The following is a 72,089-nucleotide window of genomic DNA, read 5'->3' as shown; positions in this document are numbered from 1 at the left end:
TCTGATGCTGATGTTTATGAAACTACCATCAAACCTACAGGTCAATGAGACTCTGCTTACATTACACTGTTCGATCACAGCAATAGTAACTGATAGCATCCTGCATTCAGCTACACAGCATGTTCAGTAGTCACTATGTTTTTCAGTGCATAGTAAAACCTCTGGCCCTTGCTGATTTGCTCTTGTGGAGTCTTTTGAGTAGCTTCCTGTGCTTTTTATATTTGAGGGTGGAGAACAGTCATCTTTGAATCCTTCAATTGTCCTGTTCTAGAAATCTGAGTAAAAGTGGTTCTGTAAGATGTGATTGCATATCTGAAAATTTTACCACATAATTTGAGAATAACTTAAAGTGCTACAGATAATAAAGTGTTTGCATGTATTAGAAAACCAATCTTTGAGTTCAATCTCATCTATAAAACTGACATGTTAATAAGCTACCTCACTAAATAATTGGGAGAATTTTTAAAGATAAAGGTGTGGCAGTGTTTTGATTAACCTTAACCTGTGTTCCCATCTTATCATCAATTAAAGTAATTATAGGTAGTATTTCATCTCCCGTTGCAATTTAAATTATGAAAAGTTTGAATGTCCTATATTTTTTAAAGTAAGCTACTTCCATGAACTGAATTTATCAATCTTACCAGGTTTTATGATGTTCAGAACAAACTGTATAGTAATGATTCTCAATCCAGTCCTTAGAAACTGGACCTACTTCAATGTTTCAATATCAGTAGCTTTCCCAAATTTTCAAAATAAAATCTTAACCTGTTTTCATAACTATAATGTTTATATATGTATATATTTATATAATATTCACTCAAAATATATATTTTTAGTCAATGAGCATAAGGTAGATAAAAAAACAAATGGACAATATAATACTGTTATATGGTAATTATGTCACCAAACAATTTTATTTTCTAGGACTCTAGATGATGACAGAGTTAGTATCAGATACCATTTAAGAATCGATCAATATAAAGTACATCTGAAGGCAAAAAGGCATATTTCAGTGAACACTTAAAGTGATTTTAGAAAAGAGAATATTGAATTAATAATTAACCAGTTCTTTCTAAAAGGGTCTCATTTGGCAGGTTTGAAAAGCAGATGGCTCATTGAGACTGACAGAGGCTTATTAAGATCTGAAAAAGTTGGTTCTCTCTATTGGTTTTGCAATGCCAGTACAGTTTAATCCATAGGAAAGGGCAGTTTGTTGCAAAAGACAGGTGTATTATTATTGATATGGAAATTAAATAGTTTCCTTTTTATAAAAATATTATAAAGCTAAAACATTTAATATCAAAAGTAATATAATTGTTGCAAAGTGTGAGGCCTGACTCCAAATTCAGGCTCTTTCTTGGCTTGCAACCGCCATGGAATCACTCCTTCCAGTGGATATGTATTACTTGCCTTGGTCCTACCAAAAATTGGGTAAGAAGGTCAATATTTGTTGGGTCTTTTTGAATTTTGGAGAAATCACATCTGACAGTTAAAGATATTAATTGGTCCTAACTATCAAATAATTGACATAGAGTTCATGCAATGTTTTCTTTACCCAAATTCACTGCACAGTAGAGTAGAAAACACTAGTGTTTTAAACTACACTAGGTATAAAACACTTGCATTAGTTTTTTTTTTCTTTGAAAAATAATAATTGGTGATATAGTTCTTACTCTAGAATTTCTCAAGGAAACGCTATAAATGGGGAACAGGTCAAATGCTGTGGAAAGGAAAACATCCCATCCATGAAACACTTGAACAAATGGCTACAGGCTCTGAGGGTCATGCCCATCTTCTTCTGACACTTTGCCCTGACATAATGCAACAAACGTAATCAACAGAGACATTGGTTAACAGATACAAGTGCTAAAATGGCTAAAAACAATTTTGGAAAGCTGTTGCCTAACATCCTATCAATGGAAAAACAGCTCTCTGGATGTTGTGACCAAGGGTCTGCTACAAGAATTAATTGCAAAAGAAGACATTGACTCACCAGTTGTAGCCATGTGGTTATGGAGACAAACTCAGGGAGGCAGAGATAATACAATATGGCAGGAGGACTTGTGGAAATTGCTGTGTTTCTAGACACTAAGAATTTGGGGTTACATAGATACTTTAAAAACATGTTCCTAAAGGCAGATTTGTTGGATGAATGGAATACAGAGCTTATGGAATGTAAGCTATGGACACAGAAAAATCAGATACATGAGCTGGGTAGGTAATATCTCATAGGGCTGGGTCTATTTGAGATGACTGCCTTAACAATTAACAAAGCCTACAAAAACACTTATGAATCCGAGACTCACTGATGCTATGGATTGAGAGTATCTACCAGTGAAACCAGTGAAATTTCCAGAGGGTAACATCTTGAATTGCTGTCAGAAACATGTATTTTTTTGGATTTATATCCCTGGCACCAGACAAGGTTAAAGGAGCATAATCCAATAATAAATTAAACATTGAAAGTTAAAAAAAAAACACCTTCATATGGCTTTGCTTTTGTCGTTCCTGCAAATGATACTACAAAAAAAAGCTTAAAGCAAATATTTTACTGGTTTGTTTTTCATCAGTTTGGACCTCCTGATTAGATTTCCAATCAAAGAGTACCTACATAGATTCTGTAGTGTAGAGAGGACAAAGCACTATATTATGAAATATCCCTTTTATATCCACTTATACCCCCAGAGCAATAAATGAAGATTGTATTGAGCAGATAAGCCAATTATTACATAAAATTAGTAGACTTTGGATGGAACATGAAGTGCTGACTTCTGAATTAGAAGAAAACAAAGTATAAAGAAAGACTTTATGAAGTTTTGATTAAAGCTGAACAATTATGCAGCATTACATGAAGATTTTAGAATGATGTTATGGAAATACCTTGCCTAGTAAATAATAATGTCTCACAAAAAGATCTTACCAAATCACCTATGAATTCTTTCTACTAAGGCCATTAATCTTTGTATTATTTTACCTAATGTGTGATGAATTGGTATTTGTGGGAAAAGGGTAAAAACATGGAAGAAATTGAACAATTAGGTAAGATCAAAATAGAGTAGTAAATGAATACAGGCATACCTCATTTTATTGTGATTCACTTTATTTCAGTCTGTAGATATTGCATTTTTTGCAAATTGAAGTTTTGTGGCAACCCTGTTTTGTTACATGACAGTTAGCAATTTTTTAGCAATGGAGTATTTTTTATTAAGGTACATGCATTGTGTTTTAGATAATGCTATCACACACTTAATAGACTACAATATAGTATAAACAGAAATTTTACATGCACTGGGACACTCCCAAATTAGTGTCGCTCACTTTATTGTGATATCTGCTTTACTGCAGTGGTTTGGAACAGTATCCACAATATGTTCAAGGTATACCTATAATTATCCAGTGAGTATGATTATACTAAATATATGGTGATTCAATACACGGACATTTATGAATTTTCAGTAGAGACAGCCAGTATAGAAAATCTAGATGGCAATATACAAAATTATATAAGACGTTTCCTTTGAGTTAGTTTAACAATCCAATCTGAGAATATACCTTTTAAAAACAAGACTACATAATTTTGATAATGATCAGTTAAGCATAGAGAAATATGACTGAAACATATGATGAACCCTAAACATTTACTCAACTTTTTGTTTGTTCTTATTCTTTAATGTCCATATTGTGTTCATAATGTCCCAAGTGTTCGTGGCTGTTAGAGTAAAATAAATAAGAAAATTTTCACAAGGGAAAAAAAATAGTATCTATCTTTAAAAAACAAAACCCAAAACTCAGGGCACCTTTCCTGTGGTTGTTTGCTGCCCTTTCCTCACTGTTCAATGCATTTTCATTAACACCCACCACACATTCCACAGGCAGCCATCTGTGTTTCTGTCTTTAAGTTTTATACTACAAGTCTTTCCTCATGACACTCCTGCCTATTACATAAATCACAGAGACATTCAACCCCTTGGAATGGAATCAGAAACCCACAAAGCTGACTGCTGTTAGGACTCATAAGGAGTGCAATTAATAAATTTATTATTTAGGAGTGGAGCTGTTTCCATTCCAAAAATTCATGCAAAATTGGAGTGTTATCCAGAGTGCATATCAGAGTAATTAAGCTAAAAGTGCCTTTTCATCTTCAAGTTCACCCATTTGACAGTCATTATGTTTTCTGCTTCATCTCTGCTTCTGTAAGCTCTGCTGGTGTCAGAACACATCATTCATTCATTCAGTCAACAAATGTCCACTTAGTGCCAGTTTTGTGTGTGTGATGAACAAGACAAATCCCTGCCATCATGGAACATATTATCTAGATTTTAAAACTCAGTTGGCAGTTCTGCCTGCTTTGGACCCCAACCATGGGCTGTACTAGCCATGGAACACATTTTACAGCCCACCCAGGAAGGGAGTCAATCCAGCAGTCCTGCTCAAATATTGAGCATAACCTCTCACTTTGGGTAACCAAGGAACCTGAAGAGTGACACAGAGCAACCTCAGAGCCAGGCCTATGGTACTGCCTAACCATGGAGCAGAATTTACCACCCCACTGAACAGCAAAATCCGGCATATGGTCTTCCCAGAATGGCTGAACACTACCTACAGACCCACCCAGCAGAAGAGACCAGGATACAGCCCTGCCTGAAAGCCAAACACACCCTTCAGCCTTATGCAGGCAGGGAGCCTAGCCATTGACCTTGTCCAATTGCAGAGCATAGCCTGTTTCCCAATCCAACCAGAGAGCCTGGACAGTGACCTCACTCAAATGCAGAGCAGTCTCTAGCTCCACCAACAGTGAAGTATATATGGAGGCCCCACCTGACAGTTGAGCTCAACTAACAACCTCACCCAAAAGCAGAGGATAGGCAATAGTTTATCTGATCACAAAGCCCAAATTGCAACTCCTTCCAATGTTGAATTACAGCCTGCAGGCCCAACTGATTGCAAAGAGTAGCCTGAAAACCCATCTGATCACAAAGCATAGCTTGTGGCCCCACCTGAATGTTGAATTCAGTCAGCTGCATAATCCAGTCAGGGAGCACTTTATGAGGCTTCACTCAACCAGTTGCAATAACATAGTATGTCCCATACCCCTGCCTTATCATGGAATCCAACCAGTGGCACCACCTTTCAAAAGAACACAGCTAGCTTGAGAGCTGACCCAATCAGAGGTGATTTCAGAGACAAGCTAGTTATCCCACTTAGCTGCAGAACACAGCCAGGACCCCCACCTCACCATGGAATTCATCCATTGGCCCTTCTTGAACACATAGCCCAGTCAAGTCAACCTCAGAGAATAGACAGTGACCCTGTCCAACTAGAAAACCCAATAGAAAGAAAGCCCCACTTGCCCATGAATTCCATCTGCTAACCTATCCAATATCCCAAAATGATCTGACCAGTGAAGAACTTTTCCTTCTAAAACAAACCTGTAGAATTTGGAAGAGGAGACTGCATACACAAATACACAGACACCAAAGAAAAGATACAAAGATCATGAAGAATCAGGTAAATATGACATTGTCAAAAGAAACTATTAAAGCTCTGATAACTGATCCTAAAGATATGGAGATCTATGAGCTCTCTGATGAAGAATTTAGAATAATCATTTTAAAGAAGCTCAGTAAAATACGAGAACACAGACAAACAACTAAACAAAATTAGGAAATCAATGTATGGACAAAAGGAGAAGTTTAATAAGGATAAAGAAATTATGTATAAAAAAGGAAATGTTAAAGATGAAGAATACAATAACTGAACTAAAGAATTCAGTGAAGAACTTCAGCAGTAGACTTGAACAAGCAGAAGAATCAGTGAACTTGTAGACAAATTTTTTGAGATTCTCCAGTCAGAGGAGTAAAACATAAAAAGAACAAAAAGAGTGAAGAAAGCCTAGGGGATTCATAGGAATCATTAGGAAAAATTACATCTACATTATGGAAATCCCAGAAGGAAAAGAAAAGAAATTTGTACATCCAATGAGGCTCAAAGGATCTAAAATAGGTAAACTCAAAAACTGTTATACCCAGATACATTATAATTGAATGTCAAAAGTCAAAGACAAAGAATTTTGAAAGCAGCAAGAGAAGAGATACTCTTCACATACAAGGGAGCCCCCATAAGACTATCATTGGCTTTCATAGCAGAAACTGCAGGCAAGGAGAAAATGGAATTAAAAGAAAATATCAAAAAATTGAAAAAACAATTGCCAAACAGGAATACTACACCTAGTAAAGCTATTTTTCAGAAATTAGAGATAAAGACTTTTCCAAACAAATAAAAACTGAGAGTTCATTGACACTAGACCTACCTTACAAGAATAGCTAAAGGAAATTCTATAAGCTGAAATGAAAGCATGATGACACTGTAAAAATATACAAATGTATAAAAGAGATTGGTAAAGGTAAATATATAGTCAAAGTCATTCTCTAATATTATAATGGAGGTATGTAAATAATTTACAACTTTAAAAGTTAAAAAAAAACTATTAAAATAACTATATCTATACAATAATTTGTTACTAGATACACAATATAAAAAATCTAAATTGTAACATCAATAACCTAATGTAATGGGGGGAAGAAGTATAAAGTTTTTGTATACTATGGAAGTTAAAGTTTCTGTATACTCTGGAAGTTAAGTTGTTATCAGCTTAAAATAGGATGTTACAACTATAAGATATTTTATATAAGCTTTATGGTAACCACAAAGAAAAATATCTTATAGCTACACAAAAGATCTTGATAAAGGAGTCATAGCATGCTGCTACAATAAGTCATTGCATCACAAATGAATATAGCTAGAGAAGAAATAAGAAACAAAAGAGCTACAAAACAGAAAACAACAGAAACACAATAGTAGGTCCTTAACTATCAACAATTACTTTAAATGTAGGTGGATTAAATCTTCCAATCAAAAGACATAGAATAGCTGAATGGATAAAAAACCAAGATCCAACAATATATTACATAGAAGAGACTCACTTTAGGTTTAAGGACACACACAGGCAGAGAACAAAAAGATGGAAAAAGGTATTTCAAGCAAATGATAATCAAAAGAAAGCAGTGGTAGTAATACATATATCATATAAATTTGCAGCTAAAAATGATCACAGGAGACAAGGTCATTGGATAATAATAAAGTGGTCATCAATTTGTCAAGAAATATAATAATTGTAAATATTTATGCATTCAACATCAGAACACATAAATAATTCAAGCAAATACTAACAAAACTAAAAGGAGAAATAAACAGCAATATAATAATAGTGGGGAACTTTAATACCCCATTCTCAACAATAGGTAGATCACTGAAACAGGAAAACAAGAAGGAAACAGCAGATTTGAACAACGTTAAACCAAATGAACCTAACAGATATACACAGAACATCCCATCCAACATCATCAGAATACTTCTTCTCAAGTGCACATATAACATTTGCTAGGATAGATCACAACAAGTTAGACCACAAAAAAAAAAAAAACATCAATAAGTTCAAGATAATAGAAAGTATATCAAGTATCTTTTCCAACCACAATTATATGAAACTAAAAACCAATGAGAGGATGAATTATGAAAAATTTATAAATAAATGGAAATACATACCACATTCCTAAACAACCAGTGAATCAAAAAAGAAATAAAAATGTAAACAAAAAATATATTGAGACAAACAAAAATGGAAGCAAAATATACCAAAACTTAAGGGAGGTAGCAAAAGCAGTTCTAGAAAGTCTATAACTATAAATGTATATATTGAAAAGAAAAACCTCAAATAAACGACCTGATATTACACATTAAGAAACTAGAAAAAGTAGAACTAAGCCCAAAGTTAGCAGAAAGATGTAAAATAAAGATTATAGCAAAAATAAATGAACTAAAGGATAGGAAAACAGTATAAAAATCTCTTAACAAAATTAAGAGACTTTTTTTGAAAGATAGCTAGACTAACTCAGAAAAACAGAGAAAGAACTCAAATAAAACCAGAAATGAAAAATGAGACATTACAACAGATACCACAGAGACACAAAGGATCAAAAAAGAACAATTATGCATCAATATTGAAAAACCTAGAAGAAATGGGCAAATTGCTAAACACATTCAACTTATCAAGACTCTGAGAAAACCATAATTCAAAAAGAGACATGTACCACAATGTTCACTGAAGCACTATTTACAATAGCCAGGACATGGAAGCAATCTAAATGTCCATTGACAGACAAATCTATAAAGAAGATGTAGCACTTATATACAATGGAATATTACTCAGCCATAAAAAGAAACAAAATTGAGTTATTTGTAGTGAGGTGGATTGACCTAGAGTCTGTCATACAGAGTGAAGTCAGAAAGAGAAAAACAAATATCATACGCTAATGCATATATATATGAAATCTAAAAAAAAAAAAAAAAAAAAAAGAATGGTACTGATGAACCTAGTGGCAGGGCAGGAATAAAGACATAGACATAGAGAATGGACTTGACATGGTAGGGGACGGGGAAGCTGAGGCCAAGTGAGAGTAGCAGCAACTTGTATACACTACCAAATGTAAAATAGTTAGCTAGTGGGAAGCAGCAGCATAGCATAGGGATATCAGCTTGGTGCTTTGCAACGACCTAGAGGCGTGAGATGGGGGTGGAGGGAGGCTCAAGAGGGAGGGGATATGGGCATATATGTATGCATATGGCTGATTCACTTTGTTGTACAAAAGAAAGCAAGACAGTATTGTGAAGCAATTATACTCCAATAAAGATCTATTTTAAAAAACTGATGAAGAAATAAAAAATCTGAAAAGACCAATAATGAGTAAGGATTAAATCAGTAATCAAAAACCTCACAACAAAAAAACGCCTAGGACCAGATAATCTTTCCAGTGAATTCCACAGAACATTTAAATGAGACTTACTAGCAGAAGATATCTGCAAATCTTATATCTGATAAGGGGTTGACAACCAACTTATATAAGGAACTCTTACAATTCAATAGTAAAAAGACAAATAATCCAATTTAAAAATGGACAGAGGATCTGAATAGACCTTTTTCCAAAGAAAACATGCAGATGCCCAATAGGTACATGAAAAGTTGCTTAGAATCAATAATCATGAGAGAAAGGTAAATCAAAACAACAATGAGCTATTATCTCATATCTGTTAGAATGGCTACTATCTGTTAGAATGGCTACTATCAAAAAGATAAGAAATAGCAAGTATTGGTAAAGATATAGAGAAATGGGAACTCTTGGTCACTGTGGTAGGAATATTAATTTGGACAGACACTATGGAAAACAATATGGCGATTCCTCAAAAAGTTAAAAATAGAACTACGGTGCAATTCAGTAATCCCACTTCTGGATATATATCTGAAGGAAATAAAATCAGTATCTTAAAGAGATATCTGCACTCTAATGCTCATTGCAGCATTATTTACTATAACAAAGATATGGAAACAACTTAAGTGTCCATTGACAAGTGAATGAATAAAGAAAACTATATACAAAGTATGCACACATACACACACACGGAAACACTACTCAGCCATTAAAAAGAAGGAAATCCTGCCGTTTCCAGCAAAATGTATAGATCTTGAGGGCATTAAGCCAAGTGAAATAAATCAGGCAGAGAAAAGATATATGATCTGACTTGTATGTGAAATTTAAAACAAAAATTAAAAAGTCAAACTCATGGAAACAGAGAGTAGATTAGGGGTTGACAGGATTGGGAGTGGGGTGGGTGCAGATGGTCAAAGACGACAAACTTATAGTTATAAAATCATTAAGTTCTGGAGATGTAATACAAAACATGGTGACCATAGTTAACAATACTGTATTGTATACTTGGAAGTTGCCAGGTGATATATGTATTAACTACCCTTATTATATGTTAATTATTTCAAAATACATATGTATATCATACCATCACATTACACCTTAAACTTACACAATGTTCTATGTCAACTGTTTCTCAATAAAGCAGGAAAATATATTTCTTCTAGAATTAATCTTTTTTTTCAAAAAGGAAGTAAAAAAGTAGAAACTGTAACTAACTGTGAAATAATAGAATACAAAATCCATTTTAGTTATCCATACTGTGACCAAAACATTACTTAGTTTAGATTGAAGCAATAATTATGGAGCATGGAGGATAGACTATAAAAACTGCTGAAAGAACTTGATATTAAGATTTAAATTTAAAGTTTTCTTATAACTTACTAAACTATTTTTTAAAATATAAATGTATTAACTGCATGAACTTATTTTATACAATTCTATAATCTAATTTCATAAGAAATTGCCATACAAATTTGGTACAAGACAGATTGTTTAAGCTTCTTTATGTTCAATAGTGAAGGATATTGCCCTATAAATGAATGTAAGAAAAAATCAGTTTGGGTATTCATTATACCCATATTATTCATAAAGTGACATATTGGATTACAGAATGTATTGGAACATTCTTAGAGTGGGTAGACTAGTATGAAATATATTTTGGTAAATATATGCCTATGAATAATCAACACAGTACCTCATAATATAAATTAATATTATTATTTTAAACAATTTAATTACTACTTTTTAAAGTTAATTGTTATAAGTATGAAAATAACTACTATTTTAGCCTCAGATATGAATCTCTCATGTTCTATGGTTCATTAAATTAACACAACAATCCTGCATAAGTATCATTATCACTATTCCATGGGTGAGAAAACTGAGGCTAACAATATTTAGATAACTGGTTTATGATTGCATGGCTAGTAAAGGAGCATCATACAAATCTAGGCTTTATGATTGCAGAACTGTACCCTATCCACTACACATTCTATTATTTTGTAAATCTTTGACCTCTTTTCATTTAGTTATTTAATTATATTCATGTGCTGGTGGCTTAAAATTTTATTTAAAGGAATCTTGCAAAATGAATTTAACCAAGAGTTCCACAAGAATTATCAATAAAAGTGATGAGTCTAATGTAGACATTGATATCATTAGTTGATAGATACAACTTCACTCTACTCTGGTGAGATAGCAACCAGGACATTTTTCTAAGTTTTAGGTACTAGGTATAAAGGACTTCGGTAAAATGAAAGTATCTAGACAAAAGTGACAAAAGTTGCAGGTCAATTCACCCTAAGAAAATGTTAGGAAACTCAGGAGACAAATGAAGACTTGAACACTGAGGTTTGACATGATGGATATTCAAATAACTTGGCAGAGTATAGAAAGCCTTATATAAGTTGAACCCAGCTAATGTTTTCAGCCTCCAGGCACACCAAATATATATATATATATATATATATATATATATATATATATATATATATATATATATATATATATATATATATATATACACATTCAACATAAATCAAAAACTCATATGACTGGTACATCTTGAGAAATAGAACATAGCCAGCTCCACAGAAGACCTCTTTTGGATAACACCCTACCCCTACTCCCAGTTTGTTAATATTCATTGCTGTGTAATATACCATCATATAAATATACCATGATTTGTTGACTATTATGAACACAGCTACTGTAATCATCTTTATGTAACTCCTGGTGTAAAAGTGCATTTAGTTTTATGCTATATTTCTTTTTTTTTTTTTTTTTTTTTTTTTGCCATAGCGGGCCTCTCACTGTTGTGGCCTCTCCCGTTGCGGAGCACAGGCCCCGGATGCGCAGGCTCAGCGGCCATGGCTCACGGGCCCAGCCGCTCCACGGCATATGGGATCCTCCCAGACCGGGGCACGAACCCGTATCCCCTGCATCGGCAGGCGGACTCTCAACCACTGCGCCACCAGGGAGGCCCTATGCTATATTTCTAGGAGTGACCCAACATTTATGATTATCTTCAAGCTTTCTAAATATTCACAACCTTATTTAACATGTTTATATTATGTGAATTCCTACCAGAAAATGTTTGTATTATGTATATTCCTACCAGAAAATACTTTTGGACAGCATGGTGAATGTGTAGTCGTATCTCACTGTAGGTTTTCATTTGTATTCCAGATTCATAATAAAGATAAACAATTTTCATATGCAAGGGGCCATTTGGATTACTCTTTCTGTAAAGCACATATTCAAATCTTTTGATATTTTAACATTGTGTTGTATGTATTTTTTAATTGTAGGAGATCCTCATAGTTTATTAATGTACTTTTAGTTCTGTTAGGTCTACTCTATTTTATTTTTATGTTTGTTTTTTGTTCCAAAATTTTTGCATCTATTTTTTTGGTTTGTTTTTGTTTTGTCAAATTCAGCTGTCATATCTTTAAGTTCTAGAATATCTGTTTGGTCAATTTACAATTTTTTTTTTCTGTGGCACCATTTTTAATTTCCAGTTTTCCAATAAATTTATTCTACCTTTCTTTTCTTTGAGCAGAGTAATCATAGTCTATTTTATAATCTGTGTCTGATCACTATAGTATTTTCATTCTGTTGTTTCTGCTGGATATTGCTAATGGTATCATCTTTCCTTGTGTTTCTTGTTTCCTTTTGCTGTGTACAAGACATTATACTTACAACTTTTGGGGGGTGAGGATAATTATGACCTATAATAATGGAATCATCCTCTTGACAGGATTTTCTTTTGCACGTGAGACCCTACATGGCAATCATATTCCAAGTTCAGTGCTTCACTTTCCTAGCTTACATAGAAGACAAACTAGGCTGGCTATACTGTTTTACTTCTTTCTCCTTCTGTTTTAGAATCTCAAATTCAGTTTGGATTGTATCAAAGTCCTCAAATTTGATTGCTGCTCGGTTTTGAATTTGCCTCTCTAGAATCAAGAGTCTGATAAAAGCATAGCACAGTGTATTTAACTGTTTCAAATGTCCCAATAGCAAAATTTGGCTTTTAATGTATATATCTCTAGGTTCCCCTTACATTCTATGTCTTGACCCAGCAATTCCTCACTTATTTTCATAGTCATTCAGATATTTTTAACATTAAAAAGATTTTGTACGGATTTTTAGTTGTCTTTAGTAGGAGAATTGGTTCTAAGGATTTAGTTTGCCATTCTTGGAAGCAGCAGCAAATAAACATCAAAATATTTGCAGTATTTTTTTTCACACCTCTATGGCCTTGTACCTCCTGTAGCTGAGGCATCCTTCTTCTTAAATAGTGAGGCAAACTCCTATTTACCCTTTATATCATAAAAATTGCGTCATTTAAGACACATTTGTGTATTACTTTTCCTTAGTCTTCTTACCAACACTCCCACACAATCTAAAAGTTGATGGCAATTTGTTTATGGTCTGCCATTCCCTATGTGTATCATTATCATAGCAATCATTCTATACTGTATTTTTTGTTAATGTTTGTTGCCCGTGCATTTGTTTATGTGTTTGTCTTGTGAAATATGAGGTTCGTGAGTTCAGGGACTATAAACTAAGTCCTACTTATCCTTTAACACTTTCATTAAGCATCAATTCCACAGGGAGTCCTTCCCTTTTCTCTAGAACCCCTGTTAGTTATTTCTATTTGTTCTTAGTTAGAACTTTCCTTATAGAAACTTTTAGCCTGTATTGTGACTTCAGGGCATTTACAATTTTTTTATGTTTGGAATAATAACTCCTTCCTGAGATATTTGTGTGACCTCTTTATCTGCTCTCATTCAGAAATCTGTTTAAAGCTTACTTCCTGAGAGAGGTCTTTTTTGACCACTCAGTTAAAAGATGCCTTCTCAGTCACTGCTATCCTTTTAATCTGCTTTGTTTATTTCCAAATATGCATCACTATTATACACATACACACTGCAAGTTTATAGTTGGCTTCTCCCATTAATCTGCTGCTCCAATTAAAATTATTCTACACCAGGGCTGGGATTTAGTTTGTCTCGTCATGGATTTTATCCCAAATATCTAGAACAGATCTCAGCTCAGACCAGGCATGCAATAAATCGTTGCTAAATGAGTGATGTGTTTGACTCTTTTACTAGATTCTTAAATTACTAGATAAGGCTTATGACTATATGGTCCTTCTTTATTCTTGATGCCTAATATTTCATAGTTATTCATGTTACTGATGACAAAAATAATAGAAACAAAGGGTTAACACTACAGAAAAGCTATATATTATGCAACTTTCTAAAATTGATGCTGCTCAGAAATTGAATGTTGACTGCAATTTCCATTTTTTAAATGATATTAGAATTTAACTGAAATTGCATATCTGTGCACTACAGAGACAGAAAGTTATAAAAATAAACTATTCCTTAAGATAAGAATTACATAGGCATCTCTGGTAGAAGCAAAATTTTCAAAGGTCAAACATATAAAATTTTAGAAGTGGAAGTAAGAGTGTGAACTGGGCTTCAATGTTTTTTCATTTATATTTGGCAAACAGCTTCACTTACAGCTTTCTAATTTTTCAAATTTTGACAAAGCCTTCAGAGGAACTACTGCTGATGACAACCATAACAGCCTGACAGGAGAAATTTTATAAAGAAAAATTATAACACATTTTTTCCAAATTGATAAAAACATGGGGAGACTAAACTGGATTCAAAAGAGGAATGCACAAGTAAATACAATATGTAATAATGACTTATTTTAATAGTGGCTTTACAGTTTTTCAGATATATCAGTTTATTAGGCATCACAACAAATAAGCAAAAACAAATAACAAACAAATAAAAAATTAGGGGACCAAGAGGGTAAATATCCAAAAATAACACATTCTCACAGAATACCCATATCTCAAATACAACTACAGTCTTCCAGTAATAGTCAGAATGATAATGAATATATGATTCAGACCCTACCAGTCAAATCATAATTGGGACCTTAATTGTAAATCCTTGTTTTTGGATCAAGCAGGTCATTGGGTGCTGCAGATATGTTATAGAACTGCTATGCCTGTCTTTTCTTTTTCCTTGTGGGTTATTTATTCCATTGTTTCCCCTACACAGCTGCCTGATCCAAGCATTGACTCCTGGTAATATCCACTGCCCTGACATAGTTTTTAACATCTCCCGTATTAATGACTCTAATCACTTCCATTTCTCTGTAACTGTCACTGTGTTAAAATTTGGAGAAGTTGTTTCGCTTGCACTGGAAATTTGTAGAAAATAAAGTTGATGATCTCGTAAAGTGTTTTGTTCTTTCTAAAGATGCATGCGTCATAATGTATTCATATTTTAAGGAGTGATAATAGCACCTTCTGAATTTTAGGGGGAGCTGTAGGATGTGGATACTGAGTAATGCACTGAGATTAGGCTCCAATGGTTACCTTATTTTTCCTCTAGTGATCGGTAATTTTTTCCTCATTTCCCCCTCCTGAGGGACCAGGAGCAATCACAGTGTCAAAGCAAGAAGATAAATTGAGGTGCATATATCCTGTGGCTCTCAAAATTATTACTCACTTCTGGCTTCCTAAATCTCCTCACTTCATTATTCACCTTGATCTCTCCCAGGAATCATGTACCTAAAACCTCAATCAGGGCATTTCCCTGTCTTAATGAAGGGAATTATCCAGTAGTCTGATCACTGTACCTCCCAGTGTTTTTTGTTTTGTTTTGTTTTTTAAGAGTTAAAGGCAAATGTTTAATATAACATGTTCAAACACAAGCTAGTCAATGAAGAACTTCAGGTTCAAAGAGACAGATATTCTTCATTCCTCAGAAATCTCTATCAGCTCCTCATTCTGGTGAGTATTTTCACATTTCATTTTGCTGCCACAAAATAAGTAGAGGTACATTTTTGAGTGTTGATCTATCACTAAAAGATTCAAATTAGGAGACCAAAAGAAAACATTTTGTATTTGTGTATTTTTTATAAAAAAAAACCTGTCCTTGAACAAGGAGCCAGGCATCAGTTTCCTATGGGGGAGGACATTTTCATGGAATGTTCAAACTCTCATAAGGCCAGGTTCGGCTACTTCGTTTCGTGTTCTTTAAGAGATTCTGTGGTGCTGCCATTGTCCTGTTCAGGTTCAGGAAGCTCATTCAGTTGTATTGCAACATCCTCATAAGGGAACTTAAATTCTTATGTTCATAATCCCAAATTTACTTTGCCTCTCAGGTCAGTACACTATGATTTCAAACTGAGGGGAGTTCTCAGTAATACCACATTCAGTAATCTATTTTACAATTCCAAGTACTTGGAACTAGAGTGTGATAATAACGTTTATTCCAATAAATCACCCTGCATTTATTATCATCATACAAGACGTCAAGATAGATCATTCAATATTATCCATTTATTTACAACTTATGGGATAAAGCCTACATCAGTGGGTTTTTCTGTGCTCTAGGTGGTCACATTGCTGGGGAAAACTAACAAGATTTATTACAAGCTTATCCTCATAACCTATAAGGAGCCTAACTAACACCTTTACTAGTATTAGAAAGGGATAAAGCAAGGGAGGGATAAAGACCAATATAAGTATTGGCTAGGTTAAAGAAATCAGCGTTGCTACGAAGTGAATATTTTAAAGCCATGTTGTCTGCTAGGAATATTGTTTATAAAATGGTGGTATAATGATTTATTGAGAGCTTACAATATACATTATACTTAGTCCTTTGAATTAATCATCTTACTTAACTCTCACAACAATCCTCTGATTTAGAAACTATCATTCTTCTTTATTTTAGTGATGAAGATGTTGAGACTTAGAAAGGTTTAATAACTTGTAAAAAACAACAATGTTCATAAGAACTTGAGCCAAGATGTTGACACCAGAAACTGAATACTTAAACATAGCTACAAACTGTATTGTATTTAAATTTATTGTAGAACTAACTTTAAATATCCTTTTGACCAAATGAGAAGAAAAACAGATATTCCTATTACTCTATCTTCCTGAAAGTGAAATTTTAGCTCACACTCTCCATGTAGTACACCAGTTTTCTGCTAGTAAGCCTGCAAATCATACTGTTTTTAGAGGAATTTATTTAGAAAGCTTTAAAAAACACATCAGCCAAAATATAAGCCAACACTCCTGAATATATACATAGTAAGTCAGGGCGTATTTTGTTGAAAATGCAAGGAAGTTAAACAACCAATCATGTGGCAAGCACAGAAAGAGAGACCATAAATTTTCAGTATTATAAATACATTCTAACCTAATTTAGGAATACCAGTATCAAATTTTATTAATACTGTCAAGAATCAAAATCCTAGAATTTTCTCTAGACTTCAGTATTATTGAAATTTTTTCTCAATGATACATGTTGTTTCATTGTTCATACATAAGGTGATGATGTTATAGTCACTAGTTGGTAACACCGATATGTCACTTTCTTCCTACTTTTCAGTATGTTCTACCTTTGTACAAAAAAAAAATCAGGTATATATTTTAAAAGAATCTGAATTTCTGACAAACTTTTTAAAAACTCTGAACAGTAAGGAATATCATTATAAGTAATCTTAATTATCTGCCTCAGTGGTGATAGTATATCCTTCTGTTCATGCCAGATATTGTATGTGCAGCTTGAACAGAGATATTTTTCTAAATTTCAGATTTTTTGTCTGGAAAATGCTGATCATAGTCTCACAATATAATATACTTACAGTTTTTTAATGAGAATTAATTTAATTGGCAGAGGTAATGAAGTTAGAGAAATGTGTGGTTCATGAGAAGCACCTCAATTATATAGCATAACCATTTTTAGAAATTAAATATATTTATATATATAATTTAATATTTTAACACCTGATTCCAATGTTTTGCCATATTTTCTCAGTCCCCTTTACCATTTTCATGTTTAACATATTTAAATGTGCTTTTTCTACTAGTAACCAGCTACTGTGTCTTTTTGTCAGAAGGCTGCCTTCATGAATTATTTACAATATAGAGATGATAACAGAGAGGTTTGAAGATGTTTAAAAAAATTGTCTTAACCAGTTAAGATTCTGAGACATCAATAAGAGGAAAAGCTCTGGCAAATTAATCTGGGAAACATTCACAGAATTAACAAACTAGTGGGACAGAAGTTTGCTCATAGACTTAAAGGATAAACTGAAGAACTAGTTTTGAAAAATGGGTAAGAACTATGAGAAAAAAATCCAATCTTTGGGCAAAAGGAATTGCTATGTGTCCTCTCCATGGAGTCCTGGGCATTGCCTAGCAGAATCTCTGGTGATTATCTGATTCTATACAAGTTGCACTGTTTATTGGCTTGCCACTGACAAAATTATTTACAACTCTGTAGGGGAAAAAGTTAAAATGTAGTAAATTGACGGTAATGCAGATGATTCCTATTAATAATAATGCAAGTGAGTTATTTTCCACTAGAGAATATAATGTCTGTAATTCAAATTCTCATGTGAACTAGTTTTAACATCTAACTGGTTCTCTTATTAATTTATTTTTGAGTAAAAATCTTTGACACTTGAGTATTTTATATTTGCATAATAATTGTGTATTTAAATTTTTGGAGAACAAAATATACCTCAGCATAACCACAAAAAGCAGTTGCAACCATTCCCAAGTTCATTCACAGAAGCCAGCCTAGATAATATACTGCTGCTAACACTTTGGGTAGAGGAGTGTTAGGAAAAAATGTAGAATATTAGGCATGTGTTTGGTATATCTTGCCACTTTTTCCACTATCGAAAAAGGAAAGAGTGAACTTGAACTGGAATTGACAGACATGGAATAATATAAAATAGTAATTGCACATTAAAATAAGCTGGTCTTAAGGGTGTTACAGATCCATTATAACTTAACTTTTCAATTGCCTTAAAGCAACATGAGTAGAACATGAGGCTCTTAGTCTTTTTTTAAAGTGGGGGGGCAAGGAGGGGAAGGGGGAGAATCAATTACATTTTAAGAGTTGTACCAGACAAGATCACTGGCTTTGATTGTTAGCACATGGAAATTAGCCAAGGAAAATAAGATGAAATTCTACTATTTTTTTGTAGAAATCAAAACTTCCTCCAACATAATTAAACACTAACACTCAATAACCAAATTCTTAAAGCAATCTGGTGCCCCAAACCCCTTTCAATAGTAATGTGTTTGTAAAAATAGGGTCACTCCAAGGAAAGGCATCCTCTCTAATACACACTTGAGCTGTAGTATTCAAGTATAACAGAAAGAGAGAATCTCTCAGCAGTAAGAGCTGTGGTTGCCATATATTCTGGTTAATGAGCAAAGAAACCAGCATGATTTGAAAAATATTATCAACCAGCAATTGATAAGTATTTCTGATGTTCCCCTTTCTGAATAAATATTGTAATATTTTTTCCTGTGTTTCTTCCACAATCATACCTGGTTGTATTAGTGGCAGGTAAATTATCTCCTATTTTATAAGTCACAAAATCACAAGGAAGTGCATTTTGTTCATACGGAGAGAATTAAAATTCATTGTAATTTTATCCTGGTATAATAACTTGAAATGGCACTGTGTATGTTGTGAATATGTTCTTTTTAAAAAAAAATTATTAGAGTATAGTTGATTTACAATGTTGTGTTTGTTAGCTTCAGGTGTACAGTAAGGTGAATCAGTTATACAAATACATATATCCACTCTTTTTTAGATTTTTTTCCCATATAGTTCATTACAGAGTATTGTGTAGAGTTCCCTGTGCTGTACAGTAGGGCCTTATTAGTTATCTATTTTATATATAGTAGTGTGTATATGTCAGTCCCTATCTCCTAATTTAGATGTTGGCTGTCCAAAGAGAGGCTGGCACATGTTGATAGTAGCCAAGCTAATATCTATCACTCTTTTTCCTTAATATCAGAACCCATTGGGGATTGACAATAGGCAAGCTTAAAAAAACACCAAATGTTTTCCTGCATCCTTTCTGGTTAGAGTGTAGTCATATGACACATATTAGTCAATACAAAATATAATGCTTCAATATTTTTCCAGAAATGTGGGCTTCAGAGTAGAAACTCCAGCAGCCATGTTTGCAACCACAAGTAAAGGTCCAGGAAAATCTCCAACTATTTGACTTATTTAAGCCTCTGAACCAACACCAGAAATCATTACCTCCAGTCTTCTTGCTAACTGAGAAAATATGGTTAAACTGCTATGGTCAGTCTACATTACATGCTGCAAAATGTAAATCCTAAGTGAAATAACTACTCTCAATTGTGATTGAGGAATGACTCCTGACCTTTCCAGGCTTTTACCCTGAAATAATAAACCTCTTGTGTCCTGAAGGGCAGGAGGAAGAATACTCTATTCCCTGCATAAGTTAAAGAAGAGAAGTCTGTGCATTTAATTGCACTGCATGATATTTATCAAACTATATTTTCCTGACTTCCTGACTCCCTTCATCCCAGATTACCTGATTCACTTTCCCCTCTCCTCCATCCCAAGTTTCTGGCTTTTCCGAGATTCTGTATCATATCTTTGTTTGTCTTATGTTTATCTCCTTCTTATGAGCTAAGGTTTTGTTCTTTCTCTGTCTAAAAATTCAATAACCACTACATAGTTCAATTCCCATTTTTGTCAAATGCGTTTATTCCTCTTATCCATTATTGTTTTCTCTCATACTCTATGTCCTTGTGGATTTATATTTTGTTTTCCTTACTGAGATTATGTAATCAGATCTAATAGTTACTTAGAAAAAGTTTTAAATTCCTTCATAACCATCACTGATTCTTTAGCAAATCTTTAAAAACATTCAGGTATATACTCATTAAAGAAAATCTCAATCTGAGATCTACTTCTTACAGTTTGTTAAGTGTTCATATAATTTCCTTTGCTACAAAAGACTGGCAAGAGTTTTCGCAGTTTGACATTTTTCTAATTTTAAATACTAACTCAATTAATGCATTTTCTGCACATTTGCTATAAAATATTTGAATAAAATGTTTCATTGTTATATTTATAGATTTATCCAAAAGTTTCATCTCTTATAACAGTGATTAACTTAAAATGATTACACCACAAATACTTCAGATGTCAAGTCCAAACCTCTGAATTTAGCTACACCTGTGGTGGACAGTTCCGTGGAAAATTACACTGATAGTACCTCTTGTTTTATCTTTCATCTTAGAGTTTCTCAAGCACAGCCCACATGAGATTGCTCAGACTGAACTTAAGCACTGCCCAAAAGTGCAGAGTAGTTGCTATCCTCAGAGGACAGCAAAGAGGATATATAAACCATTGACAAAGGTGCTAGCTTCCAGATCTTCCTGAGGACAATTTAGAGAGGTTTCTCAGGAGACTCCAATGGAAACAAGCCTTCATTGTCCATAGTAATTACATTAGCAGGTACCTTAATGAAGAATGTGCCTCTTCTGTCTCATTGCCCCCATTCTCTCATGTATTCTACCTTGGTTAATTACCCAAATAAACTATCTCTACTCAAATTCTTGTCCAAGTCTTTGTTGTCTGGGGAAACTGAGCCAAAAGAGATATAAAGTTCTGAAAGTGCTCTTAGAGACATTTTATTTATTTATTTATTTACTCAGGATTAATAACATTGATTATTTTAAAATGTTAAGATCATTAAAGCATGGATCTGTGTAAGGCAATGTAACGATATAGGAAATGAGTTGTATATTGGTTCTCGGAATACTAAACCAAGTATCTAGGTATAATATAGTTCATTGTTTAATCCAAAACTTTGATGTATATTAACCTGAAGAATAGGATTCCAGAGTTTGGGCAAACTAATAGAAAAATTATCCAAATTTATGTGTGCTTACATTTTTAGCTTTGTTGTGAAAATCAAAGTGCAATTGCTGGGCTTCCCTGGTGGCGCAGTGGTTGAGAGTCTGCCTGCCGATGCAGGGGACACGGGTTCGTGCCCCAGTCCAGGAAAGTCCCACATGCCATGGAGTGGCTGGGCCCGTGAGCCATGGCTGCTGAGCCTGCGAGTCTGGAGCCTGTGCTCCGCAACGGGAGAGGCCACAACAGTGAGAGGCCCGCGTACCACAAAAAAAAAAAAAAAAAAATGTGCAATTGCTGGTTTTATATGGTAAAAATAATAATACTTGTGGACTCTAAGAGTATAATACATTTTCAAGTTGTACTGGAGAGAATCCCGGAAATTATAATTAATTTATTCTCTCATCCTCAAAGAACTAAAGGATCTGGTAGTGGCATGTACTGTATCAATAGCACCATAATACAGCATTTTATGTGTATGGCTAATGAATATTTCCATGAGTATTTCCAACTAGTCAATCAGATTGATATTAGGTAGAGAGAGAGATTATGTAGAGAAATTACTCACAGTTGTGTTCAATAACATGAGAGAGAATTGTCAAATGCCACTAATAATAATCCTATAGCAGGAGAAGTAATTCAATGATAATTACAAGAATTAATTTGGCTTTCTTCTCTGATTATGACTTTTATCCTCTTATCATAATGGGGGTGACAGATTGTCTGCAATGAATTGTGAAAACCCAGTACTGACTTTGGCAGTGAAGCCCTCCCATCAATTTTGATAGGTTGAAATAATTCTGGTTGGCCTTGAGTAAATGTGTCATTTGTTATCTATGTGTGTTATTAAAAAAAGGAGCAATAGTAAATTTGTGCTGTTATTTCATGGAGCAAATAAAATCACACTGTCAACAGAATGCAGCTGACAACATTAGTATACTTAACTACTGTCAAATTCTAGACTTGGAAATAAAATTGCAATATTTCATATAACCCTACTTTTTTGATAGCAAATAAATAATAATACTCCTTACATTTTAGGGCCTTGCTATTATGTAGGTATTTTGAACATGTCTATTGTAATATATTTCTTTTTCTTTTGGTCTGCATAACAAATTCACTCAGAGTTCAACTTAAATTGCTAACCATTTTATCAAATTATATTTGTCTAGGTTTATAATTTAAAATGGCTGAAAGAAGAAAATATTTTGTATTACAACATATTCATACCTGACCAAAACATTTATTTACTATAATACTGACTCCTAATTTATGGAAATAAATTTTGAATTGTAGTTATCATTCAGTATAAGACTGGCTGGCCATTTTTTAAATTACTACTGAATCTTTTTTTTTTAATAAATTTATTTATTTGTTTATTTATTTATTTATTTTTTGGCTGCATTGGGTCTTCATTCCTGCACACGGGTTTTCTGTAGTTGTAGCGAGCAGGGGCTACTCTTCTTTGTGGTGCATGGGTTTCTCATTGAAGTGGCTTCTCTTGTTGTGGAGCACGGGCTCTAGGTGAGTGGGCTTCAGTAGTTGTGGCACACAGGTTCAGTAGTTGTGGCTCCCGGGCTCTAAGCGCAGGCTCAATAGTTGGAGCACACAGACTTAGTTGCTCCTCGGCACGTAGGATCTTCCTGGACCAGGGCTTGAACCCATCCCCTACATTGGCAGGTGGATTCTTAACCACTGCTCCACCAGGGAAGTCTCACCAGTGAATCTTTCTAGTGTGAAATGTGATTTGACAATCTAGTCCAGTTCATTATGTCAGGCCACCTGTATATTTTTATTACCATATTGATAGCATAGCACATCTTATAGTCAAGATATTTTACAATAAAACTGTATGTACATATTTCAAAAGCATAGACATACATGAAGCCATGATATCAAAAAGGTGATGCAGTATAGACTCAACAAGTAGATATTAGTATCCTGAGTTCTTAGTAAGGTCTATGAATACTGTATAAGGCTAGGCCAACATGTGGTTCCTGTATGAATAATCTGTTCTTAAATTAGAATTATAATCAATCAGTACAATGTCAATCCAAATGGAAGATGAATTTTAGCTGGCCTAATTCAATGAACAAATTGGGATAATTATTTATTTTGGTAAGATCTTGATTTCTAAACATTTTACATTAGAGAGAACCCCCCACACACCTCCAAAATAAGGGTTGTTAAAGATATAACCCCTTTGGTGCAAGTTTTAAGAAATTAGCTTGGCTTTGTAGACTATTAAGCACAGGTACTGTTTTAAATGTTTCATGCCAATAACATGTAAGCCATACCAAAACTACACACATATATTTATAAACGTATGACAATGTTTATGGCATTATTTTATGCCATCATCATTCACAATTTTAAAAGTTGCTGATTATTTAAAATATTTTTTCCTAGATTACATATTATGTAAAGAAGACTTAACAGAATCTTTTACTTTGATAATTGTTATTAAATGTAGACTTCAATCTTTACCCTGGATGGTGCAAAAATAAACTAATAAACTAAGAATTAAAAAAATTAAAATATTCTTATTTCAATGAAGAAAAGAGCTTTTTAAGATTGTGTCTTCAGGTGACTCTAATACTCAGTAACTTTGTAAAGACATTAAAGATTTTTAAAACTGCAGGAAATGGGAAAAATTACTTTTCCAGCATACTTTTTTGATGCATTTCACACCCATTTTGTTATTTTTATTCCTTCCCTATCACACGTAGAGAAAAGACATCCTGCCTTAACCGAATTTAAGAAAACCAATGGTGGTTTGATGAATTTTCAAAGGGAAAATAGCTGAACTACTCAGCAGTTGTGCTAGATAGTACTATTTCATCTTCTTTGCCCCAGCCATTCTCTTGCCAAGATCAGTTTACCTTATCGTAAGCTCAAATATAGATGAAGCTTGTTTTCTACTTTGTGAAAATAAGTAGAACTAGGTAAAATTAATCAGATAATCTATGTAAGCAATTTCATTAAATAGTTAATGAATTATTAATTAAAAACCAAAACAAACAGAGAAACCCTACCACTATCAAGTTAAATACAGGTTACTTAAGACATTGGTCTTCAGACAGATAGGCATAGCCCTGTGGGCTACACCAAAATTTTCTAAATTTAAGAGTGCAGAGTGCACTAGTGATCTTAAAGAAATCACAATCTAAATAGTTCATATCCATATTTACTGTGTACTAACATTCCTTTACTACCTTCTCTTTTGCAAAATGACTACTCCCACTTTGTAAATCAAAGACATTCTTCTCACCTGACGTCAATCTTACTATGGTATATTACTCCATGTATAAAAATTTTCAGGGAAACAAACAAAAGTACAACAAGAAATATTATTTTCAAAGGAAATTTATCTTTATGGTTAATCGAGGCACAGTAAACCACTCTGGGACTTCTCTATATAAACATGGTGTTAAAATAGGGTATTTTGCTTTGTTGGTATACTGTTAAATTTGATTTTATACAGAAAATGGGCAATGGGAGATTTCAGATCTTCCATTTCATAAATACGTTCAAGTAATTTTTTAAAAATTGATTTTTAAACTGATTTTTAAAAAATCATGTGTTATTTCTTCCACAAATTTATAAATAAATTCTTCTTAACTAGTCTCTTCTCTGTTATAAATGTTAAAACAGAAAGTACCTTCAAAGTGCAAAAGAAATTCTAGTGGCACTGACCAAATTAAAAGTAACTAAATGTTTTCAAAACTATCATATTTTTTAGAGTTATATTGGCCATGACTCAAGATTAAAGATTTTATACATTTTCTTATGTGTTCTATGTCCATTATTTACAAAGGTACTTACAAACGATTTGCAGAAATCATGTAATATTTATTCTAATTACAATTTGTTCTCACTTTATTTCTAAATGTTTGATATATTTTAACTTCAAATAGCAAAACTATAAAATCAAATGTTAGTTTCTAAAACTATCCATTTTAAATAATATAGACCTTCATCTTTCACTAATTTCATAGAAAGAATTTGATCATGATGTCTAATGAAATTAATGGAGTTATAAGTGAATATTTACACATGACTTTTAAATATTTTTAAAACAGACTACCAAACTTCAACACACTCATGCGTAAGTAATTACTGAAGTAATATGTCTTATATCCTAATTATTATTTCATAAATATTTTATAACTTTAGCCATGTATTACAATGTTTTTGAAAATTTAGTATTAAGAAACATTTATTCATATTAATAAAACTTATTCTGTGTTAGACCTGTGTCTACAATGATTTGACTGCTATTAGTAATATCATAATGTGGAATGTATTTTTCATTGTATTTATAACATTTTACGCCCTGTATATAAACAGCTTCATCCAATTCACAAATGAAGTCCCTCTTTGTTTGACAGAAAGTAAATCAGATTTGTCCAATTGTTATAAGATTGATCATTGATTTTGCTAAGGTGGTAAGCATATGATGGGTATATTCATTCTACACACTGGATGAGGTAAATATATACATATGGTATTCTGACAAAAATACATAAAAATCCAAGGAATAAAAAAATATTTTGTCCAAAACTAAAGTGCTGACATAGACATATTTCAACCCCACTACTGGGCATGTACCCAGAGAAAACCATAATTTAAAAAGACACATGCACCCCAATGTTCATTGCAGCATTATTTACAATAACCAGGGCATGGAAACAAACTAAATGCCAATCAACAGAGGAATGTATAAGAAGATGTGATACATATATACAATGGAATATTACTCAGCCATAAAAAGGAATGAAATTGGGTCATTTGTAGAGACGTGGATGGAATTAGAGACTATCATACAGAGTGAAGTAAGTCAGAAAAACAAAAATAAATATCATATATTAACACATATATGTGGAATCTGAAAAAAAATTGGTATAAACAATCTTATTTAGAGCAGAAATAGAGACACAGATGTAGAGAACAAAGGTATGGATATCAAGGGAGGAGGAGGAGGGTGGGATGAATTGGGAGATAGGGATTGACATATATACACTATTAATAATATGTATAAAACAGAGAACTAATGAGAACATATTGTATAGCACAGGGAACTCTACTCAATGCTCTTTGGTGACAAAATAGGAAGGAAATCCAAAAAGAGGGGATATATGTATACCTATAGCTGATTCACTTTGCTGTATAATAGAAACTAACACAACATTGTAAATCAGCTATACTCCACTAAAAATTTTAAAAAAAAGTTAACTTTTAAAAAGTATATCTACAACTCTTTCTGACTAAATTGGGCAACAAAAATTACAGGCATAACTATTAGTCTTGCTAAAGACTTTATGATATAAAATTAACCAAGTTCATAGTTCTGAACTGAATAGATACAAATCCTTTTGTAGATCAATTGATTTTTAATTTTCTGTCTTTAATAAAGAAGGAAAAATTAATGGAAGTTTCAGTTTTTATATCATTTTAATATGTCATTATTTTGTCTGAATTATAATCTGGGAGTAGTATAAAGAATTCAGCAACTTTTCTTTAACAAGCCCCACCTCCTTATAAAAATGAAAATGAGCAATAGAATTGATTACAAACCCTATCACATTTTAACAAAATGATAATAATTCATGGATTTTGAAAATTGCTTATTAATCTCATTAAGAGATTGAGTTTCAATAAGTTGAATTTATTGTCTAATAATTATCAATAGTGCACTTTTTGTTTCATTATATTAGTTACAATATTAATAATTCAATATAAATGATTTTTTTGTTTTTACTATTTATGGCTTTATTTGATTTATCTATAATCATAAGATTGTTGAAAATATCAATATATATGCCTATTTTCATTGCAAAAAAACTATGACTGTCATCAATAAAAGTCTTCTTATACAAAAATATATTAAACTAGAAAAATTCTGTGACATAAGTGAAATGGAAATATATGCTTAAAAAGAAAAAAAATATGTAAAATTGCCTACCGTTAAGGAAGAATTTATTTGCATATATTTAAAATAGATAATGTTGTATGTCAAATTGCTATGGTAAAAGAATGATTTAATATATTTTTTAATTTTTTAATAAATTCATTTATTTTGGGCTGTAATGGGCCTTCTTTGCTGCTTGCAAGTTTTCTCTCCACTCTTCATTGCAGTGCACGGTCTTCTCATTGTGGTGGCTTCTCTTGTTGTGGAGCACGAGCTCTAGGAGTGCAGGCTTCAGTAGTTGTGGCTCATGGGCTCTAGAGCACAGGCTCAGTAGCTGTGGTGTACAAGTTTAGTTGCTCCACAGCATGTGAGATCTTCCCGGACCAGGGGCATGGACCCGTGTCCCCTGCATTGGCAGGAGGATTCTTAACCACTGTGCCACCAGGGAAGCCCAATAATTTTGTTTTTAAATGTCAATATTGGCAACACTCTGAAAACTACATCCTTTGAAACAAATATTGAGAATCAGTCCTATGCCAGGAACTGGACTGTGAGCAACTCATAACAGCACTCAAGACAAAATGCCTACTCCAAAAGATTACATTACATTCCAGGAGGAAATAGGGTAAACATTTATAAGACTATGGATTAAGTGTAATAATAGAGTTACATAAAGGTGCAATCACAGCAGGCAAGAGGGAAAGAATAATACTGCCATAAATGATTATAGAAATATCATTGCTCTAGGGAATTATTTATTTAATTATGGTCATATATGGTATTTCACTTGTACTCTATGTCATGTAATGATGAATATGAAAGGCAATATTGAGCAATTTTAAGATAAACATGACATTTGCTAAGGTGGAAATAACTGTGTTTCTTGGATTCTGGTAATACTTTTATATATTATTCTAAGTGTTGTTGATAAACTTAGTTAATGAAGTGAATTTACCTAAGTAATATGATACATGAATTATATAATAGAAATACATAAACTTTGCAGAAAAATTGTTTTGTTCTATATATTTATATCACTTCATGTAGACTATTCTCCAGTGATGTGGAATTCTATATTCCTTTTTTCAAAGGAAACTACTTGCCCTGTACTCTCTCTTTTCCTCTTCCCTGTGGCTGCAAAGCGTGCCTCTTGGTGGTGAGACAATTTTAATCATGTAAATGAAGAACATACCCTAGAGAATAACAGGGCAGTTACAAGTAATCTGGATGCAAAATTACATTATGTAGTAGAACCACTTACTTATCCTTGAATACTGAGTTATCCCTACACTACAACAGAATAAATAACTTTTTATATTGTTTGAGTCACTGCATTTTCATTTTCTTCTTTGTAATAACATAGCCTGTGACAGATTCCTTTCAATTTATTGATATAAGGAGACAAGCAAGTCTGTTGTTGGTTGAAAAATCAGGAAAATATTTCAATTTAGAATGAATGGGGAAAGTTCATGTTAATCAATGTGGAGAATTTAATAAGAAAACCCATGCGTGTTGCATTGCAAAATTCAGCTTTGTGCCTCAAAAGACTCATGTATTCTTTCTATTTTTGAGACAGGGTAGAAAAGGAAGATGGCATATTTATAAACTTTTCAGGAATAAAGTTACAGGGGCATTTCTCCAAGAGATATGACTTTTGTCATCACTATTTTACTGAGAAGTTCTACATCATTAAAGCCCCATCACTTTGGTGATATATAATACTAATAAAGCATCATGATGACCATGATGATGTATATGTGAGTTATAATACAACTTCACAATGGTATCTCTGAATTGATTTATCAGGATAGTATATCACTACAGTGATGTTGCATTGATGTTGAAGTGCCAGCAAGAATACAGCCCTCAGAGTTAAAATCCTTATTTTAATGTGTTTTATTTTTCATGAATTTATTTTTATGAGAAATGAACTGTTAAAGTATGTTAAGTTGGTGGGGGAAAAAAACAGAAAATTCAAAATATTAAATCTATGTTTTTTACTACCATGGAAACGGTACTGTTATATAAAGAAAGATTTAAGTGCAGAAATCACAAGAACTATTCAATTATTTCTAGATATTTTATTCCTATAAACCAATTAACTATAGTTAAAATTTTGTCCCAGACTTCCAAAGTTCTTTTTCTTTTTTACATATGTATATATTAAACTTATATTAGTTTACAATGATAATGTGAAAAGAGTCTTTATGTTCAAATTTCTTCTTGATAACCATTGAGAAAATTGTATCTAAACATCAAAACACAGAAGTCAAAATGAAATCATCAGCCCCAAGTCCTAAGTTAATGTATTTATTCTCCCAATTCTCTGAGAGCTTAAAGACAAACACAAAACAGAAATTCATGTAATTACTTAATTTAGGGCAGAGTCAGTACCTCACTTAGCAGGATATAAATTTGTGAATTTTTTTTTTTTTTAATTTGTGAAATTTTTGATGTCAAATGGAATGCTATATCACTGTGACTGCTGAGACTTTCATCTGTGGTGGACTGGGATGGAGGTGTAATAGCTGGTGCAATGTTTCTGGCTTTTGATATGGAGGAAATAGTAACTATATGGATTGTTGCTAAGTATCATTGATAAACCAATTAGGGGGAAATAGCAAGCCCAGACTGATTAATCAGAACTGTAAAGGAAAATGTGGGAGTTTCCTTGGCAGTATTTATAGAGATATTTATCTCCTGGACCCAGAGGATAAACCCAGGAATTGAAGAGCAGGCAGAGGACTTATATCTCATATAGCTAAAATTGCCCATCTTGAGTCTGGGAATGTAAGTCACACATTTGGTGCATATAAATCCATTATAAAATGGACATGGTGCATATATGACTGGGCTTGGGCAGATTCAGATGGCACAAGGAAGCTGCATGAACAGTTGGTCACACTTGATTTTTTTCAGCTCACTTATGGATTTATAAAGGACTCCCTATAACCACTTGACAGAGATAGAAAAAGGCCAAGCTTTTTTCATGAAAGGATCAAACAAGTATGCAAGGACAAGCTGAAAATGTATCTGATATGCTATGGTCCCACTTAAGAGTAAGCCTGAATGACAGTGGTGAGAAGAAATCTTCCTACTGGGCAGAACTTCGGTGTAGCTCCTGCTCATCAGCTTGGCCTTGTGGGCAAAGGAAAAATGCCTTTATGTATTATACAGGACCCTGAGATAAGCAAAACTGAGGAGAATATATGGGGGAAAGGTAGGTTATAGACATACTGGATTGGGAACAAGGTGTGAGAATCTTTTTTATCACAGAATAATACCCACCAGAGAGCATTTAGTAAACAGAAGCATTAAAAAAATAAATAAATAAACATGTTTCTATAAGTCTGTTCAATATTTCTAAATAGAAAATTTCCAGGTACCTCAGGTTGTCCAAAATCAAACACATCAGGTTAGTTCTTAAAACTTGCTTCTTTTCATTATTTTATTAACATTAGTTCATTTGTAGCACAGTGTTCTAGATTTTAGAGAGTTTTATCAGGACAAAGGTCAATCTCCTTGTAAGTCTTCTGAATATATTGGATTAAGTGTGAGAGTCCTATGGGTTTATATGTCAAGAGAGTTCAAAGTAGCTATAAATATATTCAGAATTAATGTTGGTATAACTGGTCTCTATTAAGAAGAAAAACTCACCTATGTAAAGAAAACATGCAAACAGACATTTCAGAATGGAAACCATTTCATTAATAGCAAGAGTTGAAGTTATCATGAAATCAAAGAAAATACCTGATTGAGAATTTTGTCTTTAGAATGGAATCTATAATATGAGGATACTCTTGAACTCTGTATGGTTTTTCATGTACTCAAATAAATATTTGAAAAGCTTATTTCTATTTATGCAGTTTTAACTAAAGTAGCTAAAAGCAGACGAACTGAAAAGGAATATGTCTAAAAGTGTTCTTTTTTTGTGACAGCGTGTAGCATGTATCCAGGCAACCACTGGGTGATCAATGATGCCTCTTAATACATACTAGTCAGAGTAGCTTGGTGTAGAAGGCAAAGAACCTCAGGTTGAATATATCTTATATGAGTAAGTCATATAAAATAGTTATGTAATATCCATTCATTTGAGAATCAATCATTGAATATCTAAGTTGATTATGACTGAAATCTTGTCCTTAGGGAATTTTTAGACTACAATATTATGTAAGGAAACAGATGCGAACTAAGAAGATAGTTCAGGAGAAGAATTTATTGGAATTGCTCTTGTTGAATTCAGACCGAATTTAAGGAATTAATAAAAAATATAAATGAATAAATTAAATAAATTGAGGTAAGCAAAGTAGAGAAAATGTGTGATTCCATTGGGAAATTAAGTGAACTCATTGATAAACTAATTTTTGAGCTTTTTCCTAAAGTTACAAACTATAAAAACTGATTTAGTTTATCTGTAAAAGCAAAACTGACACAATTGTTCATATCACTGCATATTTTATTTTGCTTTTTATTTTGGGAGCCTGGCCATTTGTGGAAGAAAATACCATCAAAAATAGTGATTAAACACTTAGGTAGTGATGCTTTTAAAACTATCAAATTCCTATTTTTCTTTTTAGAATTTCTTCTTTGAACATATTTATTTTAATGTAAATTTCTTATCTTAGAATAACTTACAAACACATGACACTTTATTGCTAGGAATTAACTAAAAACTAACTTGTGTAACATATTATTTTAATGGCTTCCATTATTTCAGTGTTAGCAGATATTTCAGAAACATGTTATTTAACTTTAAGAGCCTAATTTTTAATATTATTTTATTAGGATATGTCAAATATAGTATCATATTAGTAATATACTCTGGATGTGTTACAGAATTCATATAGGAGAACAGATGAGAACCTCAAGGTCAAAAATCAGGTGTTAGCATGAACAGAGCTTTTCAAAGCTTTCTTAGCTCTTCAGCTGAATCCCCAGATGTTCCAGACTTGTAAAGGCAGTGAAAATGGCAAAAAGAGGTTATTGCTTTCAGGATTTATATATATTGAGGATCATTTTATCACTGATGCTATTTTTAGTTATATTTTATATGTCAAAGATAATGAATGACTTTTATTCATCTTTATTTTCGTATTTTATAAGTATATAAAACTATATAATATGTATAACTATAAGTAACTATATAATTATATAGTTATATGCATATATGGTTATGTTTTTGTGAGTAGAATTTTGAACTACATGAATTATTCATTTAAAACTAAATAATGGAGAATTAAATCTTATGTACAAGAAAATGAAGTCACAGCCAGAAATGGCTGATGGGAAAATATAAAAATAGTATTTCAAGCTGAGCATAGCATCACATTTGAATATCAAACAAATAAATTGACATTGCTATACAAATTACAGCGAATCTAAATTGCATTACCAAGTGTAGATGACACTGTCACCTGGGTAACAAGCTTGTAAGTTATACAAACATAAGGAATTCACATTAGATTTTAGAATCTTTATTTCTCCATATTCCCGGTTGCACAAAATAAAATAATCAAGTTAATTATTATATTTAAAACACACCATTTTGGCATATTGCTTATGTGTGTCTGTGTGTCTCTGTAAATGTGTGACAATTCCTACATTTCTAATCCAAGAAAAAAATTTACAGCTATTTAAAAGCGGTTTTAAAAAAATACTCAGCTCCTAGAAGATTCCTCCTCAGAATAGACAAACAATGACTATTTCTCCAGACACTAAGTGAAACTTAGCAACATTACTTTTGTGATTAAAGTCCTATATTCCCATTGTCTTTTTAGGAAGAAGAAAAGATATAAAGTGGGGTCAGTGATTAATTTTTTTTTCTGAAATATGTTTTCTATTGTTAAAACTTTGTTATAATAAGTTTATGTTATATTTTCATTTACAGAGACTATAATATCAATATTAAGTCCCTAAATCTATGTCATTGAAATTTGAAGAGTCAGAATTGTCATTTTATTTTGAAAATAATGAACAGAGAGGGAATGCCAATATCTTTGTAACAAACTGCATTGGAAAGAGAACAAAAGAATGGAAGACACAGAAAGAGAGAATTAAAAACTAAAATGAACTTAGGGTTTATGTAGTAGAAATGGCACCATATTTGAAATAAATGTCTACTTATTCATTAATGACTCCTTTTGTACTGAGGAGAAAGAAATTTGATCAACAAAATTTCTTTCACTGTTGTAACAAGGGAAAATAATAAATAGAACCTACATTGAATATGACATGGGTAAAAAACATCATTATTTCTATATAATATTGCTTTAAGTAGTAAACATTTATATTTGATTTCATACTAAAATCAATGATAATTTGGGTTAGTTTAACCCTTAAATGAAATGTTTGTTATTAGCACCTGAAATCCCAATTTGGATGAGGTTCCCCATGAGTAAAGTGGGAGGTGTGCTCAGTATGGATAATATTTTGTTTCTCAGTTCAGATCCACTAACTCACAAATGTGTTCTCCTTAAAAAAGTAATATTAATAGTATGGGAATGAGCATTTCAGAAATTGTCAAAACGTTATTTTTACAAAAATCAGGGATTTGCTTACATGTTAACAGTGAAAATTATTCTGTAATTTTCACGTGATACCATATATTAAAGTGACAAATGCCTCTAAGTCACAAAATGAACTTTCATGATGAATATAACAATGCTGCTTCTTAAACTTTTCCATTAAAATATATTATGCAATAGCAACTACCCCATGCTTATTCTATCGGCAGGATCAAATCAAAACAGAAATTATATTTAGCTCATTTATTTGTTCAGATAACATATTTGTTTAAGAAGAATATTCTTGAAAGAGTCAGATAATTTTGGAATATAGTTTTAAAAAGTGATAAGTGTCTTATAGTTAAAACAGGTTTAAATCCTAGCTTGATTTAAAGTGAATTATAACAACGGTTTTCAGAAAATAAATGTCATCACTCTGGCACAGTGTTTCTGTTTCAATCCTTGGCCTTAATTTTTTGTCCTTGATTTCTGTGTCACAAAGTTGAGAGGATGTAGAGAGTGATTAATATAATCTGGGATCTAATTCCTCCTGAATAGTACTGCTTCTGCCTCATTGTAGTAACTCTTCTTGGAAACATGTAGGTGATTATTTTCTTCCAAAATAAAATGACATGAAGTCAAGGTCAATGAAATCCTGATATATGTATGTATTTCATTTCTGAAATATACACTTTCATAGCATAAAACTTGTAGTACATATAGAATTGATATAATACAAATTATCCATAGCCAATCATGCAATTTTATATAAAGAATAAATAGCCTCAGGGGAGCAGCCTTAAATCCTCTGTCTTCAGAAATATTTTATAGTAAATATGGCATCAAGCAGAAATGCCAGGTTTATACTTTCACCTTAAATACATATTCCCTGGTCTCACATTTCAGGAGAGTTATGAAGGTAGAATATGTTACCTTTATGATACGAGTGGGCAGTGAGAATATCTATGGTAAAGATTGTTGTTTTTATAATGTAAGAGATTAATTTAGCACACCTACCTTTAGAATCATTATGCAAAATAAATATAGTTATATTTACAAGGTAAGTTTACTGTAATCTATGTTAAAATCTAGTTTAGCTTGAATAAAAGACTCTTTAAGAAAAAGACCTCGTTTAAAGGTTTATTTTATTTCTCAATTCAAGACCTCTAATTAATGGAATGTTATGAAACACAGTTCATAGAATTATGGTTACTTGTCACCAGAAATAATAATATCTAGCATGTATTAAGTGTCAGGTATTGTTCTGAGTATTTTTGAAAGGTATATTCATTAATTAAATCTTCCAAACCCGTCCCCAGGTAACAGCTTATTTTCCCTATTTTGCATATGAGGAAACAGGTTGAGTAACTTGTGTAAGTTCACAGAGTTCTTGTACTTGACCACCACTCCATGTGGCCTGTGCTGTAGCTTTTCATTCTTTGTAATAGTCTAATCAATTCTTGGCCAGCAATGGCCATGGGAAAAAAACAAAATGAATTTCATTCTCTCTTCCAACTTGAGAGCTACTTAGCATAAGCTTACCATCTCCTCTGTTTTCATGGCTCACTTGTTTTACTCCGTCAATACATGTGTCATCTACTATATGTCCGATATTAGGCAGAGTTGATATTAACCTGTACCCACTGTTTAGCACACATTGTTGTTTATAGAGGTATACTTGATTTTTCAGTGCCCAAAGTACTGACAGTTGACTAATATTTTGAATATTTTTCTTAGTGCCAGTCATCAGAAATAAAATCTTCATCTTCCTTTAGAGAGCCAGGAAATAAGGTAAATTATAAGAGAAAATTTTTTTCTTCAAATGAATACTTAAAATTTAATTCAATATATCCTTTTATATATTCATTTTAAAGAAAATCTTATTCATTATTTTTAGTCACTTTTTATGGATATATTTGTTAAAATGTATATCAATGATATAAAATTTTATTTTAAAATATGTGTGTATACCAATGTGTGTTTACATATATGTATATATAAATTTATATATTAAAAAATATATAATTGATTACATAAAACCTGTCAATATAACTACACATAATTTACTTTTAGTCATTGTTAATTTGATTGATTTAAGTTTTATTTTTAAGAACTATTGTTAGTAGTGTTAGTAATTAAAATATTTTGCATGCTGGAAGATTTATAGGATCATTTATTTACTTGACATTTTTGGCAGACATGCTTTCTTATACTCAGCTGTTTGCATCTTATATTTCTGTTCTCTGAATATAACCCAGGACCTTGAATCTCAGAGAAGGTTCTGCATTCAGGTTGAAATAATCTTTTATCTATTGGGTTACATTTTTTCTAAGGATTTAGAGAGATCGTTTGCCATAGTTTTTTCGGAATGAATATAAATTTAAAATGCTTTGTTGGAAGAAAATTTATTTATTTATTTTTTTGCTAAAAGATGTTGTGATAAAAGATACTTGAAACATCCCACAGCAAGAAATACAACTGGGGCACATTGTTTGAGAACATATTTTTTTTAATTTGAGGCTGTGTCAGAAAATTCAGGATACGTAGCAACAAACTAAGGATGACAGAGACACGAAAGTAAATTCAATATAAATCAGAGATGCTCATGACACACACAGAGTTTACTGTATATTTTTTCTCAATGCTATATTTTTAAACATTTCTATTATGATGATTTATTTCAAAACTTGATTATCTAGTTAATGCTAGTTTTCAAACTCAGACTTTTATATATCCTCTCAAATTTCAAACACTGTGAGGAACATTTTTTGTGACATATAAATTCAGAGTATATTTTATCTCGTCACAATTTAATTCAAAAATCATGAGTTTCCAATGATTTCTTCTTTTTCTGTCTTGCTCAAAATTACAAATAAACTCAAGATTCACCATGGTTAACAAATATTAGAATTAGCGAGATGATGATATGCATGTTTCCCTAAGTTCATGGATATCTGGAAGTCCACATAAGTTGCCCTGAAATCCAGAAATTCTTGAATATTTATTTTTAATTTTATAAAAATTTAATAAGTATATGTGCTTCTCGTGTATATCACTATATGTATCTTTGAACATCTAGCTGACTACCATCAAATATACAGCGGATTTTCATTTCTGTGCATGTGTGTGTCTCTGTATATGTGTTTTTCTAATCACTTTTCAAGTGTTTGCTTTTTGTTTCTAATCTCTAGCCAAGGAGTGCTACTTATCATGAAGTAATGATAAAAAGTTATTAACTTTTTACCACACAAATGAATCCCTGCCAGGTAAAGGTCAAATATTGTTTTGGAACCTTAGAGAAATTGAGATTTTTTCATACACTGAGCAGAAAAAAATGAGCAATATTTAAGCCAGCACCCTACACGCAGCAGTATTAGCACAACCAGGTTAAATGAACCTCTGCAACACAGGTCACTATTGTATCCATATTTTGAATAGTAATTCATTTCAGCAAAACAGTACAATAACAAAATAGTTTCAAAATATATTTTATTGGTTTTATAGTGTTGTTCATGTTTAATTTGAAACTGCATTGGTTTGGTTGTTGAATAAATGGTATAAGCATTAAAAGTTTACATGAGCATCCAGGAAATGTATATTGCTTTAAAAGTTAACAAAGAATAAGTAAATGTAGAAAAATATTTTATATATCAAAAGGAAAGGGGACAATTATAACATTTTAATATAATAGAAGCATTTGCTATGATGTATTTATATATTTAATGTTAGGTATTTTATTAGGTTTCTATGAAAATATAGAAATGACAATGTTGGAAAATGTATTGTATAGTGAATTTTCTACATATTAAATATAAACTATTTTTCCTATAACTCTTTCCTTTTCTTAAAAAATTATCTTATTCACTTTTTGGTATACTCAGGATTCCTCTAAAATTATTGGTAAGTTTACAGAATAAAAGTATGTAAAGGATACGTCTTAATATAAAGGAATAAAAACATTTAAAAAATAGTGACCTTTGATTTAACTCCTGTTAAGCTGCCCAAATGTGGTATTAAAATTTAAGTTCTTATGAAACCTGAACAAGGGTGCTGAGCTTGGAGCTTAATTTCTTGATATATTTAATTTCTGTAGTCTATTAAAAACTCAGAGGTAGAGAAGATGAAAAAGTATTGAGATTCAAGTAAAATTTTTCCTGACTTCAGGCAAGTAGAGTTTATTTTAATGAAGTTAACTCAATGAAAATAGAGTAGATGTTACTGTTTTACTGGAAGAGCTACTGAATTAATATGGTTTCCCAAGGCTGATAAATTACTTATGGATTGAATAGGCCTCCTAAAAATCACACTACCAATCTATTAAACATTAATGGAAAGTTCAAAGTGAAAGTAGGCCATCTATTCTACATTAATGCATATAATGTTATAATTTTTAATATTTCAGAATAAATTCATCGGTTGAGCATAGGGGAGGAGTAAGAGTGAAAAATAATTTTAAACAAATCTAAAGAATTACAGAAAACAAGCAAGGAGGTGAAAAATATTTTCAATGTAAGTAATTTTAAATGGCATGAAGATACATTGAGATCTGTTTTTTCCCCTGATACATAAGAAAGCCAAAATAAGTTATGTCTTTCAATCCAAGAGAGGGCAAGGAATCTCACACTTATCTAATACCTAATATGTGCCAGGTGTTGTCCATACATTAATACATACAATTAGAATTCTTATTGGGTTAAATGATCTAAAACAGTAAAGCTCTGGAACACCTGTATCTAGTGCATAGTTAGTTCTCAGTAAGTCTTAACACCTCCTCTTCATTCTTTCTCCTCCTCCAACCCAATGTTGTTATGTCCATTTCAGATAAGGGAATTATTCCCATTGCACATGATTTTATCTAGCACAAAGGCAACATGGGGGAAAAATGGAAAAATGAAATGAAAAAAATGACATCTAATGATTTACCCTTAGAAAAATCATCATTAAGATAATTATGTGACCACATGTTCACTAAGAGTGCTTTTCAAAGGACTGGGAGTAGTTGCTCAGTGTTGAGCATTCTCGTATGACATGTAAACTTATACTGATCTGAGAGTGTAGTACACACACAAATGGTGGGAAAGCAGTAAAAATATCAATGGTCTTTAAAAAATAATAGAGTTTTGACAAAAAGATATTCTAAGATGAATGAAGGTTATAAATATGGCAGTAAGTCAGGAAAGTACTAGACATTATGGGTATAAGAAAAAGTACCTGATTTTATGTCAAGACTAAAAATGTAAGTAGTAATAAATAATTTGTGGAGAATTGTGTCTTGATTATCTTACTTCTTTGCACTTCATCTGGCCTCTTTTACTTTCTCCATTAAGCATTTTTCTTAATCTCCTATTTAACTCATAGATCACCTATTATGTGAGTTTCAGAATTCAGGAGAAGTACACTAGAGTACAGAGTAGGACACATTTTAGAGTAAATGCATAGTTACAAAGTTATATGATAACTAGAGGTGAGAATGAAACACCATGAGTGCCCAGGTGAAGTGGCTGGTTGATTTGGAAGCCCAGAAGATTGTAAGGGGGAAAAAAAAAACACACAAAATAAAATTTCAACAATGAAACATGAACACATTCTTGGTTGCTAAATATCACAAAAGAATAGATAGGATGTTTTGGGAAATATAAAGGAGAAATGGAGTAAAAATAAACAGTGTAGGATCTGAAGATGAAAAAGATATTGTATATGCTGCTTTAATGTGTGGAACATTTCCTGTCAAATAAAGATGGGAATGATAATTTTTTTCAGTCACATTTTCTAACGCTCACACAATTTCATTACTTGATTGTTTACATTCTATATGTATCTTACTATCTCAGATGTAGGATCTTAAAACATCAACGATGTTATTATGCTCAGTGATTCAGTGAGCCATAAAAAATGAGATGGGCTCAGCAGGGCACCTTTCACTTGGAGTCTCATGCAATTTTAGTCAGATGAAAGCTGATCCTGCTTACTTCACGCTGCAGTCACCTGGGTTTTGTAGTCTTGCTTGGTAAGTAAGTATGCTGAGTTTGTATCTTTCGCTATTTATAGTGTCTCGCAAATGCCTGTTTTTACATCTATCTCATTCTCTTCACTGAGAGTTTCTAGAAATTTGGACTAGGTCTGATTCACTTTTTAATCCTTAGAGACCTAACAAGAAACTATAAAATAAAATGCCTAAAATGTCCAGGCTTAAGAAAAAGTTAGCAGCCCAGATATATTATAATAAATGGTGAATGACATCGAGGTTGGTGTTGGAGAAAGTGTGAGAGAGTTTGCTTTTCTGAACTCTTCATATTTATGCACAGCACACTAGTGCACAGTAGTTCTTGAGTGTCAAGACACACAAGTATCTTGAGGATGAATATGCTTAGTGTAAGCCTCTTTTTTGTCCATAATTGGGGAAAACAATCAACCAAATAAACAAATGTTTCAAGACCACTTCTGGAACACTTACTTTGTCTTGTGCAAGAGAAGCACATAAATCCTAACACATAAAGAGAAAATGATTTAAAATAAATGAGAATATGGTTGTGAAAACTATCATTTGACTACCAAAGAAACATTACTGTTTGTGTGGTAGAATGACAATAAAGCACAAACAGGATTATTTAACAGATGGAACTGGTGCACTGACATCTTGAGATCCTGTCCAACCTGCCTGGTGGTTTTACTGCAACTGCAGCCAGTAGAACTCAAAACAGGAAGATATGTGCACCCTGGAAAAGGGGGCATGAAATGAGCAGAAAATACCGGAAAATGAGCATTTTTATGTGCACATTCTATTAGTAGCTTTAACTTTTTTCAAATATTATATGCTAATAAATTAAGCAACAATATCAAGGGTAAAAGGTTTATTCTCCCACAGAATCTGAAAGGATATAGGGAAGGTAGGGAAAGGAGCAGGTCAAAGCTGCTTACTGGTAGCCAGATGGTATCATGAAAACAAACAAACAAAAAAGCTATTCTGGTTTGGTTAGAGCAACCTTTATGATTAATCCCAAGTCTTTTCTTTCATGTGAAATATCTTAAATGCATGGATGTGTGTGCCTGTAAATATGACATAGGCCACAGCACATGTATATGTACATACACATATGTATACATTAGAATATGGTCATAAGGCAGCTGTTTATAATTTTTTGCCTGGCATATGAGGTGTTCAATAATATGTGTTGCTTGTTTAAGCACAAAAAATATATTTTGTCTTCACACATTCCAAATTATACGTAAAGTTATATGACAATTTGGAAATATTTTATCATTCCAGCCATCCCCTAATGTAATATTTAAAATGCTGTATATCCTTTGTTCTATGTTAAAATTAGAAAAGCAATGATAAAATAGACATGAAAGACAAAAGGTCGCATCAAAACCCTCTGATATGTGTACAGGGCTTTCACTGAGCTATGAGAGAAGCAGTCTCCAGTGCGGTTACAAATGTCTTTTTAAAAGGTAGCTGACACTCTCAGGTGTAGTAGTTGAAAAATCTATGTAATCTTGTTTGATGTTGAATCCTAGGGTAAAGTACTGATTTCGTTGCCCAGAGCAGGACTGTTATATGAATAGGAGGTTTCTATTTCTAGGTCTGTCTCTTGGGGAATTTTTGAGAGAATGCTCAAATATGATTTAAAAAAATCTACTTAATTGAAAAAAATGATGTTTTCTAAGTAGTTCTTGATGTGGTAAATTTAAATTAATTAGAAGAAAATAATTTACATTATAATCTCTAAATTAACATTTACAAAATTTAAACAGAGTGGGAGTATAAAAAAATTATTACAGAAGTCTAGTATGTAACTCAAAAGCAAGACCTTAAGAGGTTGACATGTGACTTTCTTATACATTTTTTTGAAGCTTCTGAACAAAATGAGCTGTAAGAATCTGTCAGTGATTACCTGAGCATGAAGATGATCTGGATCAAAGTCTAAAAAGAAAACTAAATAAGTTTAAGAGAAGAAATCAATGATACTTTTAAGCATATGAATTTGTTCTATTAATATATGTTTTATGAAATGAATTTTTAAAGATATTTTTATAAAATATAAAATAAAGCTATGCACTTTTTCTCTATCAAATTACAAGAAGGGAACTTCCAGGGACACAAAAAATGAAAAAATATTGGCTTCTATATTTTTCTACAATGCCTGTTACTACCATGAACCTCAAATTGTTTTTTTTTTCTCATTCCTCACTGTCTCAACTATGAGGATATATCAAAACCTAAAATATCTGTAAAACTTTAAGAAATACAATAAATTGAGGATATCATCAAGCAGCAAAGGCAAATGGTCAATGTAGACAAACATGAAAAAGCAGCAAGGTTAGGAAAAGATTACTGTATATTTCACATTGTCAAACATAGTTCAATAAATAATACAACAAATGTGAAATCTACAGTGTCAACTAGAGATGGAGGTTGGGGATATTACAGACTGACATTACTCTAATTAAGGAATGAAAAAAATAGCAACATTTCAGGACATAACACAGTACACCATCTGGGCCTGCCAAATATAAATATTAAATATGGAAAAAGAAAGGACAAACAAAGCTAATAAAAGCACTGAGTCATTTTGCAAATTCATAAAAAATCAAAGAATCCTTATAGCCTCTAAATGGTTCTAAGGGTAATTTGTTGATAAAAGGAGTTGGCATCACTTCATAGTTTACAAAGCGAGATAGAAGACAGATGTCAGAAGCAGATGTACACTTCCCAAAAAGGGGAAGAAGGAATGCTGAAACAAATCAGGATCATTTGCAAAATAAAGATAAAATAAACTGGAAAAAAATAAACACTGAAAAAGCACTAGTTTTATAGAGTTGGCTTAGACATCTTATCAAATTGATGCAAATCACCAGGTCATAACCTCTCAAATCTGGAAGTGAAATCAATTGAATAGAGAAGTTATCGCTATCCTCCTCCATGTGTACCACTGTGCCAGGCCAGGAAGACTCCTTAAGATAAAGAAGACAACTAGCTGCAGAGACCTCAAGGGAGGACTGTTTACAAAGTGTACTGGTATTCACACAAGTCAGAGTGTATTAATAAATTCTTCATGAGATGGTAGAAAAAGAGTGATTCTTTTTCTTTTTCAAGAGTGATTCTTGTATCCATCAATCATCCATTAACTCAACCTCTCATCCACCATCCATCCATCTACAAATAATGGACAGCCTATTCTAATTATAGCCTCAGACACAATATAGTTGAGGGCATTTTAGAGGTCAAACAGGTATAATAAAGCTATAATTAATTTCAAGTAAGAGCTCCTTATCGGATTTAAACAAACACTAGATCTGAGTCATTCTTCATTTAAATGCCTGAATGCAAATTCTACTTGTCAAATTATTTCCTGAGTACTTCAAAGTAAGATGAGATCAATTGTACTTTCTATTTGCCTGATTATCCCTTGTGTGTGTGTGTGTGTGTGTGTGTATATATATATATATTTATTTACACATATATGTATGTATATATCTGTCTGTATATGTACACTATACATTAGCACCTATGTGTAATATAAGTATGCATACATGTGTGCACACAAATTTCTATATGTATAATATATGTATGTGCATATATGTGTAAGATACAGGTGAACAATTTTTATTCTTGGATTCAGCAATAGAATTGGTTATTCACACATATATATGAAGATGACTTTCAGCTGAAAAAGTATTTGAGACTCAGCAGTGGAACTGATCACAACTTAAACCTCTAGGTAAAGTAATATATATCTATGTATTTATAGAATCATTTTGCTCTTGCATCTCTTAGCTTCAATCACTTACTCAAAAAAGGTAAACCACGAGACTGAAAATTTTTTAACAACTGGTAATATTGATCACAAATGCCCTCTCTCCTTCTTCTGAATGACCCCAATGGTCTTTATCTTTTAGGACCAGCTGTTCAAGTCCAATCTATTTCACTTAGTCCTTCCTAGAAAGACAGGTTCACACAGATGCTCTTACTCTTTTGAACTTGCAAATATTTAATGTCAATTTAGTCCTTGATAAACCAATGTTATGAAAAAGAAAAGTGGCTTAAAAGAAAATACTGTATTGCAAAAAGAGTTGATTCTATTTACTAAATGTGTTTTTACTTTAGTGCCCAATTTATTTTTTTACAGGCAGAAGTTTATTTGAGGCATACATCAAACCATGCTTAATAGAATCCCAGACAACTATGTAATATTATTCATTTACATAATCTATAAATACAACACTTTCAAATCTCTGGCTTTATTGAGCTATTACTACTTGAGGAATATTGAATTAGGCAGTCTAACTACCAGGTTTATAAGAACATGAGCTCAGTGCTGTCAAGTTATGAGTTACACTTTTAAGAGCTTTCTGTGGAATGACTACATGCCAAACCCAACATATACATATTGTTGATCTCACAAGAACCAGATGAAAACAGAAAGGCTTAGCACAAATCCACATTAGTATGCACAAACTGTGATATGTTTGTGTGTACACACATACCTTGTATTTTGCCAGAGCCAATACTGGTTTATGCTTACTGTCTTGGTATGATTATTAAAGTACCTCCTTTCATATACAGACGTATATATGTATACATATTGAAATAAACAAATGAAGTAGCTAACATTTTATCTCTTATACTACTCCTTTTCATGTGTGTTCATATTTTTTATATGAAAATATGCACAAGATTCTTCAAGTGATGCATTAAAGAAAATGTGTTGGAGAACCAATTACATGACTTTTAAGACAAAACATTTTTTCCAAAGACTTAAATGTGTTTGGTGTCACTGGGTGTGACATCATTAATCTGGGAGAGAATAAGACAATAATTATTTGTGAAGCATGCTGAGGATTGTTTCCTTCCCATTTTGAATCAAAGGGAGTAAACTGATAAACATGTAAAGATCTAGGAGACTACTGTGTATAGAGTAGCAACAATAAGTTTATTATAAGCTTTTACTTAATAATAATAATAGTTTATTATAATTTTACCTAAAAAATATTTAGCCTGGATGAACACCTGACATAGTTTTTTTTTTCTCTACAACTATTTAAAAAAATTAAACAGGCATCCATTGTCCCACATGAATCTATTCAAGGCTCCTATTCTTCCCATTTGCTACTGCAAGTCCCATCAGCTTTCCTCCAAGTTTTTTATCTCCTCCCTTACTACTGATTCTGTCTCCAGAAGTCTAGAAAACAGAAAATTGCTACTACCAATGCTTGTGAAGCAAGGCTGTGAGATAAAGAAGCAAATCACCTGATTCCTAAACCAAAAGGAGAAGTGGGGAAGTAGGAGATGTTAGTGTTGATAAGGGTTAGGCATCAGAATTCAACTACTTTAGAAAAGTTATTATCCATATTTATCACCACCAGTTTTATGCTTCAGCTACATAATGGGTTTAAAATGTATTTGCTGGAAGGAATGGGAATCCAAACTTCATAAAAAGTCAGATTACAGGACTGACAACTAAGGAAATTGTGAGGAACATATAGATACACAGAAGCAACAAGAGAGAAACAAGAGTTGGTGATTAAGAGAGTTCTTAAGGAGACATAAAGAATTTTGTGTATGTATGTGCACACTGTTTCTTTATTTTTCCTGTATGATAAAATCAATTTGGAGATTCTCCTCCATCCTTCCAATATAGCATGCTCTATGTCTAAAATATGATGTGAAAGGCACCCCAAGATGTGGGCAGCACATATCCATGTTTGAAATCAAAGCCTTTATCTCTTGCTTAGCTCTGATCCTATGGCAAGATGTGCTCTGCGGAGACCTTCAAGATGGCAGAGGAGTAAGACACTGAGATCACCTTCCTCCCCACAAATACATCAGAAATACATCTACACATGGAACAACTCCTACAGAACACCTACTGAACACTGGCAGAAGACCTCAGAGCTCCCAAAAGGCAAGAAACTCCCTACATACCTGGGTAGGGCAAAAGAAAAAAGAAAAAACAGAGATAAAAGAATAGGGACGGGACCTGCACCAGTGGGAGGGAGCCGTGAAAGAGGAAAGGTTTCCACACACTAGGAAGCCCCTTCACTGGCGGAGGTGGGGTGGAGGTGGGGGAAGCTTCAGAGCCACAGAGGAGAGTGCAGCAACAGAGGTGCAGAGAGAAAAGTGAAGAGATTCACGCACAGAGGATCGGTGCTGACCGGCACTCACCAGCCTGAGAGGCTTGTCTCTCACTCACCAGGATGGGCAGGGGCTGGGAGCTGAGGCCCCGGCTTCAGAGATCAGAACCCAGGGAGAGGACTGGGGTTGGCTGCGTGAACACAGCCTGAAGGGGGCTAGTGCACCACAGCTAGCTGGGAGGGAGTCTGGGAAAAAGTCTGGACCTGCCTAAAAGGCAAGAGACCATTGTTTAGGGGTGCACAAGGAGAGGGGATTCAGAGCACCACTTAAACAAGCTCCAGAGACAGGTGCAAGCCACGGCTATCAGCACGGACACCAGGGACGGGAATGAAATGCTAAAGCTGTTGCTTCAGCCATCAAAAAGCCTGTGTGCAAGCACAGGTCACTATCCACACCTCCCCTCCCAGGAGCCTGTGCAGCCTGCCACTACCAGGGTCATATGATCCAGAGACAACTTCGCCGGGAGAACACACGGCATACCTCAGGCTGTTGCAACGTTATGCCAGTCTCTGCCACCGCAGGCTCCCCCGGCATCCATACCTCTCCCTCCAGTCTGAGTAAGCCAGAGCCCCTGAATCAGCTGCTCCTTTAACCCTAACTTGTCTGAGTGAAGAACAGACGCCCTCTAGAGACCTACACACAGAGGCGGGGCCAATCCAAAGCTGAAACTCAGGAGCTTTGTGAACAAAGAAGAGAAAGGGAAATTTCTCCCAGCAGCATTAGGAGCAGTGGATTAAATCTCCACAATCAACTTGATGTACCCTGCATCTCTGGAATACCTGAATAAACAAAGAAACACCCCAAAATTGAGGTGGTGGACTTTGTGTGATTTTGTCTATATAGCTTTGCTTTTACCATTTGTCCTAGGGTTCTGTCTCTCCGTTTTTTTGTTTGTTTGTTTACATAGATTTTTTTAGGACTTTTTATCATTGATGGATTTGTTTTTTGGCTTGGCTGCTGTCTTCTTTCTTTCTTTTTTTATTATCTTTTAATTTCTTTTAATTTTTAATATATTTTTTTATTTTTTATTAGGAAGTTTATTTTATTTTATTCTTTCTTTTTTTCTCCCTTTTCTTTTGACCCATGGTGCTAACAGGGTATTAGTGCTCTGGGCAGGTGTCAGGCCTGTGCCTCTGAGTTGGGAGAGTTGAGTTCAGGACTTTGGTACACCAGAGACCTCCAGGGTCCATGTAATATCAAATGGTGAAAGCTCTCTCAGAGATCTCCATCTCAACGTGAAGATCCAGCTAGACTCTATGACCAGAAAGCAAAAGTGCTGGACACCCTGTGCCAAACAACTAGCAAGACAGGAACACAACCCCACCAATTAGCAGAGAGGCTGCCTAAAATAATAATAAGGTCACAGACACCCCAAAACATACCACCGGACATGGTCCTGCCCACCAGAAAGACAAGACCCAGCCTCATCCAGCAGAACACAGGCACTAGTCCCCTCCACCAGGAAGCCTACACAACCCAGTGAACCAACCTTAGCAACTGGGGGCAGACACCAAAAACAATGGGACCCTCGAACCTGCAGCCTGTGAAAAGAAAACTGCAAATACAGTAAGTTAAGTAAAATGAGAAGACAAAGAAACAACAGCTGATTAAGGAACAAAGTAAAAACCCACTAGACCAAAAAATTAAGAGGAAATAAGCAGTCTACCTTAAAAAAAAAATCAGAGTAATAATAGCAAAGATGAACCAAAATCTTGGAAATAGAATGGAAAAAATACAAAGAATGTTTAACAAGGACCTAGAAAAAATAAAGAGCTAACAAACAATGTTGAACAGCACAATAAATGAAATTAAAAATTCTCTAGAAGGAATCAATAGCAGAATAACTGAGGCAGAAGAATGGATAAGTGACCTGGAAGATAAAAGAGTGGAAATAACTACCACAGAGCAGAATTAAAAAACAAAAAAAAGTAATGAAAAGAATTGACAACAGTCTCAGAGACTTCTGGGACAACATTAAATGAAACAACATTCGAATTATTGGGGTCCCAGAAGAAGAAGAGAAAAAGAAAGGAACTGAAAAAATATGTGAAGTGTTATAGTTGAAAACTTCCATAATATGGGAAAGGAAATAGTTAATCAAGTCCAGGAGGCACAGAGAGTCCCATACAGAATAAATCCAAGGAGAAATGCGCCAAGACACATATTAATCAAACTGTCAAAAATTAAACACAAAGAAACCATATTAAAATCAGCAAGGGAAAAAACAACAAATAACACACAAGGGAATCCCCATCAGGTTAACAGCTGGTCTTTCAGCAGAAACTCTGCAAGCCAGAAAGGAATGGCAGGACATATTTAAAGTGAGGAGAGGGAAAAATCTACAACCAAGATTACTCTGTGCAGCGAGTATCTCATTCAGAATTGATGGAGAAATCAAAACCTTTACAGACAAGCAAAAGCCAAGAGAATTCAGCACCACCAAACCAGGTGAACAAAAAATGCTAAAGGAACTTCTCTAGGAAGGAAACACAAGAGAAGGAAAAGACCTACAATAACAAACCCAAAACAATTAAGAAAATTGTAATAGGAACATACAAATCGATAGTTACCTTAAATGTAAATGGATTAAATGTTCCAACCAAAAGACATAGACTGGCTGAATGGATACAAAAACAAGACCCGTATATATTCTGTCTAAAAGAGACCCACATCAGACCTAGGGACAAATACAGACTGAAAGTCAGGGGATGGAAAAAGATATTCCATGCAATGGAAATCAAAGGAAAGCTGGAGTAGCAATTCTCATATCACACAAAATAGACTTTAAAATAAAGACTATTACAAAAGACAAAAAAGGACACTACATAATGATCAAGGGATCAATCCAAGAAGAAGATATAACCATTGTAAATATTTATGCACCCAACATAGGAGCACTTCAATACATAAGGGAAATGCTAACAGCCATAAAAGGGGAAATCGACTGTAACACATTCATAGTAGGGGACTTTAACACCCCACTTTGACCAAGGGAGAGATCATCAAAAATAAAAATAAATAAGGAAACACAAGCTTTAAATTATACATTAAACAACATGGAGTTACTTGATATTTATAGGGAATTCCATCCCAAAACAACAGAATACAATTTCTTCTCATGTGGTCATGGAACATTTTCCAGGATAAATCATATCTTGGGTCACAGCTTGGTAAATTTAAGAAAATTAAAATCGTATCAAATATCTTTTCCAACAACAATGTTATGACACTAGATATCAATTACAGGAAAAAATCTGTAAAAAATACAAATACATTGGAGGCTAAACAATACATTATTAAATAACCAAAAGATCACTGAAGAAATCAAAAAGGATAACCAAAATACCTAGGAACAAATGACAATGAAAACATGACAACCCAAAACCTATGGGATGCAGCAAACATACTTCTATGAGGGAAGTTTATAGTGATACAATCCTACCTCAAGAAACAAGAAACATCTAAAATAAACAAGCTAACCTCACAACTAAAGCAGTTAGAGAAAGAAGAACAAAAAAACACCAAAGTTAGCAGAAGGAAAGAAATCATAAAGATCAGATCAGAAAAAAATGGGAAAGAAGGGAACAATAGAAAAGATCAATAAAACTAAAAGCTGGCTCTTTGATAAGATAAACAAACTTGATAAACCATTAGCTAGACTTATCGAGAAAAAAAGGGAAAATACTTAAATCAACAGAATTAGAAATGAAAAAGGAGAAGTAACATCTGACACTGCAGAAATACAAAGGATCATGAGAGATTACTGAAAGCAACAATATCCCAATAAAACAGACAAACTGGAAGAATTGGATAAATTCTTAGAAAAGCACAACCTTCTAAGAATGAACCAGGAAGAAAGAGAAAATATAAACAGACCAACCAGAAGCACTGAAATTGAGACTGATTAAAAATTTTCCAACAAACAAAAGCCCAGGACCAGATGGCTTCACAGGTGAATTCTTTCAAACATTTACAGAAGAGCTAACACCTATCCTTCTCAAACTCTTCCAAAATATAGCAGAGGGAGGAACACTCCTAAACTCATTCTACATGGCCACCATCAGCCTGATACCAAAACCAGACAAAGATGTCACAAAGAAAGAAAACTATATACAAATATCACTGATGAACATAGATGCAAAAATCCTCAACAAAATACTAGTAAACAGAATCCAACAGCACATTAAAATGATCAAACACCATGATCATGTGTGGTTTATCCCAGGAATGCAAGGATTCTTCAATATATGTAAATCAATTAATGTGATACACCATATTAACAAATTGAAGGATAAAATCCATATGATAATCTCAATAGATACAGAAAAAGCTTTCAGCAAAATTCAACACCGATTTATGATAAAAACACTCCAGAAAGTAGGCATAGAGGGAACTTACCTCAACATAATAAAGACCATATATGACAAACCCACAGCCAACATCGTCCTCAATGGTGAAAAACTGAAACCATTTCCTCTATGACAAGGAACAAGACAAGGTTTTCCAGTCTCACCACTATCATTCAACATAGTTTTGGAAGTTTTAGCCACAGCGATCAGAGAAGAAAAAGAAATAAAAGGAATCCAAATTTGAAAAGAAGAAGTAAAACTGTCACTGTTTGCTGATGACATGATACTATACATACAGAATCCTAAAGATGCTACCAGAAAACTACTAAAGCTAATCAATGAATTTGGTAAAGTAGCAGGATACAAAAGTAATGCACAGAAATCTCTTGCATTCCTATACACTAATGATGAAAAATCTGAAAGTGAAATCAAGGAAACACTCTCATTTACCATTGCAACAAAAAGAATAAAATACATAGAAATAAACCAACCTAAGGAGACAAAATACCTACATGCAGAAAACTATGACACTGATGAAAGAAATTAAAGCTGATACAAACAGATAGAGAGATATACCACGTTCTTGGATTAGAAGAATCAACATTTTGAAAATGAGTATACCACCCAAAGCAATCTACAGATTCAGTGCAATCCCTATCAAACTACCAATGGCCTTTCTCACAGAACTAGAACAAAAATTTCACAATTTGGATGGAAACACAAAAGAACACGAATAGCCAAAGCAATCTTGAGAAAGAAAAATGCAACTGAAGGCATCAGGATCCTGCACTTCCGACTATAATACAAAGGTACAATAATCAAGACAGTATGGTACAAAACCAGTATCAATGGAACATGATAGAAAGCCCAGAGATAAACCCACATACATATGGTCACCTTATCTTTGATAAAGGAGGCAAGAGTATACAATGGAGAAAAGACAGCTTCTTTAATAATTGGTGCTGGGAAAACTGGACAGTCACATGTAAAAGAATGAAATTAGAATACTTCCTAACACCATACACAAAAATAAACTTAAAATGGATTAAAGACTTAAATATAAGGCCAGACACTGTAAAACTCTTAGATTAAAATATAAGCAGAACACTCTATGACATAAATCACAGCAAGATCCTTTTTGACCCACTTCCTACAGAAATGGAAATAAGAATAAACCAATGGGACCTAATGAAACATAAAAGCTTTTGCACAGCAAAGGAAAATGTAAACAGTACAAAAAGACAATTCTCAGAATGGGAGAAAATATTTGCAAATGAAGCAACTGAGAAAGGATTAATTTCCAAAATTTACAAGCTACTCATGCAGCTCAATATCAAAAAACAAAAAAACCCAATCCAAAAATGGGCAGAAGACCCAAATAGACATTTCTCCAAAGAAGATATACAGATTGCCAACAAACACATGAAAGGATGCTCAACATCACTAATCATTAGAGAAATGAAAATCAAAACTACAATGAGGTATCACCTCGCACCAGTACAAATGGCCATCATAAAAAGTTTTGCAAACAATAAATGCTGGATAGGGTGTGGAAAAAAGGGAACCCTCTTGCACTGTTGGTGAGAATGTAAATTGATACAGCCACTGTGGAGAACAGTATGGAGGTTCTTTAGAAAACTAAGAAGAGAACTACCATACAACCCAGCAATCCCACTACTGGGTATATACCCTGAGAAAAACATAATTCAAAAAGAGTCATGTACCACAATGTTCATTGCAGCTCTACTCACAATAGCTGGGACATGGAAGCAACTTAAGTGTCCATCAACAGATGAATGGATAAAGAAGATGTGGCACTTATATACAATGGAATATTTCTCCACCATAAAAAAGATGAAACTGAGTTATTTGTAGTGAGGTGGATGCACCTAGTGTCTGTCATACAGAGTGAAGTAAGTCAGAAAGAGAAAAACAAATACCATATGCTAACACATATATATGAATGTAAAAAAAAATGTTTTTACTAACCTAGGGACAGTACAGGAATAAAGATGCAGACGTAGAGAATGTACTTGAGGACACAGGGAGAGGGAAGGTTAAGATGGGACGAAGTGAGAGAGTGGCATGGACTTACACATACTACCAAGTGTAAAATAGATACGTAGTGGGAAGCAGCCATATAGCACAGGGAGATCAGCTTGGTGTTTTGTGACCACCTAGAGGGGTGGGATAGGGAAGTTGGGAGGGAGGTGCAAGAGAGTGGCAATATGGGGATATATGTATATGTATAGCTGATTCACTTTGTTATACAGCAGAAACTAGCACAAGTAAAGCAATTATACTCCAATAAAGATGTTTTTAAAAAAATGTGTTCTGAATCTCTAACAATCAGCAGACACATTCTTAGGTTGTCCTTTGTTAAACTGCACAACCCAATTATAGCTAATTCTTCAATAATATAGTTCCAAAGTGACAACTTATGATTGACAAAATGATTGCTCATATACATAATTCTTTAATGTGATTTAGTTGACATAAACACAGTGTACCACAGGAATGACAAAATAATTGATAAGTTATTTTCAAAATTAGAATTATTATGTTGAGTTGGATGTCCATTAAAAGTTGATTCTAAATTCAAAGGCTTTGTAGTGAAAATTACCTTAAAGATTTAAAAAGTCACTTCATTTCTGCATGTATTTGCAAATATAAGTACTTTATATAACTTTTTATATGTATGTTAATGGAAACTTTTGTATTTTGTATTTTCTAAATGTTCAACAGATGTTACTGTTTGTTTCTTCAAAAGATGAGAGAATTAAAGTTGACAGTAAATTCATAATCTATTTAAGAATAAAAAGCAAGTACCTGGCAAATAGTAAGGTCCCAACTAATATTAGTTTATTGCAAGAACTAATGAATTTTACATATCCAAGACTCTTGTTTGTTCAGTTTTTCAAAATACTTAATCATGATATTAATTTCATAATTATACTGCCAATCAAAAAATGTTGTGGTCTTAAAATTGTATGCATAACAGTACAATGATTACAAGCCCAGTTTATGTTTCTTTCTAAATTTCCGTACAGTCCAACCCCCCACTAAGGAGAGCATTGTTTTTATTATTTTATCAATTGTAAATTAGAATATAATTTGCTTGTTTGTTCCCTAAATCTAAATATATTCTCTTTCTTTTTATTTCTTCTTTTATTTCTTTAGTGATCTCTTGGTTATTTAGTAGTGCACTGTTTAGCCTCCATCTATTTGTGTTTTTTACAGTTTTTTTCATATAATTTCTTTCTAATCTCATAGTGTTGTGGTCAGAAAACTTGCATGATACGATTTTAATTTTCTTACATTTTCTGAGGCTTGATTTGTGACCCAAGGTATGATCTATCCTGTGTAATGTTCTACATGATTTAATTTGATATTTTGACAAGATTTTTTGTTTTGTTTGTTTGTTTGTTTGTTTTTTGGCTGGTTTTTAGTTTTTATTTATTTATTTTGTTATCACATTTCCAAAGTCCTATTTTAAAATTTTTATTTATTGCATAGTTTCTATTTTTATTCCCTTTCTTCCTTGACTTTTATTGATCAACTATTCCTTACCCACTTTTTAAAAGATACACATTTCTATAATACTTGTTTAACAGCCACCTCAATTTTAACATGTGTACTTGATTTCACAAAGTCCTAATGTAATCATTATCTCTTATCTCCCTTTGAAAAACATTCACACGAATTTTTGAATGCTCCCATACAATTTTCATTCCTTGCAGCTATTCTATGTGGAATTTGAAGTCCATTATATTTTCAACTTTAAATAAGACTTTATTTTTATTGTCAGTGATTCATTATATTTACCAAAATTTACCAAGATTTTTGCTAAACTTACTACTTGCATCTCAACCTTTCCTCCTAAATTTATATACTTTTGTAATTCATTTGGTGAGAACTCATGAGTGATACCCCTTCTTTAATTTTAGATATATCTATATTACCCACATTCATGTATAATAACTGTTCTATAGAATTCTATAGATATAGAATTCTAAAGGTATAGGTATAGAATTCTAGTTCAACAAATATTTTCTTCATTTTTATAATGAGAATTCTGCTGACAATGAAATCAGCATGCTTTGTACGTAATCCATTTATTGTCTCTAGTTACTGTTATCTCTTTGTCTTTGATAATATGTGATTATTTCTGTCTTTGATAATGAGTTTCACTTTTTTAGACTCAGCATGTATACTCCATATGAAGACTCATATCTTTCTTGAAATCTAGATAATTATAATCCTTTAAGACTTCTAATAATACTTTTCTCTATTCTACCCTTCTGGCACTCAGTAAATCAATTCCTTAGAGGCTCTCAATTTTATGCAAGGAGTTCAATTGGGATTCTGCCTTGATTATGCTTAAGATAATTTATCCTGCCCTCACCATTGTGAAATTTCAGCTTTCAAATCAGATATCACAGCTCTAATGCATTATCACTTGAGTTTCTTCTAATACTGTTTTGTTTTTAGAATTAAAATTTTCTCCCCTGCATTTCTATATATTTTTGGTGAGAATAAGACCAAGTCCAATCAACCCCTTTTGCCATGTAAAATATTTATTCATGTGTTTTTCTAAAATACAAATTTGTAAAAGATAGAAAATATTTAGATTCCTTTCAAATGAAAACATAACATCAATAGTCAAAACATATAAAGCTTGGTAATTTATTACTTCTTGCCATACAGTTTATTTTCAGCTCAGTTAAATTTAAAGATTTGTTGGCATTTCCCTCTAGTATCCCCAGCAGTTTGACTGTGCCTTTTTCTTTTTAAATACCCTTTAACCCAACTGTTTAGGAAGGACAAGGCAACTCCTTAAAATTCCTCCTATGTTCTCAGGAAATGTCATTCATTTGGCAGGGCTCCCAATGCATAGCACAGCTTGATCCTCCTGAACAGTCCCCCAAACAGCCAGGCTTGACACTAAGAAGCTCTTTCAATGACAGACATTCAATTATCTGAACTTATTCCAAACTTAGAGAATATGTTGTGTGGGGTTTTGTTTTGTTTTGTTTTAATGTGCTGCAAGAGGCACATTCTGATGTCTCTCTGACCAGACAGTATTTTTTCTCTTAAAGTTGTTTTGTGCAGGAGAATAATTTTAATCTGATTCCTTTTCTTTATATTTTAGTGGGAGCTCTAAAATATCTGAATGAAAAAGACCTTAAAATTTTTTGGCAATGTCCTTGTTTTAGAGTTGACATTTGGCTTTGTTTAACCAGAAGATAGAGCTTAAAGTTCACTCTTATTTAAGTTTGATTTAGAAAAAAGGGACAAAAGAAAAATGACATGGTGTAAATTTTAATGTTAGAATTTTACACAGAAACATTCTGAACACTTTTTAAATTATTACATGAGAAGCTTTTCAAATCAAATCAAAATTCCACAATTATGGATTGTAAAAGGATGTGTTGCACATATGTTAATCAACAAGATGTTATAAACTTAATATGCTTGTACAGTTTCATTTACTAAAAAATTTTACTTTATATAGAAAAGATATTACTTTAAAAGCAGGAGGTCTAGATTAAAATCTGGATCTACCATTTACTACTTGTGAAAATATGAGCAAATGACAACTTCCCTGTGTCTCTTTATCCTCAATTTTATAATAAAGATTAAAATAGCACTTAATACAGAGTAATTGTGAAGAATGAATCAACCCATGTACAGTGTTTTGTATTGTGATTAGTTCTCAGTGAGCACTCACTAATTGTTATCTTTTACCTGATACTGTTGTTTCTAGAATTCATTCATCCACAAAGTCCATCAGTTGCAAAGAATATTGCACTTTTCAATTAATCCCCTTCTTTAAAGTCAAAATTCAGTTTTTTGAAAGGTTATTATATATTTGAAGTTTCAAATGTGTTATTTTAAAAAAATATGGAGTCCTTTTTGATAGTTACAAAGAATCTTTTCTGTTTTAAAATTCTACAGTTCAATATAATCCATATTATACCTGAGTCCAGTCTGGTTACTGGAAAATTTTTCTCCAGTGTATGAGGTAGAAGCAATTCTTAGGTAAAGTCACCTCTCTGTTTTCAGTGATCTTCATATAGTTTAAACAATGATCATTTGACACATACTTTCCTATTACATAGATCTTTTCCTATTGCATGCATAATGTCTTTAAAGTAATAAGCTGAATTTTCATGTATATGCTATATAAATTCTATAGTCATTATGTGGGAATCACTTGCATTGGCCATTACACTGATTCGTTTAACTAAATCCTTTTGTGCACCCTTCAGTTACCTTCTATAAATTACTTTATACAATGGTGAAGGGTTAAATCTACAAAGTGATTATAACATTGTAATGGAAAATAAGCATCATCTGCATTCTCACAAACAAGAGTAACAAAATTTGATAGATTTCTAACTATACTAAAACACATACAGACATACGATGTATTTTTAAAATATCCTACGGTTTATCTTATAGACTGATTTTTCATATAACATCATAACAGCAATATTTCCCTAGATCAATAACATTATTTGTAATGAATTCTTAGTATTCAATCTTAAGTTTATAATTATCTAAATTAAAAAAATTATCTCAGGCTGTTCCCAAATGTTCACTACATAAACAGTGATCTAAAGGAGATTCTTTAAGTTGTGTATAAGTATAATAAATCTTTGCATACATATCAGCTTCTTTAGTTTTTTTCCTTCAAATTCTTGAGTAAAAATGTTAATGCCTTTATTTTTGTTTCTTATTAAAGAATACAGGCATCTGATCCAATGAGCTTGTTCCAATGACAGTTTTTGGCACAAAAGGCAGATTTCTTTGGTAATATCACATATTCTGCTGTTTCCTCAATTAAAGTATTTCAGATTTACTGAAGAAAATTACAAAAATACATAAAGTATAAATCAGTTGCACACCAATATGCATTTTTAAAATTTTTTAATTTAATTTATTTTTTTTATACAGCAGGTTCTTATTAGTTATACATTTTATACACATCAGTGTATACATGTCAATCCCAATCTAACAATTCATCACACTACCACCCTCAACACCTGCCGCTTTCCCTACTTGGTGTCCATACATTTGTTCTCTATGTCTGTGTCTCAATTTCTGCCCTGCAAACTGGTTCATCCATACCATTTTTCTAGGTTGCACATATATGCATTCATATATGATATTTGTTTTTCTCTTTCTGACTTACTTCACTCTGTATGACAATCTCTAGATCCATCCACTTCTCTACAAATGACCCAATTTCATTCCTTTTCATGGCTGAGTAATATTCTGCTGTACATATGTACCACATCTTCTTTTTCCATTCATCTGTCGATGGGCATTTAGGTTGCTTCCACGGCCTCATTATTGTAAATAGTGCTGCAATGAACATTGGGGTGTGTGTATATTTCTGAATTATGGTTTTCTCTGGGTATATACCCAGTAGTGGGATTGCTGGGTAATATGGTAATTCTATTTTTAGTTTTTAAGGAACTTCCATACTGTTTTCCATAGTGGCTCTATCAATTTACATTAACACCAACAGTGCAAGAGGGTTCTCTTTTCTCCACATCCGCTCCAGCATTTGTTCTTTGTAGATTTTCTGATGACGCTCATTCTAACTGGTGTGAGATGATAACTCATTGTAGTTTTGATTTGCATTTCTCTAATAATTAGTGATGTTGAGTAGCTTTTCATGAGTTTCTTGGCCATCTGTATGTCTTCTTTGGAGAAATGTCTATTTAGGTCTTCTGCCCATTATTGGATTGGGTTGTTTGTTTTTTTTAATATTGAGCTGCATGAGCTGTTTTATATTTTGGAGATTAATCCTTTGTCCATTGATTCATTTGCAAATATTTTCTCGCAATCTGAGGATTGTCTTTTCATCTTGTTTATGGTTTCCTTTGCTGTGCAAAAGCTTTTAAATTTCATTAGGTCCCATTTATTTATTCTTGTTTTTATTTCCATTACTCTAGGAGGTGGATCAAAAAAGATCTTGCTGTGATTTATGTCAAAAAGTGTTCTTCCTATGTTTTCCTCTAAGAGTTTTAGAGTGTCTGGTCTTACATTTAAGTCTCTAATCCATTTTGAGTTTATTTTTGTGTATGGTGTTAGGGAGTGTTCTAATTTCATTCTTTTACATGTAGCAGTCCAGTATTCCCAGCACCACTTATTGAAGAGACTGTCTTTTCTCCATTGTATATCCTTGCCTCCTTTGTCATAGATTAGTTGACCATAAGTGTGTGGGTGTAGCTCTGGGCTTTTGATCTTTTTCCATTGATCTATATTTCTGTTTTTGCACCAGTACCATATTGTCTTGATTACTGTAGCTTTGTAGCACAGTCTGAAGTCAGGGAGCCTGATTCCTGCAGCTCGTTTTTTTCCCCTCAAGACTGATTTGGCTATTTGGGGTCTTTTGTGTCTCCATATAAATTTTAAGATTTTTTGTTCTAGTTCCATAAAAAATGCTATTGGTAATTTGATAGGGATAGCATTGAATCTGTTGATTGCTTTGAGTAGTATAGTCATTTTCACAATATTGATTCTTCCAATCAAAGAGCATTGTATATCTCTCCATCTGTTGGTATCATCTTTAATTTCTTTCATCAGTGTCTTATAGTTTTCTGCATACAGGTCTTTTGTCTCCCTAGCTAAATTTATTCCCAGGAAATTTATTCTTTTTGTTGCAATGGTAGATGGGAGTGTTTCCTTAATTTCTCTTATAGATTTTTCATTATTAGTGTATAGGAATGCAAGAGATTTCTGTGCATTAATTTTGTATCCTGCAACTTTATCAAACACATTGATTAGCTCTAGTAGTTTTCTGGTGGCATGTTTAGGATGTACAGTGTCATGTACAGTGTCATGTCATCTACAAACAGTGACAGTTTTACTTCTTCTTTTCCAATTTGTATTCCATTTATTTCTTTTTCTTCTCTGATTGTCATGGCTAGGACTTCCAAAATTCTGTTGAGTAATAGTGGTGAGAGTGGAACTCCTTGTCTTGTTCCTGATCTTAGAGGATAGTTTTTCACTATTGAGAATGATGTTTTCTGTGGGTTTGTCGTATATGGCCTTTATTATGTTGAGGTAGGTTTCCTCTATGCCCACTTTCTGGAGAGTTTTTATCATAAATCGGTGTTGAATTTTGTTGAAAGCTTTTTCTGAATCTATTGAGATGGTCATATGGATTTTATCCTTCAGTTTGTAATATGGTGTATCACATTGATTGATATACATATACTGAAGAATCCTTGCATCCCTGGGATAAATCCCACTTGATCATGTTGTATGATCCTTTTAATGTGTTGTTGGATTTTGTTGCTGGTATTTTGTTGAGGAATTTTGCATCTATATTCATCAGTAATATTGGTCTGTAATTTTGTTTTTTGTAGGATCTTTGTCCGGTTTGGTTATCAGGGTGATGGTGGCCTCATAGAATGAGTTTGAGAGTGTTCCTTCCTCTGCAATTTATTGGAAGTGTTTGAGAAGAATGGGTGTTAGCTCTTCTGTAAATGTTTGATAGAATTCACCTGTGAAGCCATCTGGTATTGGACTTTTGTTTGTTGTAAAATTTTTAATCACAGTTTCAATTTCATTACCTGTGCCTGGTGTGTTTCATATTTTCTATTTCTTCCTGGTTCAATCTTGGAAAGTTATACCTTTCTAAGAATTTGTCCATTTCTTCCAGGTTGTCCATTTTATTGGCATAGAGTTGCTTGTAGTCATCTCTTAGGATGTTTTGTATTTCTTTGGTGTCTGTTGTAACTTCTCTTTTTTCATTTCTAATTTTATTGATTTGAGTCCTCTCCCTCTTTTTTTTTTTTTTTTTTTTGCTGTACATGGCCTCTCACTGTTGTGGCCCCTCCCATTGTGGAGCTCAGGCTATGGAAGCACAGGCTCAGTGGCCATGGCTCACGGGCCCAGCCACTTCACAGCATATGGGATCTTCCCAGACCGGAGCATGAACCCATGTCCCCTGCATTGGCAGGTGGACTCGCAACCACTGCACCACCAGGGAAGCCCAAGTGGGTGGACTTCTGTGGTATAAGTGTTCTCCAGTTTGTGAATCGCCCACCCAGTAGTTATGAGATTTGATTTTATTGTGATCGCACCCCTGCTACTGTCTCATTGTGGCTTCTCTTTTGTCTTTGGTTGTGAGGTATGTTTTTTGGTTAGTTCCAGTGACTCCCTGTTGATGATTGTTCAGCAGTTAGTTGTGATTCTTGTGTTCTTGCAAGAGGGAGTGAGAGCATGTCCTTCTACTCTGCCATCTTGAACCAGACTTCCTCCTATTACCATTTTCTTAATTGTTTTGTGTTTGTTTTTGTAGGTCCTTTTCTTCTCTTGTGTTTCCCACCTAGAGAAGTTCCTTTAGCATTTGTTGTAGAGCTGGTTTGGTGGTACTGAATTCTCTTAGCTTTTCTTTGTCTGTAAAGCTTTTGGTTTCTCCATCGAATCTGAGTGAGATCCTTGCTGGGTAGAGTAATCTTGGTTGTCCCAATATGCATTTGATATATATATTGTCTTTTTTTATCAATACCTAGATTACATCTGATTTTATGTTCTGGATTCTTTAGGGTTCTAACTTTTTATCCTACTTTTAAATTTCTTTTCACATAGGAACAATTTAAATGTGTTTTTTCATTATTTTCTTATAGTATTAAAGGTATGAGTTCAGTTTAATTTTACTGATTGATATCTTAGATAATTTATGAATATATTTTCCTCCTTCCAAAATGTATATATATATATATATATATATATATATATATATGTTTATCTTTGTGTATATACATATATATCTTTGTACATATTTGTACGTATACTTTGCATACATATATATATATCTTTAATCAGATTATGTACATACACAGAATAAAGAATTTGACCTTCATAATAAATACAAAGGATATACATGAATGTGTATTGAATATATATTATGTATTTTTATATACTTTCCTATAGAGTATTTTTCCTTATCTAAAGTGTATGAACATTACAGCCAGTGGTGATTCCTGTCTTGCAATATTTTAAACTATGCACTGTGTATTCTATTAGCCAATCTGTGTTAATGTCCTTTATAATTTCCATACAGTAAATTCCTAGATATGCAATTGCTTTGTAACACATTTTAAAGACTTTGACTCATAATGACAAAATATCCTTTGAAAACATGCCAGTATATAAGCCTAACCTATGAATATGTATATCTTTAAATATTAGAAGTTTAACATGGTAAATCTTGACCAGTTCATTGGCAATATATACTAGCTAATTTTTCATTTATATTTATTTGTATTTTATGCCTATTAATGATTGTTAACATTGCAAACATTGTCAAAAATTTGCATATATTTTTAGTGTAGACACATTTCTTCTCTCCTGAGTTGCCTGTATGTTGTTTGTCTTTGCCAAACTTCTTACTGTTTTGAAATGTTGTTTTCATGTTAATTACTTTATTAGTTTAGGAGATTTATAGGATTCAAATATTTTCCCAGGTTATTTTTTATCTTTTTATTTCATTTAAGGGATTTTAATTTTTTTAATATAATAAAGTATTTAAATTTTATGTAGCAAAATTATTCACATCTTATAAAATTTAACTTTACATATACAGTTGATTCTTGAAAAACAGGGGTTTAAACCATGTGGGTCCACGTACATGCAGATTTTTCCCACTAGATACATACTACAGTACTACATGATCTGCATTTGGTTGAATCCAGGGATGTGGAACCACAGATATGGAGGGCTGACTATAAAGTTATATGTGGATTTTCCATTATGTGGTGGTAGTCTCCACTAATCTCTATGTTGTTTAGGGTCAACTCTATGTTTTATAGTGATACTTTACAGTATTTGATATCTTACAGAATAAGAAATGTCAGATATTCATATATAATGTTTTTAAATTGTGTTTTATAGAAATATAACTTTATTTTGCCAAGATATAAATAAGCCATTTGCTTATCTTTTAGGGAACTTAAGGGAAAAAGAGAGGATTTTGAGTGGAATTGTATTAAACACACTCATATTTAAGGATTATTGATATATTACAATATTAATATGAATATTTTGGGATATATTTTAAATCTTTTGTTTATGTTATTTCTTTGGTCTTAATAAATTTATAGTAAATAAGTACTTAATATACATAATATTAAAATGATTGTTCTATGTATTTCATCACAAGTATTTGGAGATTTGTACTAATTTTATTACTCCTCTTGTAATTATTTATTTAATTTAGTTAATTAATTAATTATTTTTTTGCTGTACCGCATGGTATGTGGGATTTTAGTGCCTGACCAGGGATAGAACTCAAGCCCTCTGCAGTGGAAGCACAGAGTCTTAACTACTGGACCGACAGGGAAATCCCATCTCTTCTTTTACAATGAAATAACAAATGCCCTAAAGTGGCAGTGCTAAGAATGAACCCAGGCTCTCCAACCCCAAAGTCATGAATTTAAGCAGCATAATAAATTGTTGATGTATAAAAGAGCTTTGTTTTCTGTGTGATCATTTTTGTGTATCATCTGTGCCCATGAGTATTTATTTTTTATCATGCCTAATTAAGGAGTTCTCTCATCAGATCTATAGCTTTTTCATGGATTCACTTTCATTTTATAGGTAATGTATCATTTGCAAATATTTTCAATAATTGCATTTTACTTTTCTATTTATTATTTCCTTTTTATTTGTATTTCTTTTGCTGTTTTACAAATTTTTTACATTGGTTGCTAGACTTCTCATACATTGTTATTCCTTGCTTAAGTAATTATTTAAACAATGATTTTCACTATAATTACTGAATCTTTATCCCACAAGGATCTGCCTATTATTTCCAGTGAGGGTAAATTTTCTTAGTAGGCAGAGAGCCTGGTGTTATATGGATGTCCACTTTGTGTGAAAAAGACAACTGAGGACTGAGGTTGAAATCCACAGATTCATAGGTCATGGATAACTGGTTAATGGAACTCAGTAAGGACGACATGGAATACTACTGACAAAGGGAATACACATGGGTGTATCTCTCAGAATAGACCAGAGTGTAAAAATATTTATATCTTTCATAAATGCCCACTAGAGTGTATCACTTTAATGGGGGACATAATGAACTGCTGGAGACAGTTCTTCAGATTTTAATCAGAACATTTTTTCAGCCATCCCTGTGCTTGCATAATAGACTCATGTATAAAGTGTTCATGGTGCCAGAGAATGGGGTTGAGGACAGATTCAAAAACATGAAATTTCTCTCACCAAATAGCTAGTACTCTTCTCAGTAGTAACTAGTCTAGCTACTGTTACTACTGAGAAGAATGCGTGCCGATACCAAAGACTAACCTTGAGCCCTAAAATGACATAATTCCCTGCAAGACCTGCTAACAGGTAACAGGTTTACAAAGTGTATGCTTTTCATTGGGGTGTTATGGGGTGACAATTTCTCCCTACAAGAATAGATACATATTCCAGTTATACATTTTCTTTCTCTGCCCATCACCATTATTTAAGAACTTATAGAATATTCACTGCATGACATCCTACACAGTATCACTTCTGTACACTGGAATAATTCACACATACTACACTATAAAATAAATCCCATGAAATCACTGGTAATATAATTTGTTTTATCACCAAGAATTAGTTGGCTCCATAAAATGGTTGGATGGTTACCAAAGAATAAACCATGGGAAATATCATTTTGTGAGGTGGGGGAGCATATCTACAACAGGTGATATGTACCTTAATCCAGCAGCCAATATTTTAGGTTTTGTCCCCATAACCAGTAACAAAGGGTTCAGGACTTATGTAAAGTTATGAAAGATACCTCTCATGATTGCATGTAATAAACAGAGAAGAGATTTTCACTTCCCTTCCTCATGGCTCTGGATTCATATGTATGGAGATCACAGAGCCCAGGAGAGGAAGGCTTCCACTAGGAAACACAGCCATGATATCATAAATATGAAAGCTGAAGCTACTCCTGGTTATTTTGTTCTCTTGATGCTGCTGAACAAATAGACAACAAAGGTAAACATTACACTGACTAATGTGGTATTTTCTGCTTATCAAGGAGAAATTTGGCTATTGTTACTCAATGGGATCAAGGAGGACTATGTGTAGGCCCCAAGGAATTCATTGGGCCATTCCTTAGTACCTTTGCATAATAATCTTCAGTAGTAGAAAACAACTTTAACATAATAAAGACAGTACCACCAAGGACTCAGATCCTGAAGGAAGTAAGCATTTATTCACCATATCAGGAAAATTCTCTAGCTGAGTCTTTTACAAAGTATAAGGGGAACATGCAATGAGCAGCATATAGCCTGTATATAAACCTCTGCATATATTGTCAATTAATTTATGAAGAGAGCCAAGTATATACAATGGAGAAAACATTTAATAGCAGTGCCAGGAAAAATGTATAGCCATGTGCAAAAGAATGAAACTGGACAACTATCTTACATCATACACAAAAATCAACTCAAAATGAGTTAAAGACTTGAATGTAAGACCTATAATCATAAAACTCCTAGAAGAAAACAGAGGGTAAGTGCTTTGAAATCAGTCTTGCTAATGATTTTTTGGATTTGACACTAAAACAAAGGCAACAAAAGCAAAAATTAATAAGTGGGACCATATCAAACTATAAAATTTCTATACAGCACAGAAAATCATAAACAAAATGAAAAGGCAACTTGTGGAATGGGAAAAATATTTGCAAATCATATATCTGATTCAGAGTTAATATTCAAAACATGTAATGAACTCACAAGCCTCAATAACAGAAAAACACCAAACAATCTAATTTTAAAAACGAGCAGAAGAACTGAATAGACATTTCTTAAACAACACATACAAATGCTTAAAAGGTACATGAAAAGGTGCTCAACATTACTGATAATCAGGGAAATGAAAATCAAAATCACAATGAGATATCATTTCACACCTGTTAGAGTGGCTATTATAAAAAAAAAAAAACAAGAGATAACAAGTGTTGGTAAGGATGTAAAGAAAAGGAAACACTTTGTGTGTGCTATCAGTCATCTGCCAGAACTTTGACTCATAAAACATAAACGCTGAATGTTAAGGTAATGAACTCAAGTTACTACAATTGACAATGTTTAACAAGTCAATGGATTAACAAAATAAAGATGAAAATTTAAATAAAGAAAATATATGGAATATATTTATTAAGTTCATATTATGTTGAGCAAGTACTAAATTGTTTATGAGATTTTGTTCTTCTGTTTTTTCTGTGTAATATTACCTAATGATAGGTCTCCCTACTTTTTCATTGTATTAAGATCGTGTAGTACTTGTGAACATTAAACCAGCTTCCTGAGCTTCCCAATACACTGATTTTTCTTATGACCCAGCATTAATGAAAGAGAATGTGAGACTAAGAACTGTTAACCACAAAGCTAAAAAAACTGTAGCTTTTATAAACTGTAAATATAATTTAAGTAAACTGTTAAGAAGAATAACAACATTCTCTAATGAGAAAATTAAAATTGAACTCTTGATTTTTACTCTTGTGCTGTTTTTGTGAGAACCACACTGCTGGGTTAATGTTTTTTATGTTGTACATGGAAAAAAAATTTAAAGATTTTATTAAAATTTAAAAAAATACTAATTTTGTCAAGAAATATCCACTGGATAACTATTAAGTGCCAAGAGCTCTACTAGAGCCTAATTAGGGGTATTCACATCTTCACAGAATGGATTTACAGGCCAATGTCTTAGAGAAATCCATACACTACCAAATGTAAAATAGGTAGCCTGTGGGAAGCAGCAGCATAGTACAGAGAGATCAGCTCAGAGCTCTGTGGCGACCTAGAGGAGTGGGATAGGGAGGATGGGAGGGAGGCCCAAGAGGGAGGTGATATGGGGATATATGTATGCATTTGGCTGGTTCACTTTGTTGAACAACAGAAACTAACACACCATTATGAAGCGATTATACTCCAATAAAGATGTATTAAGAAAATAAAATAAAATATTCTGGAGAAACTTAATAAAAAAACCTAAGTCTGATTTTTCAGGCTTGACTATAGACCTGACAAAGGCATTCTTTGGCAGGCCTCATGGGGAAAATCTGCTCTCCCTACACCAGATTTCATGCACAGCCAGTACATTTCAGTCTCTGAGAGGAGTTGTGGTCAAGGACACAACTAGCCAGTCACACTCTTTCCAGTATTTGCACTCTTAATCCAAGCACCTTCATTTCTAGGTCTCTTAATCTGAGGCTTTGGCCAGAGGTCTTCTTTGGGTGCTTCTGTTGAAACCTCCTTAGGGGTAGAGAGAGGAGGGAAAACACTGAAGACACCTTTTGCCATTTTGACTCAGTACTCAGAACTTTTTTCTCCTGGCCCTTTGTCTTCTACATTTTCTCCAATGCCTGGGGCCATAAAAATTCTAGAACTTTTTCTTTTGGGCTTGCTCATCAGTGAGATGACCTCCACATCTGTGCTGATCCACCTGACCCTCAACTAGTGCACTGTTCTATGGGGGAAAATGGAACAGGGGAGTTGATGGTTTTTCTGGTTTTATCCTCTGGCTTATACCATTGCAGTTAAGTGATGAAAGGCTTAACTTCATTTTTGGCTTGTTGCTTTAACTGACTACTCCAATACCTGGCAACTCAGCTCACACAAATACTCTTCTCTCAGCTCAACTCAGTCCTAAGAATATATTCCTCCTAATGTTATCAGTAACTACTCCATTTCTCTTAAGCAGGTGTTGTAGGATTGAGAGCCCAGTTTTGCCAAAGCATAACATTAGCACAATATCAGAAAACTTATTAATAATATGTTGATTTAAGAACAACATATAAGCAACATGGTACAGATCAAATTAAAAAAAATGTGCCCTGCATCTGGCCCTGTTTGAACTCTTTAACTAGAGGATAAGAAAGAAAGAATCATATTTTCCAAAGAAATCCATTTATTTGCTGTACATTGTGGCTACTAAAAGATCTATAGGTGTGCACATTCCTATTTCTTGAGAACAATGTTGCTAGAATAACCAGGTTGTTTATTCCAACATTTAGGAAGATTCATCAGATAAGTTGAACTAATGATAAGGGTATCAATCCTCCAAGAATTATTCTGTATTATTAATATATTCATATTCACTTTTCAGTTGTAACAGAATTTATGAATAGATACTATGGAAAACGATGAGAATAATTCTTAAAATTAAAGATTTAGGGCTTCCCTGGTGGCGCAATGGTTGAGAGTCCACCTGCCGATGCAGGGGACACGGGTTCGTGTCCCGGTCTGGGAAGATCCCACATGCCGCGGAGCGGCTGGGCCCGTGAGCCACGGCCGCTGAGCCTGCACGTCCGGAGCCTGTGCTCAGCAACGGGAGAGGCCACAACAGTGAGAGGCCTGCGTACCGCAAAAAAAAAAAAAAAAAAATTAAAGATTTAATACTAAATTTTAAAGCTTTGCTAATTTGTTGTTCTTGTTATATCCATTTGTGTGTGTGTGATTCACAGACTCATGTGGAATACAGTCGGCCCTCTATATCTGTGGAACCCATATCCATGGATTCAACAAACTGTGGATCAAAAATAATCAGGGAATGCTGGAAAGGGTGTGGAGAAAAGGGAACACTCTTACATTGTTGATTGGAATGTAAATTGATACAGCCACTATGGAGAACAATATGGAGGTTTCTTAAAAAAAATAAAAATGGAGCTACCATATGATCCTGCAATCCCACTCCTAGGCATATATCTGGAAAAAAACATGGTCTGAAAGGAAACATGCACCCCAATATTTATTGCAGCGCTGTTTACAGTAGTCAAGACATGGAAGCAACCTAAGTGTCCATTGACAGATGAGCGGGTAAAGAAGATGTGGTACATATGTACAATGGAATATTACTCAGCCTGTAAAAAGAATGAAGTAATACTATTTGCAGCAACATGGTTGGATCTAGAGATTCTCATACTGAGTGAAGTAAGTCAGACAGAGAAGGACAAATATCTTATGATGTCACATATGCAGAATCTAAAAAAAATGATACTAATGAACTTATTTATGAAACAGAAATGGACTCACAGACTTAGAGAACAAACTTATGGTTACCCGAGGGATAGTTAGGGGAGGGATAGTCAGGTGAGGTCAGGGGAGGTATAGTTAGGGAGTTTGGGATTGATATGTACACACTACTATATTTAAAATGGATAACCAACAAGGACCTGATGTATAGCACAGGGAAATCTGCTCAATATTATGTAACAACCTAAATTGGAAAATAATTTTAAAAAGAATTGATACATGTATATGCATAACTGAATCACTTTGTTGTATACACCTGAAACTAACACAATATTGTTAATCAACTATATCCCAATATAAAATAAAATCAATTTAAATTAAATGAGATTAAAAAAAGACCAGAAGTAAAAAATAAAATAAAGTAGTTAAGATGATAAATTTTACTTTATATATAAAAAACTACAATAAGAAATTGGAAAAAATTAATGGGAAGGGTAATTTGCAAAGAAAACAAAGAAGTAATGAGCAGTCCAATACAAATGTTCAAACATACTTCATCCCTGTACGAACAACTATGGGCAAACCAGTCACAAAATAATAGGGCCACTGTAACATTCACACCTGCCATGAGGTAGGATAGTTTACAAGAGTTACTACTGAAAGATCAAAACATATGTCTCATTTATCACATGTGAACCATTAAATTCTGGATATAAGGATATGTAATAACATAGATACTTCACATTCACACTAACCCTGTGGAAGAATAATTTGGGTGATATATATGTAGTCTGTAACTTCTATCTTATCATACAGTGTATAATTTCAGAATACCAATATGGCAGGGAGGTAGAGAGCAGGAATTTCTAGGCAAGCAGAAGGTACCCAAGGATATATGATGTCACCTTTTCAAATAATGAGGTAAGTGCCTCTCTATTCCCTTACTTTCTGCATTTCTGGTGATTGGAAAGACAATACATTATTTTCATTTCTTAAGTTCTCCCTAATATCCTCTTAACTTCAGAAGTCTTCATCTTAGAACTAGATATTCTTCTGAAACCAAGTAGACCCATTTTTATAAAGGAAAAAGTATTGGCTCTATAAAATAATCATAAACAAGAAAAAACAAGGAAGATTCCTCAGATAATGTGAACCAATGATAAGGATCTTGTGTCTACAAAGCCTACCCATAATCCATAATTTAGATTTTATATACTTAACATTTTTCTATCAACCTTTCTAAGTATTGATAATAAAATAATTTTATGAAGGGATACTAAAAAATTGAGAGCAATTATCTTCACAAGAAGTGAAAAGTATTCCCAACATCATTCCTATCAAGATAATGATTCAAAGCAAGGATTCTGACAGCAGACTAACTGGCATCAAACTCGACATTTACTTTCCTAGCTCTGTAACACAGTTGAGTTACTTCACTTCTCTGAGACTCAGTTTCCTCCCCTGTAAAATGTGGGTTATAGAAACAACTTAACTTTACACATTGTTGAGAACATTAGATGTGTTAACACATGTACAGCACCTTCAGTATTGGGCACTATACAAACATAAATAAATGTTAGCTTCTCAGTTCAATAACAAATTTGGTGGTGCTATTTATTATGCCATCCCTATGTGTAACTTGGTGAGTTAAAGCCAGAGAATAGGCTGAGAGACTCCGCAATTCAGTTATTAGATCTGATAGCCTCACTCAAATCCTATCCAGAGAACTTAGGGACACTTTTGTGTATTTTAAGAAACCCATAAATTTCCTGGACATAAAATTTCAAGGCATATTTTGTGTATAATGGCCTATATACAGTTTTATGGGAAAAATCCATATCCCCAAAAATCCAATAGCAATGGTCTGCATTTTTATTTCATTTAACTATATAATTTGCTAAGATTAAGAAATCAAATTAAAAGTAATATGCTGTAGTGATTATGAGCAAGAGAAGTGGACTTTTATTAACATTGTTTCTCTGGGTAAATCCCTTAACTTCTCTGAACATTTATAAAATGGAAGTAATTATAATTATTTTTCATATTTCTGAAAAATGCTGATTTCACATTGCAAAAAATATATAGTTAACCTGAGACATCAAAAACACAGTTCTTTCCTGAAGGTAAATTAGACATTTCTTGAGCATATGCTAGCATATTCAGGCCAATATATTTCTATGCACTAGTCATTTATTGCCCACAACTTGAGTGAGTATATATATTTTCAAAATTTTCCAAACCTCTGCTCTCCAGGGAATATTTGGCTCAATAGACCTTTTTGACTAATATAGCCTACCTTTTAAAATTTCATTTTATGATCTTAATATGTTGATTTTAGTAAGTGATAGATATTAAGGAAGGGCAAGCTGTCACAATTAGTAGAAGGTTACACTTTTGAAATTCCAGTTCCACTCTGTGGATTTTACTTTTTGTATTACAACATCTTTAATGGGTAAGCTGATATGGTAAAAAATAAATATACTTATTTTACATATGGTATACATTAATTGGTTTCAATATTTTAATATTGGTTACTGGAACAGACATTTATTTATTAAATAGCATCGAAACTCAACCACAAAATGATACTGACATTAAACATTCATGTTAAGCAGTGTGTTTTATTTCTTATTTATTTTTTAATTTTTTTACCTGGAGGCCTGCCAACTATAAGGATGATTCAGTCAGTCTAGAAGCTCCTTATACCTGGATCACGCCCCCACCACTTCCTCACCAGTGACTCAGGACCCCATGGGAGTCTGTGAGGTAACTGCTTCTTTTTTTTTTTTTTTTTTGGTGTTAGTTTTTTTTTTAATTTTATTTATTTATTTTTATTGGAGTATAGTTGATTTACAATGTGCTGATCTCTGCTGTACACAAAATGACTCAGTTATACACATATAGACACTCTTTTATATTCTTTTCTATTATGGTTTATCCCAAGATATTCAATATAATTCCCTGTGCTATACAGTAGGACTTTGTTGTTTATCCATCCTATATATAATAGTATACATCTGCTAATCCCAAACTCCCAGTTCTTCCCTCTCTCTTCCCCCTCCCACTTGGCAACTAAAAGTCTGTTCTCTATATCTGTGAGTCTGTTTCTGTTTTGTAGATAGGTTCATTTGTGCCATACTTTAAATTCCACACATAAGTGATATCATATGGTATTTGTGTTTCTCTTTCTGACTTACTTCACTTAGTATGATAATCACTAGTTGCATCCATGTTGCTGCAAATGGCAATATTTCATTCTTTTTTTATGTCTGAGTAGTATTCCCTTGTATATATGTACCATATCTTCTTTATCCATTTGTTTGCCGATGGACATTTAGGTTGTTTCCATGTTTTGGCTATTGTGAATAGTGCTGCTATGAACATAAGGGTGTATGTACATATTTTAATTATAGTTTTGTCTAGGTATATGCCCAGGAGTCGGATTGCTGGATCCAATGCTCTTCAATTGGAAGAATTAATATTGTTAAAATAGCAATATTACCCAAAGAAATCTACAGATTTAATGTGATCCCTATCAAAATAGCCATGACATTTTTCACAGAACTAAAACAAATAATCCAAAAATGTATATGGAACCACAAAAG

The sequence above is a fragment of the Mesoplodon densirostris genome, chromosome 1 (assembly GCF_025265405.1).
Source record: "Mesoplodon densirostris isolate mMesDen1 chromosome 1, mMesDen1 primary haplotype, whole genome shotgun sequence".
Lineage (NCBI taxonomy): Eukaryota > Metazoa > Chordata > Mammalia > Artiodactyla > Ziphiidae > Mesoplodon > Mesoplodon densirostris.
Note: the sequence above shows the minus strand (reverse complement) of the source record.